A 72,089-nucleotide genomic window follows, 5' to 3' on the forward strand; every position below is an offset into this window, starting at 1 on the left:
GAGATTCTCTTAGTTGTATCATTATTAGCAAGTTACAGTGAAAATATTGTCACTGCTTGTTCAATGTCTTAATGCCCTCTAATTACGACAAATAGATAGTTTTTTCTTTTTTTTTTTTTGAACGGCATACAAATAGATAGTATAGTAACATAATTGCAGCTTAGAAATTTAGAAGGAAAAAGAATGCAACTTCATAAGGCATCCCAAAAAGGAATCTGTTGCAATTTCCATGAGATGTAAAAAATATTTAAAAATCAACAGGACAACCTAGAGAAAGACGAACAAGCCATGAGGAGAATATAATCATTGTAAACTAATCATGCAAATTGCAATAATTTAGTTATGTTGACAAAACTTCATTTTAATCATATCTAAGAGCCATTCAACTCGAATTCTATACCAAAACACACAGATCTAGTTTAGCACATGTTCATATGCAAACAATAAAAGAACACATTCTACACCGCATGTTTGTCTGACAAGACTTTAAGAAAACAAACTGCATTTTAATTAGCTAAGTTAACCATCTTTTACTAAAATCCTTCAGATTTCAGATCCATTAATATACAAGAATGGTGCAAAAGGTTTTATGCTCTCAAGAATGTCAAAATAAGAAAAATTTATTACTTGTAATAAGATGAAGAAAAACAAACCATATTTAAAACTAATAATGCAAGATATAAGTGATTATTGTTCGTTACCTTTTCGTTTTGTTCGTCCACCAGATTGATTAGCTACAAGAAGGCCATCATCAGTTGTACAACCTGGAAACTCCTTGAGCAAAGGATTTTGGTTCCCCATACATTGCAGACTTTCAAACTCACAGCCATTGATAACCGGATCATGTATCGACGCATTTTCTACATTCTTCCCATCTACCTCGGGATGAAGGCAATAAACTTGATCCCCACACTGCATATTACACGGATTCATCACATACCCACCTGTCAAATTACCGTTACCTATGTTTTGATTAGCTGGATGCGGCTTCTGGTAAGGGAAATTACCAATTTCTCCTTCAATTCTCCCTCTAATATCCACAAGCAAACACTTCAATCTCGCCACCTCAGCTTCCAACCCAGCCTGACTTTGAATCCTCTTCATTAACTGCTGATTCAACGCTCTCAATCTAACAACTTCGTCCTCTAACGAAGCCGCACGCGCTTTCTTTTTCTCACGATACTTTCTAACTGCTTCACGGTTACCTAACGGGCGTTTCTTCCCTTTTTTATCCGCCGACTCAGCCGTATCATCCGTCGGCGTCTTGTCATCATCGCCGCTCATGGCGGGCACGATCTTCGTGTGCACGTGGTAACACGTGTGAGTGTGTGACGAATCAGGGCCCGGTGGGTTACAAGTATGCGTATGGGTGCACGCGTGCGAGTCTTTGAAAATATCATCAAAGAAGCTATCGAGTGAATCATTGCTCGGGATATCACCCATATTTGGATCCGTAAACATCTCGGTGTTTGAGAAATCAAGTTCTCCGTCCTCCATGACCACCAACTCAACCTACAGTAGCCCGCTCTGGTACTATATTCGATTATTTCGGGTTTAAATCTGATAAATGTATTAACTTCAGTTCTTCCTGTACCAGAAATAATAACACTCTTATAAAATTAAGTTTTAAACAACTAGCATATTATCAAGCAATCACCACAAAACGAATCAGACAGTAATCAATTAAAGATTTAAAGAATATATTCCTCGTATTCGAAACCCTAAATTCACAGTGAATTTATCAACAAAGCTGCAAAACTTATAACCAAATGGATCTCAAATCACACAATTGTTATGGTTTTTCAACAAATCAGGCTTTAATCGATCAAAAACTAACGAACCCTAAAATCTTGAATTCTATAAGTTCACAGGCAATTTTGGTCAACGAATTGAAAGTAATAATTTATGCGATTTTAATGAATGCAATTGCAATAAATTGAAAGTTGGAAAAATACCTTTGAGAAACCCTAGAAATGGTGGAGTGAAGTGTAGGAGTTGAAATTGGGGATGGAAAGAAACCCTAGAAAGGGAGTGAAAAATGAAATGAAAATGAAATTGATTGAAGTTGAAGGAGGACCATTCGTTTTAAGGAATCTCTAGTACAGCAGAGACTTTGTTATGGTCGTACGATTGCTTGAGGGAGAAACTCAAATCAATTATAAACTCTAGGTGTATGTATTTATACTCTCTTCAAAAGTATAAAATTACATGGCGTAATGATCGCGTTTTTGTTTTTGTTTTTTTTTTCTTTTCTAAGACGTTACAAAGCAGAACTTCCCAAGAGCAAAAACACTAGCAAACCATTTCAAACACTCGACCGTCTTTAAATTGCGTGCACCTTCCAAGTACTCGAACATGAAATAAGGATAACCGTATATACCGTCTTATGTATGACTTTAGAGATAAGAAGATGATAGTGCAACTCTAGCAGGTCTAGAATGCTCAAAGCATATATGTGTGGGATTTTATCTTTTTACAATCATGGCTAATGTGTTGCCATACTACATTTGCAAAACTACACTATAGAATCGATCCAAATAAAATTATAATTGTTGTCATGCGGTGTTGGTGTTATGTTGTCTTCAGCCTACTTAAGGCTAATTCCAAATAAAACTACGTAAATCTCTTGTATTGCTTTCATCATTGTTTTTTGTGTGACTAATTCCTAACAACTAGTATTAGAGCTCAAGTTCTTGATTAGAATACACACACCCTAGCCGACACCTTCTTCCAGCCATCACCCACCATCCGCCGCCACCTAGTTCCACCGTAACACCCACCACCTAGCCGCCACTCAACACCGTCGCTGCCACCCTAGCCGCCGCTAGGCTTTCTGTCGACAAACCCAAACTGTCATCGCCGATACAACTATATTACTGTTTTTGGTTGATCTGAACAGAACTTATACTGTTTTGGAACTGCATACCAAGACCCGCAAAACCGAGAAAAGATATACAATTTTAGAACTGCAAGGAGTTTGAGCAGTTTAGAAGTCAGTATACCGGGTTATACTAGAGGAACTGCAAGGAGTTTGAACAGTTTTGTAGAGGGCAATGGAAAGTTGTTAAGGGCAGCATGGAAATTCCTAGAGGAAAGAAGAGAGGTACACTATACATAGTTGAGGTACCAACTGACGGGGCTAATGCAGTGTTTGGTGAGCCAAGTCTATCAAAGTTATTGCATCAAGGACTCGGCCACATGAGTGAAAAAAAGGATGAAAATGTACAAAGGGAAAGCTTCTAGAATTGAAACAGATCGAGTCTGAGTTTTTTTGAATCGTGCATCGTAGTTAAGAAAAAGAAAGTGACTTTTGTGAAGACATGGAGAGCACCGAAAGCTCAATAACTGGAGCTTATCCACTCAGGTGTGTACGGGCCGAGATAAGTTGCTTCGCTTGGAGGTTCTTGCTATTATGTTACCTTCATCGACGATTCAACACGCAAGGTGAAATCCTTCAAGTCTGACAACGGTGGTGAATACATCAACAAAGAATTTACATATTGTGGTGCTAAATGAGGGATCAAGATGATAAAAAGAGTTCCATGAACCCCACAATAGAATGGGGTTGCAAAGAGGATGAACAAAACCTTATGTGTGAGAGCGAAAAGTATAAGACTAAATGCAGGGCTCCAAGAAAAGTTCTGGGCTAATGCAATTAACACTATAGTCTATCTTATCAATCGCCGACCCTCAGTATCATTGGGATTCAAGATTCCCCACGAAGAATGAAAGGGAAAAATAGTTGAGAATGATCACCTGATAATATTCGTGTGTAGTGCTTACGATATCAATCCTGGGGGTGATAAGTTAGATGCTAAAGCGAAGAAATACACTGTTACACCCTAACACGCTTTAACTGAAAAGACGCAGCGGAAAATACGTACCATAAAATTTCTTTCATTATGAACGTCTTAACTTACTTGAAGTTCATTTTTAAGGTGACATGTCACACCCCAACCGATGGCGGAAACATCGGGATGAGACGAAGTGTGTATAGATTGCTAGAGACTTCATAACACTATGTGACAATATTTAATTAAATTCAAATTTCATTGCAATACTAAATTGTCATACAAGATTCAAATAGAAATAACAACATTGTTTCAAATTGTAACATAACAATAAAAGATAGATTAATCTAGGTGTGTATCTAGTCCACCCTAAACTTGTTTCATGAATCATCCATACTTCAATAATCAACCTGCAACATGTATTAAAATAGAGTTTCAATGCAAAAGCAAAGAGCGAGTATACAAGTTTGAGTTTACATAGCATAATAGAATAAAAACTCATATCCAACATGAACATAACAAAATAGTTTCAACGTGCTAGTTTACGTAGTCCAAGTGATAGCCCAAGTTTCCCAATGCGTTTAAAGTACCTAACCCAAAGTTTAACGGGAGGTTGATATGTCTCCTCCTAACAATACCCCAAAGACTAACGGGGAGGTGCATTACTCCTATAGCGCTACTATTGTTAAGGCGGAACTACACACAAGAATTAAACGTTCACATAGCACAAAATAGTCTCAAGATTCACAAGTTTCGTGTTTCATGTTTAAATGGATAGAGTAAGTTTCAAATAAGTTTCAAGTGTCACGTGCGTTTAATATAGAATACATGTTGCACCCAAAGTGTTAAAAGTAAAAATGGGTTCGAGTATACTCACGGTTTACAAGTGGTGACTTGAAGTTCCGAGAGCAAGTTTGTAGATGAGTTAGTTTGGAGCACCTTGTCCTTCTAGACAAGGAAACGTAGGTGTGTGAGTTTGGCGTATACGGAAGATTATAGATTCGGAGTTTTTAAAATATAAAGAAAGTAACATAGGTGAAAATAATCATCTTGCACACATAACTCTTGTTCTTGACACTATTGAAACTCAAAGGAGTTGGTATGATTTCATGGATTCTAAGATCCATTAGAGTCGTAACAAGGGCATGGTCATAGATGATGTAACGTCCACTTAACAAATAACTATTAAGTCATCATCAAGTCTTAGTTACTTAGATGTATACGTATAGAATAACTTAGATATTATATAGTTTTACAAGTCTTAAGATTCAAGCATGAGGTAGGAGATTAATGTCTCCATTTAGGTACCTCTTTGTGTCATAGAATACATACATGAAGTAGGAAGAACAAGCTTCCATTTAGGCACCTCTATTGTTCACCACTACACTTGTTGTTATAAACAACAAGGAGGGTCATGAACATACAAGTATCAAGGTATTAACAACAACTAATCTATAGTAAAACATCAAGTAATGAGTGGATTCTTATGAAGGATAGCCCAAGCTAATCCAACCATCACACATTCAACAAGTTTCACACTTGAACATTACTTGTGGGTAAAACCCTAATTAAAACAGAAGGTTTATGAGGTTTTAACCTCTGATTTAGATGTCTCAACCATGTTTTTAAGCTTAACCAACCATAAGAGGGGTTGTAAGCATTAGGACATTGGTTTGAGATGTGTTAGACACAAGTTGGATAAGAAATAACATGTCATTTGAATAATATAAAACAAACAGAAAGTTTTAGTCCATTTTAGGGCAAATCCAAGCATGATTCTTCCAAAGAAAAACCAAGGATTCGAACCCAAGGACATAACAAAGCATTAGGAAGAAGAACCAAGTGATTTGGTTGAGAAATGACCAAGTTACACTCACTTTAGTAAAGCTTCACGAATCTGTCCAAAACTCAGATTCTCAGCTGATTAGAGAGCAATTTAGTGAAGATTTAGGAGTTGTGAAAGTGTAAAAAGGGTTGGAGAAAGTGGGTATTTATAATGGAAGAGTTATAAGGTGATTGGAGGTGATTAGAGGTGGATTAAAGGTGATTGGGTGAGGTTGGTTAATGGGATTTCGTGCATAATCAGCTCAAGAAACACAATCTGCCGAAAACAGGGGCTCGCGTAGCGCGAGCATCAAGCCCCATACCTGTCGCGCTACGCGACGGGGTCCAATCTTCTGGATTAAGTTTGAAAAATGACAATTTGGCCCCTGTAGTTCATAGTTTAGGGTTTTTAAGAGTTTTAGGGGATGTTCTTGTCATATAAGCATTGTTTAAGGGCAAGACAAGTATGATTATCATAAACCAAGTATAATTGAGTGCATGAATGTCGAAATTAAGTATCGTTCTCGTTCAAAACACGTTCAATGCATAAGTTTAGTTTAATTACAAGTTTCGCACATAGTTTCCAAGAATCACGATTAAACATAGACTGATTCACCAAATCGACCATACGAGTATACATAGAATGCGTTTAACATAGATGTAACAAAATATAAGCTTCATTAATGATCCAAGTCTCGATTTGATAAAGATTACAAGGAAAGAAACGATTACAAGAATACAAAGTTTCCAAAAATAGAATTACGAATCAAACTTTCTATAAATGGAAAGTACAAAATAGCCGGGCGTTACAGTCTCCCCTCCTTTAGGAAATTTCGTCCCGAAATTTAGGAAGACGTAAGGAAAAGATGAGGATACTTTGACTTCATATCCTTTTTGAGTTCCCATGTAAATTCAGCGCCACGTTTTCCTTCCCATCTAACTTTGACGATAGGAATCTTGCTGCGCCTTAATAGCTTGACTTCTTGCTCAACGATTTCCACTGGTTTTTCCACAAAATGCATAGTATCGTTGATTTGAAGATCTTCGAGAGGAACTTGAAGTCCTTCATCAGCGAGACATTTCTTTAGGTTCGAGACGTGGAACGTTGGATGAACGTTGCTGAGCTCTTGGGGTAAGTCGAGTCGATAAGCCACCTTACCAATCCTTTCGAGTATCTTGAAAGGACCGACATAACGAGGGGCAAGTTTTCCCTTTTTACCAAAACGAACCACTCCTTTCCAAGGAGATACTTTGAGTAGGACATGGTCCCCAACGTTGAACTCCATTGGTTTTCGTCCCTTGTCAGCATAGCTCTTTTGACGATTTCGAGCCTTGAGTAGATTGTCACGGATTTGGAGAATCTTATCCGTTGCCTCTTGTATGATCTCAGGGCCAGAAAAATGCTTATCACCAATCTCGTGCCAGCTTAAAGGAGATCGGCATTTGCGACCATACAATGCCTCGAAAGGAGCCATTTGAATACTAGAGTGGTAGCTATTGTTGTACGAGAACTCGATCAAAGGTAAATGCACATCCCAACTACCACCAAAGTCGATGACACAAGAACGGAGCATGTCCTCTAGGGTTTGGATAGTACGTTCAGTCTGTCCATCCGTTTGAGGATGAAAGGCCGTACTGAGATTTAAATGAGTACCCATAGCGGACTGAAAAGTTTGCCAGAGACGCGAAGTGAATCGACCATCACGATCAGAAATGATGTCGAGGGGAACCCCATGATGGCGTATGACCTCATTGGTATAGATACGAGCAAGTCGTTCAACCTTGAAATCCTCACGAATGGGAATGAATTGTGCGGACTTGGTCAAACGATCAATGACCACCCAAATACTATCGTAACCAGCAGGTGTACGAGGAAGTTTAGTTATGAAGTCCATCGCAATGCTATCCCATTTCCAAACAGGGATTTCAGGTTGTTCGAGTAGACCAGAAGGTCGTTGATGCTCGGCTTTGACTTTCGAACAGGTAAGACACTTGGAAACGTACACAGCAATGTCTCTCTTCATACCAGGCCACCAATAGGATGTACGTAGATTATGGTACATCTTGTCGGCGCCAGGATGAATTGAGTACCTAGATTTGTGTGCTTCGTTCATGATAAGGTCACGAAGATTGTCGCGATCTGGGATCCAGACGCGATCACAACAATAGAGAAGACCATCAGGTTTTGAAACGAGTTGACTTTCAGATGCTCCACGTATTTCTACCGACATGGAACCTTCATTGATAGACGAGTATTGCGCTTCACGAATACGATTGTGAAGATCGCTCGAGACATGAAAACAACGTATGACATCTACATGAGCCTTACGACTAAGTGCATCGGCCACGACATTCGCCTTACCAGGGTGGTAGCGGATCTCGCAATCGTAGTCGTTAAGTAATTCCACCCAACGTCGCTGTCGCATATTGAGTTCTTTTTGGTCAAAGATGTGTTGCAGGCTCTTATGGTCAGTGAAAACCACACACTTAGTACCATATAGGTAGTGTCGCCAAATCTTTAACGCAAAAACAACTGCGCCAAGTTCGAGGTCGTGGGTAGTATAATTTTTCTCATGTATTTTGAGTTGACGAGAGGCGTAGGCGATGACCTTGTCTCGTTGCATGAGGACGCAACCAAGACCGCGATTCGAGGCATCACAATACACCACGAAATCATCATTCCCATCAGGGAGAGCGAGAATAGGAGCGTTGCAAAGCAACTCCTTGAGAGTTTGAAAAGATTCCTCTTGTTCAGGACCCCAAACAAAAGGTTTCTCTTTTTGAGTCAACGAGGTGAGAGGAACGGCGATCTTTGAAAAGTTCGAGATGAATCGACGGTAGTAACCCGCCGATCCTAAGAAAGAACGGATTTCAGAAGGAGATTTAGGCGCGGTCCAATTCTTCACAGCTTCGATTTTTGCAGGGTCGACATGGATTCCTTTTTCACTAACAACGTGTCCAAGGAATTGAACTTTTTTGATCCAAAACTCGCATTTAGAAAACTTAGCGTATAAACGTTCACCACGCAAAAGTTCGAGTATAAGACGAAGATGACGCTCATGATCGGCTTGAGATTTAGAATAAATGAGGATATCGTCAATAAAGACGATCACGAAGCGATCCAAGTAAGGTTTACAAACACGATTCATGAGGTCCATGAACACAGCGGGTGCGTTGGTTAAGCCAAAAGGCATAACCACGAACTCGTAATGTCCATAGCGAGTACGAAAAGCGGTTTTGGGAACGTCCTCTTCGAGGACTCGAAGTTGGTGATAACCAGAACGAAGATCGATTTTGGAGAAACAGGTAGCGCCTTGGAGTTGATCAAAGAGATCGTCGATACGCGGAAGAGGGTAGCGATTCTTGACGGTGAGTTTGTTGAGCTCACGATAATCGATACACATGCGAAAGGAACCATCTTTCTTTTTAACGAAGAGCACGGGAGCACCCCAAGGAGAGGTACTTGGACGAATGAAACCCTTCTCGAGGAGTTCTTGGAGTTGCGAGGATAATTCTTGCATCTCAGAAGGTGCAAGACGATAAGGAGCCTTAGCAACAGGAGTTGCACCAGGTACGAGATCAATACGAAAATCAACGGATCGAGGAGGAGGAGGACCGGGCAAATCTTCAGGGAAGACGTCAGGGAAATCGCGCACCACTGAAACATCACTTAGGCTTTTTCCCTTGCCTTTTTCTTCCACAACGTGGGCTAAAAAGGCAAAGTACTGTTTGCGTAAGTACTTGTTTGCTTGTGTGCAGGACATCAACTTCAGTCCCCTTGAAGGTCGGTCTCCATAAACGTGTAAAACATCACCAGAGGGAAGAGGTAAGCGAACGAATTTCTCGTGACAAGCGATTTCAGCATGATTCTTTTGTAACCAATCCATGCCTATGATGACGTCGAAACTACCCAGTTGCATGGGTATGAGATCGATAGAGAAAACGTGCTCGTTAAGAATAAGACGACAATCGAGGAGAATGGAATCGACTAGGATAGATTTGCCATTGGCGACTTCAACGGAAAACGACTTAGGTAGCTTAGAGCGTGCACATTTTAACAATGATTCGAATTCTAAGGACACAAAGCTTTTGTCCGCACCAGTATCAAATAGTATCGAAGCATAAAGATGGTTAACAAGAAACGTACCGTTAACGACATCATTGTCGTTGCGTGCTTGATTTGCGTTTAGGTTGAAGACGCGTCCACGAGGAGGCTGCTGCTGCTCTTGGATCCATTGAGGGCATTGGGGACGAAGATGATTAACATCCCCACATTTGAAACACGCCCTAGCGGGTCTTGCGTTTTGAGGAGCAGGTTGGGCTGGCTGAGCTTGCTGAGCTTGTTGAGCTTGCTGAACTTGTTGAGCTGGCTGCCCTTGGCGACAATAGTTGATGGTATGACCATAACGGTTGCAATTTTCACAACGACGACACCTAGCATTAGCGGGATGATGGAAGTTACAGGTGGTACACTTGGGGTGAATCCCAGTGTACGGCTTGGGGGCATCAACAGGAGCAACAGGATTTGGGTTAACAGGTGGCACAATCGCGTTGCAAACGGGGTTGGATTGCTTTCGCTTCTTTCCCCTATTGTTATTCGATTGTTGGGTAATTTGATGGGCTGGCTTAGAAGAAACGGGGTTTGCGGCTTGCTTATCGCGAACGCGATTGTTGTTCAAAGACGCGGACAAACGGTAAATGTCTTCGATGCTATCGAGTTTGGCTGCCTCGATTGTGTCACGCATACTAGGGGGTAAACCATTGATATACTTGCTTTTCTTGCGATCAGGGGTTGAAACAAGGTGAGGGACAATGAAACTAAGTTGCTTGAAACGGGTGGTGTAAGCTAGGTTGTCATCACCAATCTGTTTTAATACCCAGAATTCTTCTTCCAACTTTCTTTGCTCATGCGGAGGACAAAACTCATCCATCATTAGGGCCTTAGTCTCCTCCCAGGTTAACGCATAAGCCAACTCGTTCGAACGTATGTTTCTTTCATTTGACCACCACTCAAGAGCGCGGGCTTGGAATACCCCGGTTGCGCTACGTGTCTTGAGTTCGTCAGGGCAATCGCTATTGATGAATGTGACCTCTATGCTGTCAAACCACTCAAGCATAGCGGTCACCCCATCATTGCCAGTAAATGGCTTGGGATTGCACGAAGAAAAGTGCTTAAAGTTGAACGAGGCGGGTTTGCGTATCTCGACCTTAGAGTCGACGGAAGAGTGAGGAGTTTCAGAGGCACGAATCTCGGAAATGACCTTTGGAACGACACGCGCAAATTGATCGGCCATGAAAGCCATCATCTTCTTGGTGGAGCGAGACTTTGACTTCTTAGACGCGTTGGAGAGACGAGAAGACATCTAAGATTTAAAGAACGAAATGAGTGAGACTTGGTCATAATGTTTGTTTATGAAAACGAAATTGATCACATAGCATAAAGAGTCACATAGCATAAAGGTTCAAGTTGATTTTCATAGCATAAAAGTTTAAACGTTCATATAGCATAGTCATGAATTCCACATAGCATAACATGAATAAACGAAAGCATTGTAAATTTAGTTTGTTCACGAGGGATTATTATTGTTTGTGATTGCGATAACGTGCGAAATGTTTAAAACGACATTTTGAAATGAACGAACGTTCAAGTATAAAAATCATATATAAATTGAGATACATAAAAGAGAGGCTCAATAAAACATTGGAGTGTTTCGGGTAGAGAAACGTCGACTATTCCAAAGTGGGTCGAAAGTTCTTTCGAATTAGAGATATTGTGCTTTGGCCTATAAGTAAGATACTCTCATCGAGAAGCGATTAACGGTATCTTACCCTTCCGGTTACTACACATCTCTAAATGATTGAAACATTCGGGACTTTGGCGAGAATAAAAATCAAGGAATGGGACTTAATCGACAAGATGCGGGTTTCACCCCTAACTTGACGATTTCGTACCCTAAATGTGGTTGGTACTTGTCGGCCAAAATAAATTTTGACACTTTGACGAGGGTCCACTAGAGTTGAAATGGAAATTACCATTAAGTTGTGGATGTCACCCCTAGCTTAATGGTGAAATTTCGTGCAAAAAAATAGATTAAAGGTAGAATGAGAGTCGTTTACCAAATTGTGGGTTTCACGCCTATTTTGGTAAATTCTTCTCGTTGGTGTTACAAGAGTATAAAAATAGCATAAGTGTATTCGTGTTAGCCTTAGGAAAGGCACATAAATTTAATCAAAAGTATAGCTAGGAAGCATGCATGGTAGAGTGCAAAAGTTTTAAACAACACATAAGAGGCAAAATTCTTAGAACTATAGATTAGGGCAAAAGCATGGCAATTTTCCTAATTCCCTATAGTTATGGCTCTGATACCAATCTGTCACACCCCAACCGATGGCGGAAACATCGGGATGAGACGAAGTGTGTATAGATTGCTAGAGACTTCATAACATTATGTGACAATATTTAATTAAATTCAAATTTCATTGCAATACTAAATTGTCATACAAGATTCAAATAGAAATAACAACATTGTTTCAAATTGTAACATAACAATAAAAGATAGATTAATCTAGGTGTGTATCTAGTCCACCCTAAACTTGTTTCATGAATCATCCATACTTCAATAATCAACCTGCAACATGTATTAAAATAGAGTTTCAATGCAAAAGCAAAGAGCGAGTATACAAGTTTGAGTTTACATAGCATAATAGAATAAAAACTCATATCCAACATGAACATAACAAAATAGTTTCAACGTGCTAGTTTACGTAGTCCAAGTGATAGCCCAAGTTTCCCGATGCGTTTAAAGTACCTAACCCAAAGTTTAACGGGAGGTTGATATGTCTCCTCCTAACAATACCCCAAAGACTAACGGGGAGGTGCATTACTCCTATAGCGCTACTATTGTTAAGGCGGAACTACACACAAGAATTAAACGTTCACATAGCATAAAATAGTCTCAAGATTCACAAGTTTCGTGTTTCATGTTTAAATGGATAGAGTAAGTTTCAAATAAGTTTCAAGTGTCACGTGCGTTTAATATAGAATACATGTTGCACCCAAAGTGTTAAAAGTAAAAATGGGTTCGAGTATACTCACGGTTTACAAGTGGTGACTTGAAGTTCCGAGAGCAAGTTTGTAGATGAGTTAGTTTGGAGCACCTTGTCCTTCTACACAAGGAAACGTAGGTGTGTGAGTTTGGCGTATACGGAAGATTATAGATTCGGAGTTTTTAAAATATAAAGAAAGTAACATAGGTGAAAATAATCATCTTGCACACATAACTCTTGTTCTTGACACTATTGAAACTCAAAGGAGTTGGTATGATTTCATGGATTCTAAGATCCATTAGAGTCGTAACAAGGGCATGGTCATAGATGATGTAACGTCCACTTAACAAATAACTATTAAGTCATCATCAAGTCTTAGTTACTTAGATGTATACGTATAGAATAACTTAGATATTATATAGTTTTACAAGTCTTAAGATTCAAGCATGAGGTAGGAGATTAATGTCTCCATTTAGGTACCTCTTTGTGTCATAGAATACATACATGAGGTAGGAAGAACAAGCTTCCATTTAGGCACCTCTATTGTTCACCACTACACTTGTTGTTATAAACAACAAGGAGGGTCATGAACATACAAGAATCAAGGTATTAACAACAACTAATCTATAGTAAAACATCAAGTAATGAGTGGATTCTTATGAAGGATAGCCCAAGCTAATCCAACCATCACACATTCAACAAGTTTCACACTTGAACATTACTTGTGGGTAAAACCCTAATTAAAACAGAAGGTTTATGAGGTTTTAACCTCTGATTTAGATGTCTCAACTATGTTTTTAAGCTTAACCAACCATAAGAGGGGTTGTAAGCATTAGGACATTGGTTTGAGATGTGTTAGACACAAGTTGGATAAGAAATAACATGTCATTTGAATAATATAAAACAAACAGAAAGTTTTAGTCCATTTTAGGGCAAATCCAAGCATGATTCTTCCAAAGAAAAACCAAGGATTCGAACCCAAGGACATAACAAAGCATTAGGAAGAAGAACCAAGTGATTTGGTTGAGAAATAACCAAGTTACACTCACTTTAGTAAAGCTTCACGAATCTGTCCAAAACTCAGATTCTCAGCTGATTAGAGAGCAATTTAGTGAAGATTTAGGAGTTGTGAAAGTGTAAAAAGGGTTGGAGAAAGTGGGTATTTATAATGGAAGAGTTATAAGGTGATTGGAGGTGATTAGAGGTGGATTAAAGGTGATTGGGTGAGGTTGGTTAATGGGATTTCGTGCATAATCAGCTCAAGAAACACAATCTGCCGAAAACAGGGGCTCGCGTAGCGCGAGCATCAAGCCCCATACCTGTCGCGCTGCGCGACGGGGTCCAATCTTCTGGATTAAGTTTGAAAAATGACAATTTGGCCCCTGTAGTTCATAGTTTAGGGTTTTTAAGAGTTTTAGGGGATGTTCTTGTCATATAAGCATTGTTTAAGGGCAAGACAAGTATGATTATCATAAACCAAGTATAATTGAGTGCATGAATGTCGAAATTAAGTATCGTTCTCGTTCAAAACACGTTCAATGCATAAGTTTAGTTTAATTACAAGTTTCGCACATAGTTTCCAAGAATCACGATTAAACATAGACTGATTCACCAAATCGACCATACGAGTATACATAGAATGCGTTTAACATAGATGTAACAAAATATAAGCTTCATTAATGATCCAAGTCTCGATTTGATAAAGATTACAAGGAAAGAAACGATTACAAGAATACAAAGTTTCCAAAAATAGAATTACGAATCAAACTTTCTATAAATGGAAAGTACAAAATAGCCGGGCGTTACCATCTAAGCTTAATGTACAACTAATTCATGCATATCCTTCTAACCTCATACATAATTCACCAAAATCCCTCCTTCTAATCATCATGAATCGTTTCTACATAATCATTAAACATACTAGTATCACATTTCTTTCAATTCCTCTCACAAGAATCTATCATGCATGCCAAAATACATCAATATTAAGCAAGAATTAGACATGGGTGATCATTCAAGTTGTCATCATCACCATAACCAAATGGGTTTCACATATAAACATCAAATTAACCCAAACCATGCATAATTCATGTTCCAAATGAGGGTTCTAACACATACTCATACTCAATTTCATACAATTTCGAAATTTACAACATAACCCACTTCGGGCATAATCATAAATCTAACATTTAAGACATACCTTGCGATCCCCTTGTGAAGGTGATCAATAATCCGTGCTCGGTTATGAGTTTAAGCTTCATTTAACCCTTCAATTTGATGATTTCTTGATTAGGGTTCTTGAGCTCTCATGGAGCTTCCTGGCTCCTTCCAGAACACACGTACGTGTGTGTGTTTGTGTGTATATTTCATATATAACCTCAACTTTCATTTTACCTCACTTTAGCCCCTCATGTTTGATAATTAAACATAATTGGCACCATTTTCATATTTCCTTAGCTTTTTACCTTTCCCTTAACTAGGTTAGTTAGCCTAGTTACTTATTTCATAATATATCCTAAAGGAACATACAACAATATAAACATTCGGGTTTTGGGGTGTTACAAGTCTACCCCCCTTAAATGAGGTTTCGTCCCCGAAACCTTTCTCATTTCCATCATACACTTATTATCCTTTCTCCCTGCATCATCAACACGACCACTAGCCCACCTCAGTGACAGTCTTCTATTTTTCAGAACTCGTCCCGGAGTTCTTATTAGTGTTGCTTTCACTAGTAGCGCTAGCTTCTAACGTACTTCTTAGTTACTGGTTTATTCATCATTCCAATACTCATATATCATGTTCATTATATATCTTTTTGTTCATCTCAACATTCTTATTATTTTCGTCAATTATACAACCTTATTTCGTAATTTATACACACATATATGTCTAACTTTGACTGGTACCTCATCATGATATGTAACTATCTATCCTTGATTCATTAATCATTCATATAACTGACTTATTCCTAATAAGCTCTTACTATCCATACCATACTTTCACATAACATTCTCATTTCCTTGACCCGTTTGCAACAGGTCAATATTCATATTTATTCGAACTTGTAATAACACTTACATTCATATGATCAGTTTATAACGGGTCTAATACCTTCATCTCATCTCTTAAAATTACATTCTATACATATACCATATAACATTTAGTTCTTGTATTATTATCGCAACAAAACTATTAATTCATAGTCACCTATACATGCTTTAACTACAAAATTAACACCATTCTATATTTCTATTGTTACTTGTATCATGCGTACCTTTACATTACCTTCAAATTATCCCATTCATCTTACGTTACAACTACTCTTAATTCTTGCATTACTTAATCTACTTAAGTAAACATGTCGTGCAAATTCATCATACGAAGGTGTGATAAATACTCAAAATTTCCCACTCAAACTTTTGAAATTTACTTTTTATTGACATACTTTCTTCTTATGTCAAGTGTTAAAAATTAAATTTTCCATACCATAACATACATACCCTATCAGTCATTTCGTAGGTCTTTCTCAACCTACCAATTCATACCTATCCAACCTGAATTACACCTTTTACTAACCTCGATTTCGTTGCATAATTCCATGGCCCGCAAACCAGATCTATCCGCTTCTTCACGAGTACTAGCCATACCAGGCCAGATTTCCTTCATCTGTGTAGTGTGCTTCCGCTCGTGCACATCCTTCCCCCAATTCAATGGGTTTCATCACCTTAGGAATTCTAACATCACCACCTACAAAATTGGCGGTTAGCATATCTCATTCAAATACTGAGTCTACTAGGTGATTAGTCACCTATAATTCTTTTACATATTTCCTGCGTACATGCTATAACATATCTTACATTCCATTTCTTACACGCAATTCTTTCTTTTTAGTTACTTATTTCGTCAACCTTTGCAATTTGACCTTTTAAGGTTAAACTGAATTTTCTTACTTATCATAGATGCATTGAGGTACACATTCGTGTTTCCTTCCATTCATGCTTACTTACAAAAACATTCATTTCATCATTTTGGTATTCTTAACAAACTTACCCTTCTTGTTCATACTTAAACCATTGTCTGGGTCATAGCCCGTCATTCATTCTGACTCCTAAGAGTCGATTTCTAACACATTTAACACATAACTTGTTCAAAACTTCCTTCTTTCGTTTTACAACTTAGGTCTGCATGCCCATTACAATCATTCTTTTGTTTATTTACTTTACATTTACCCATATAACTCATTTGACACAATCACGGTCAAACTATCGACACATTCTGATGTGGACTAATTCCATCATTTTTATATCTTAAATCTGTTTCGCGGATACAAACACATTATTCATACTTTGCGTACCCTCTACGTTTTGAATCCGTCTCGCGGATTCAAACATTGAATTCACATCTTTCATTCTTTGGATCCGTCTCACGGATCCAAACATTTCATTCAGCCTTTCATTCCTTGAATCCGTCTCGCGGATTCAAGCGTTGCATTCATACTTCATTACTTTCATGCTTCGAATCCGTCTCGCGGATTCTAACATATTATTCATGCTTTCAATTCTTTCATGTTTCGAATCCGTCTCGCGGATTCTAACATATCATTCGCACTTTCATTCCTGAAAGTCTTACATTTCTCTTCACCCTCACGTCCACCTACTACCTAATTCTAACGGACATACCGGTAGCAATTATCACGGGCTCACGAACATCATACGGTTCTTGTGTACTGGTCAGGTACACAATCCACGTACTCGTTTCGTGTCTTCGTGTAATCGCCACCTTATGTCCAAAGAATTAAGTTTCGGCATGTGTAACATTTCCAAAACTTCATTACCATTCTTATTATTCTATTTCATTTAAAATTTCCTTTTACTTGATAGGTTTTACCATTTCATGCACCCATATGTTAAATCTACGTACCTCGGTCAATATATCATACTACATACCTTGGTGCTGGCGCTAGACCGCATTCACAGATCATCCTTTCCAAGCAATCATGCTTACCTTACACATAACATACTGTTAGTTATCTTCAAATACATACTTAAGCACATACTTACCTTGGCATCTACCCTTAGATCTTGATCGAGTCTTGGATTGTACGGGTCCTAGTCATAAGAGCACACAGGTTTGAGTTCAAGCATTTACCTCCTCATACTTAATTTCTCTCAAACCAGGGCTCTGATACCAACTTGTTACACCCTAACACGCTTTAACTGAAAAGACGCAGTGGAAAATACGTACCATAAAATTTCATTCATTATGAACGTCTTAACTTACTTGAAGTTCATTTTTAAGGTGACACATTTACAATGAATACATCAATCGAACTCACTTACGAAATAGAAACATAAACTATGTTTGCTAAATTAGTTATTCAAACATTCCCGTACAATCTAACTTGTGACTCGGTCTTCGATCTCCACTCCTCAGTGATCCTCCGTGACTCGTACAACCTACATTTACCATACAAATTCAAACGTTAGTACACATCATGAACGTAACAAGATTCATACACTTTTACTTTCTATTCCGTTATTCCTTTGCACTTAGGCATTTCCGTCTGAGTATCCACTCCCCGGTGAGACTTCAACATTGTACCTGCATTATTCTTCATTCTCAAGGTACACTGTTATTAGCATCAATACTCAATCGTATTGAAAACATATGAGCATACGTACTTACCTACTGGCATACGGTTATACATGCATACTGGCATCCACATATATACGTTCACACCTACACGCGTATGCACCTTCACACTTAAATACATAATACTTACGCCCATGCATATTTACTTGCATACGCACCTACACCGTTACCTACATATATACCTACCTACATACATATCTACATACATACATACATACATACATACATACATACATACATACATACATACATACATACATACATACATACATACATACATACATACATACATACATACATACATACATACATACATACATACATACATACATACATACATACATACATACATACATACATACATACATACATACATACATACATACATACATACATACATACATACATACATACATACATACATACATACATACATACATACATACATACATACATACATACATACATACATACATACATACATACATACATACATACATACATACATACATACATACATACATACATACATACATACATACATACATACATACATACATACATACATACATACATACATACATACATACATACATACCCACGTACTTAATTCATTACCCCGCATATCGCTTCCATACCCCGTTCTTATTCGCACATCTTAAACGCTTTCAAAATATCTATCGGGTATGTTTCGGATCTTAAATAAATGAGTTTCATACTCTTCCGTAACTTACCAAGCCATTTGGTAGGGTTAAGGAACATTATAAAAACTTAACGAGGCTTGGAATGCATTCACGGGGTCCAAATTCGAAGAAAAACGAAGAAATTACATAAACAATACTTTTGCACCTGACCTCCACCGTAAGCTACGGTGGCTACCGTAGCTTACGGTGGCCCCAAAGCTTACGGTAGAAATAAACTGCCTTACGGCAGAATTAAATGCCCAGCACCCACCGTAGCTTACAGTGGGCACCGTAAGCTACGGTGATGCCCAGTTCAGCCTTCGTTTTTAATACTAAAACTCGCATAACTTACTCGTTTTTGATCCGTTTTACCCGATTCTTTTTCCTACGCGACCGTAATTTAATTCTCCATCACATGGAGTGAAAATCCAATATTTGGACTACCTAACTTTATGACTCTTATGCCTTCAGCTTATTTCCCTTTTACCAAATTTTGACCCGTTCATGTATATCTCAACATAACTTGTTTCTAATTGTCCGTAAAACCTTTCCTTGCATTTTAGACTAAGAATCCTTGCCCCGGGTCCGTAATCTTTACGAATTTCATTACCGCTACCTTACTTATACATAATTATTCGACCCGTTTAAACCCATCAAATTACCTTAATGCTTTCATCATTACATAACCTTACATAATTTCCCCACAATCATGAACATGAAAATTCTATATACATACTAAGAAGTGAGTCGGAAGTCACTTACCTTGAGCGTCCAAGTTCAAGCATAGTTTCCATGCTTTCTTTTGCCTCGTTAGCCTCCGTACTTGAGCCCGTAGACATGCTATCTATCCTTACATGACCATACATTAATACCCTTGTTAGTAAACAAGGCCACACATAGCATCAATCACGATAAATCTATGCTCAACAATTGACTATCATTAGTGGATTTCTTGCAACTCATAGCATAGATTAACAATTAGATCCTTTTTACTCGCATAATATAAACACGCCATTACATATCTCGCTATGAATATACCGTGCATCACTTTGACCTCCTAAATCGTACATTTATGATAAGAGATCCACCTTACAACATTCCTACAATTGTTGACTTTCCATAAAGTCAACCATCAAGCGTTTCAATTTCCAACTTAGACACCCATTCATTCACAAATTAACATGTTAGAACATAGTCATTATGCCATCTATGCTTCATACTCATTTTGTAGGACGTATTTGGTCGCATAATCAAATAGTTAAATATACACATATACATACCATTCCATTCATAACAACATCTTCATAGTTAACGCCAATATCATTTAAGTTTACTCTTTTCTAGGATTCTCATTCGTTCCATAACTATTCTTAAGTCGAAACTAATACGATCAAACAATCCATATATATTCATCACATCATTCAATCTTATGGTACGGATTTCACATACTATTGTCGTTTAGGCATTTCATCAAACACCTTGTGTGCGTACTACCATCTAAGCTTAATGTATAACTAATTCATGCATATCCTTCTAACCTCATACATAATTCAGCAAAATCCCTCCTTCTAATCATCATGAATCATTTCTACATAATCATTAAACATACTAGTATCTCATTTCTTTCAATTCCTCTCACAAGAATCTATCATGCATGCCAAAATACATCAATATTAAGCAAGAATTAGACATGGGTGATCATTCAAGTTGTCATCATCACCATAACCAAATGGGTTTCACATATTGTCAGACCCCCAAAATCCACCCGCGGAGTACCACCGCTTGGAGGCGTGACATGACAGGATCAAGCCATCAATCATATCAAACATAGCGTTTAATAATAATAAAAGTAGTTAAGGTAGTTCATCATGACATGATTGATGTTTCAAAACCAAACATTGTTTAAGTAGCGGAAGCATAGTAATGTAACTCAAAATAGTCATAAGTTCAAATATCGTTCACGATCCATATCCCACAACGACCTGCTCCTCCCTGTGCAAGCTCCATAATGTACCTAAGGTCCTGCAAGGCATGCAGCAAATAGTCAACAACTAGTTGAGCGAGTTCACAGAAAGTAAGTTCGTAATAATCATGCGTAAGTTCATCTAATAAGGCTTCCCAAGCAAGAATATTCTATTGGTGAGGGATTCTCACGTTTATCCTTTATAACGGGGTTTCCCATTATGGTACTTACTAGACTATTTCCAACCATGTGTTCTTCTTAAACCGAGAACAGGAATACGTACAGGGTCACGCAGGATTTACGTGACGTGCCCTTCCCCGAGGACAGTGGTACGTGTGGGGGCTGCGCAGGATTTACACAGCGTGTCCTTCCGACCCGGAAGACAGTAGAAGGTATTGGGTTACGCAGGATTTACGTAACGTGTCCTCCCGACCCGGGAGACAATTGGCAATTACTGGGTTACGCAGGATTTACGTAACGTGTCCTGACTATCCTGAGGACGATGGTCTATAGTCTAGTGATTGCGTAAGTACGAGTAATCATTCCATATCAAATCATTCTAACCCAATTCCCACCCGGGAATCCCATGCCTTGGCTGTGTGAACTCACCTTGGATTGCTCGGCAGATACACAAAGGGTACAGGTAAGCTAGTAAATGGTCAACCACGTCCTATCATGGTCATTATACAAGTCAGGTTTTGACTAAGGTAATACACGTATGCATCACATAAATTAACGCATTATCATCACGTATAAATCATGGCAACGTTTGACAGTTAAGCAATACCAGTAACGATCACAACACATTTACTTGTACGATTTGAATAAGCCCAATAATACTCGGCCCAAATAACAAAATAGGATTTATTTGTGCGGCCCGGTAACCTTGTGCGACTGAACTGGATTGTGCGATCAAGTCCAGCCCAATAACTATCCGGCCTAATTAGTAACACATAGCAGTCCAATAACATAACAGTCAACTACATAAGTCCAAATTGTTTGGCCCAATTGATTGGGCTCGTGACAGTGCATGGTCCGATCAGCGTGCATGCATCACTGGTCTCGAGTCGCAACCAGTGATTTCGAGTCGCAACAGTGATCTCGAGTCGCAACAGGAGGTGTCGCAACGCTGTGGTTTCGGCTTGTCATGGTCCGGTTACGAGTCGCAACAGGACTCGCAACCTCGGTTGCGACTTGTGCTGCTTGTGCTAGTGTTGTGGTTTCGAGTCGCAACTGGAGGTATCGACTCGCAACCGTGTTGGTCTATCAATTGTAACCATTTTCCTGATTTCATGCAGATCGGTTACAAGCATTTATGCAAATCAATTAACATATTCGGTTTCCATGATTATCAAATCAATTAACAGTTTCCACAAATTAGTTAACCAAAATATCGGTCAACAGGCAGTAACAACATGAATCGTATGAACCCTAATCTAATTAAAAATCAACAAGAATAACATATAACATTCAATCGGATCAACCTTATCATCTAATAGCAAATCGTACCAACCGATCAATTAAATTCAAACATCATCATCACGCATGCAAGGCATCACACATCAATTCGGTTTAGATCAATATCACATCTCATCCGATTTCAACAACCCGAATACCCATTCATACGTCAATCAACAGCCGATTTACAAACATTCAATAACTCATAATCAAAGCATCGTTTAGCAAGCACTTAACATCAAACACTAACCGGATTAGCCCTAGTTTATCATCATGCAATTCTAAAACATGTGAAACCACATAACATCAACCAATTAAATAACCAAACACTAACCGAAAGGTGGAGGATGCAAGAACAATTCCAAACTCGTGAGCCTTTGGGTGCCGTCGGCTTCAAGAGGGAAAGGAACGAGAGAGGGAGCTTGTGTTCTTGTGTGTGTTTGTGTTTTGTAACAACAATGAGAATCAAACCCCTACCAAATGGTTTTGTGTTTGCGAGTGGGGAGTGGGCCGAGCCCAACTCGGCTGCCAAATGGTATCCGGTTTCAAGGAGTGGCCCGAACGGGCTTGTGCGACCGGTTGAGCCTTGTGCGATCGGTTACGGTGTGCGGTTTGGGCTCGCGTCACATTCACATAACATACATACACACATAATGCACATAGTAATATAACGTTCATTTAAATCAAAGCTCGTATAATCATAACACGTTCACATACGTTACACAACGATAGGTCTAAAGTTCGAGTTGTCACATTATCCCCAACTAATTGGAAATTTCGTCCCGAAATTTGGTATGCACTCACTGAGGAAGCTAGGTAAACTGTATTGTTCACTGATTTTCTTGGGGTGTCACATCCTCCCCCTGTTGATCTGGAATTTCGTCCCGAAATTCCGAAGTAGTAGCTTCATCCTCAGCAGTGGTTGCATTGGTTTCGAATAACTGGGGGTACTTTTCTGTCATCCTGTCTTCGCGTTCCCAGGTGTACTCTGGGCCACGTTTGGAGTTCCAACGTACTCGAACAAGAGGGATTCTCTTGTGTTTGAGGACCTTCACATCCCGGTCCGTGATTTCTACTGGCTCCTCGACGAACTGCAACCGCTCGTCGATAGTGAGTTCTTTGAAGGGAATGATGAGGTTTTCATCTGATAGGCACTTCTTTAGGTTCGACACATGAAAAACATTGTGAACTGCCCCGAGTTCAGCTGGTAGGTTTAGCTTGTATGCTACTTTGCCAATCTTTTCTATGATTTCGAATGGTCCGACGTATCGCGGATTTAGTTTGCCCCGTTTGCCAAAACGTACCACACCCTTCCAGGGTGAGACTTTCAATAAAACCCGGTCCCCGATCTGAAATTCCAAAGGTTTTCTACGCTTGTCCGCGTAGGCTTTCTGACGGTCGCGTGCTGCCGCCATGCGTTGTCGTATCTGTGCAATCTTTCCTGTGGCGTCCACTACTATCTCTGGACCCGTGATCTGACTATCCCCCACCTCTGCCCAACAGAGAGGTGACCGGCATTTACGCCCGTACAATGCCTCGAATGGAGCGGCTTGGATGCTGGTGTGATAACTGTTATTGTAAGAAAACTCCACCAAAGGGAGATGCTTTTCCCAGCCGTTGCCGAAATCGATAACGCACGCCCGAAGCATGTCTTCAAGAGTTTGGATCGTTCGCTCAGACTGCCCATCCGTCTGAGGGTGATAAGTTGTGCTCATGTCTAACCTTGAGCCGAATGATTTGTGCATCGCTTGCCATAGTTCTGACGTGAATCGTGCATCGCGATCCGAAATGATGGATGTGGGCACCCCGTGCCTCGAAACAACTTCTTTAAGATAGATGTCTGCGAGGGTGGAGAACTTATCCGTTTCCTTTATAGGTAGGAAGTGTGCAGACTTGGTGAGTCGATCCACGATCACCCATATGGTATCATTCCCACGCTGGGATCTAGGTAGGCCTGTAACGAAATCCATGGAAATTTCTTCCCATTTCCATTGAGGTATCTTAGGCTGCTGAAGTAGACCCGCTGGTTTCTGGTATTCAACATTGACTCTCGCATAGGTCAAGCATTTTCCAACGTACGTAGCGATGTGGGCCTTCATGCTAGGCCACCAATAAGTAGTTCTGATGTCGTGGTACATTTTGTCCGACCCTGGATGTACCAAGTAGCGAGACTTGTGTGCTTCGTCCATCACAAGTTCGCGTAGACCACCATAAAGTGGGACCCAAATACGCCCCATTACATAGTAGGCGCCGTCTTCCTTTAGTTCCATTCGTTGTCGTGAGCCGCGTAAGGCTTCACCCTTGACGTTTTCGGGCTTCAGTGCTTCTATCTGAGCAGCTCGTATCTGAGCAGGAAGACTAGACTGAATCGTAAGCTGGAGCGCTCGCACGCGCTTCGGTAGAGTGTCCTTTCGACTAAGGGCGTCGGCCACAACATTGGCTTTGCCCGGATGGTACTTGATAGCGCATTCGTAATCGTTCAGTAACTCGACCCATCGTCGTTGACGCATATTCAAATCCTTCTGCTTAAGAATATGCCCGAGACTCCTGTGATCGGTATAAATCGTGCACCTGGTACCGTACAGGTAGTGTCGCCATATCTTAAGCGCGAAAACAACAGCTCCCAGCTCTAAATCGTGTGTCGTGTAGTTCCGTTCATGAATCTTAAGTTGGCGTGAAGCGTAAGCAATAACCTTGTCGCGCTGCATTAACACACATCCAAGTCCCCGAATGGATGCATCACAATAAACCACGAAGTCATCTGTGCCCTCTGGCAAAGAGAGGATAGGTGCGCTGCAAAGTCTATCCTTTAAGTGCTGAAAAGCAGTCTCCTGGGGCTCTCCCCAGCGTTAGGTAACACCCTTCTGTGTCAGTAACGTAAGCGGCTGCGCAATCTTCGAAAAATCCTTGATAAACCGTCTGTAGTAACCCGCCAAGCCCAAGAATTGGCGTATTTCCGTTGGCGTTCGTGGTGCAGGCCAGTTCCTGATCGAATCTACCTTGGATGGATCGACATGGATCCCATCCTTGTTTACTACGTGGCCTAAGAAATGGACTTCACGAAGCCAGAAGTCGCATTTCGAAAACTTAGCGTATAGCTGTTCCTTCCGAAGGAGTTCCAAAATGAGGCGTAGATGCTGCTCGTGTTCCTCCTGACTCTTGGAGTAGATCAGGATGTCGTCGATGAATACTATGACGAACTTGTCAAGATAGGGTTTGCACACCCTGTTCATAAGGTCCATGAACACAGCAGGCGCGTTCGTTAACCCAAATGGCATGACGAGAAACTCGTAGTGACCGTAACGAGTTCTGAACGCTGTCTTGGAGACGTCCTCATCCCGGACTCTCAGCTGATGATACCCTGACCTCAAATATATCTTGGAATAGTAACTCGACCCTTGCAACTAGTCGAATAAGTCGTCGATGCGCGGTAGAGGATAACGGTTCTTCACCGTCACCTTGTTGAGTTCACGGTAGTCGATGCACATTCTTCACCGTCTTTCTTTCTCACGACAAGTACTGGAGCTCCCCAAGGCGAAGAGCTTGGACGTATGAAACCCTTTTCCAAGAGCTCTTGCAGCTGTTTTGACAGTTCTTCCAATTCTGATGGAGCTAAACGATATGGTGCGCGAGCTATGGTTGCTGTCCAGAACTATAGGAATGAGGTCGGTAGGAAACGTCTGACCAGCGAGGATAAGATTACAACCCGGAATTAAGTATAGCTTCTAGACCTTACCATTAACTAATACTACGACACATTGGGTGTTCAAGGGAGTTGGTGTATGTTTTATCATTCGGCTAACTTCAAGGACAAATAATTGGTATTCACACCCGAATCAAACAATATAGTAACATAAGAGTCGACAAGAAGTAACTTACCCATTATTACGTTAAGATCGTCCCTTGCATCACCCTGACCCATCCCAGACACACGGTCGTGGACGTCATTGTGTCCATTGTTTCCCCCGTTGCTAACCCCATTGCCGTTCCTGCTTCCATGGTCGTGGTTCTGGTTCTGGTTCCAGTTCAATCGTGGATAGTGTCTCTCATAGTGATCCTTTGTACTATACTGAAAACATTCTCTGAAACTTTGCTGCTGCCACTGAGCCTGTGGGGCTTGAGGCTGTTGTTCCTGACCTACAGGACGTGAGTTTCGACAATCCTTAGCTTCATGACCAATCTTAAGACATCTCTGACATCGTTCCTTGCGACACCGTCCACTGTGGTGTCTGTTACAATGGTTGCACCATGGGTGAATTCCTCGATATCTTTTCTGCCCATGATTACTAGTAAACTGCTGTCCGGGCCAATGGTAGTCATCTGTCTCTTGCTTCTGCGTCAGAGGCTGGACCAAAATCAATCCCGTGCTCAGGTTTTCATCCCACTTGCGTTTGTTATCTCTAGAAGCACATGCAGTATCAGTCTTAGCACGCTTCGGTAGTTTGTTCTGTTCTACAGCCTGGTCTGTGAGACGATGAGCCAGTCGAGTGACTTGCTGGATAGTGCCAAGGTTAGCTGTGGTCATAAGACTCTGAATTTCGGGCACTAGACCCTTGAGATACAGTTCGATGCGCTTGGTGGGAGAGTCTACCATAGTAGGACAAAATGTGGCTAACTCGTTTGATCTCCTCGTATAAACTTCAATTTCAGACCCCACCATCTGTAGGTTGAGGAACTCTTCCTCTAGTTTGTGGGTGTCTTCTCGACTACAAAACTCTTCCTTAATTAAATCCTTAAACTCGTTCCAGGGAGTGGCGTTAGCAGCTGCCAGCCCTAACATCTGAACCTGTGCTTCCCACCAGGTTAATGCAGCACCTTCGAGTGTCCTAGTAGCAAACTTTACTCTACGAGACTCAGGGCAATCATGCACCTCGAAGTCAGTTTCGAGCCTTACGAACCAATGGAGGAGTCCAACCGCTCCCTCCGTGCCGCTGAAAGTACCTGGACGACAGTCCATAAAATTCTTGAAAGTGCAGACTGGTTGCTGTGTTGGTTGACCTCCTGCTTGTGCGGCTGCAAGTGCCGCAGCAACTTGAGCTTGAACGAGAGCCTCTAGCTGGGCTTGAGTCATGCTAATTTGTCCAGACATGATCTTCATAGTAAAAGTAACGTAAGTGAAAGTGGTTCGCGAGTAGGGCGATGACAGAAAAGAGTAAGCACGTAGGGATTCTCATGCTATAGTATCATGTGTATCTAAACGTAATGCGAGCAAAGTTCTAAGCAGTTCTAGCAAACAGGCAATAAACATAAACCTTATTACCTAGGATGTCGAGTCTTGCACGTGGAGCGAAGCGTCGTTGTGGATCGTTGAGAGCACTGTTCTGGTTATAGTCTGGTTTTAATAAAAACGTTTTCCCATATTAAAACCAAGTTCTCTATAACCAATGGCTCTGATACCAATCTGTCAGACCCTCAAAATCCACCCGCGGAGTACCACCGCTTGGAGGCGTGACATGACCAGGATCAAGCCATCAATCATATCAAACATAGCGTTTAATAATAATAAAAGTAGTTAAGGTAGTTCATCATGACATGATTGATGTTTCAAAACCAAACATTGTTTAAGTAGCGGAAGCATAGTAATGTAACTCAAAATAGTCATAAGTTCAAATATCGTTCACGATCCATATCCCACAACGACCTGCTCCTCCCTGTGCAAGCTCCATAATGTACCTAAGGTCCTGCAAGGCATGCAGCAAATAGTCAACAACTAGTTGAGCGAGTTCACAGAAAGTAAGTTCGTAATAATCATGCGTAAGTTCATCTAATAAGGCTTCCCAAGCAAGAATATTCTATTGGTGAGGGATTCTCACGTTTATCCTTTATAACGGGGTTTCCCATTATGGTACTTACTAGACTATTTCCAACCATGTGTTCTTCTTAAACCGAGAACAGGAATACGTACAGGGTCACGCAGGATTTACGTGACGTGCCCTTCCCCGAGGACAGTGGTACGTGTGGGGGCTGCGCAGGATTTACACAGCGTGTCCTTCCGACCCGGAAGACAGTAGAAGGTATTGGGTTACGCAGGATTTACGTAACGTGTCCTCCCGACCCGGGAGACAATTGGCAATTACTGGGTTACGCAGGATTTACGTAACGTGTCCTGACTATCCTGAGGACGATGGTCTATAGTCTAGTGATTGCGTAAGTACGAGTAATCATTCCATATCAAATCATTCCAACCCAATTCCCACCCGGGAATCCCATGCCTTGGCTGTGTGAACTCACCTTGGATTGCTCGGCAGATACACAAAGGGTACAGGTAAGCTAGTAAATGGTCAACCACGTCCTATCATGGTCATTATACAAGTCAGGTTTTGACTAAGGTAATACACGTATGCATCACATAAATTAACGCATTATCATCACGTATAAATCATGGCAACGTTTGATAGTTAAGCAATACGAGTAACGATCACAACACATTTACTTGTACGATTTGAATAAGCCCAATAATACTCGGCCCAAATAACAAAATAGGATTTATTTGTGCGGCCCGGTAACCTTGTGCGACTGAACTGGATTGTGCGATCAAGTCCAGCCCAATAACTATCCGGCCCAATTAGTAACACATAGCAGTCCAATAACATAACAGTCAACTACATAAGTCCAAATTGTTTGGCCCAATTGATTGGGCTCGTGACAGTGCATGGTCCGATCAGCGTGCATGCATCACTGGTCTCGAGTCGCAACCAGTGATTTCGAGTCGCAACAGTGATCTCGAGTCGCAACAGGAGGTGTCGCAACGCTGTGGTTTCGGCTTGTCATGGTCCGGTTACGAGTCGCAACAGGACTCGCAACCTCGGTTGCGACTTGTGCTGCTTGTGCCAGTGTTGTGGTTTCGAGTCGCAACTGGAGGTATCGACTCGCAACCGTGTTGGTCTATCAATTGTAACCATTTTCCTGATTTCATGCAGATCGGTTACAAGCATTTATGCAAATCAATTAACATATTCGGTTTCCATGATTATCAAATCAATTAACAGTTTCCACAAATTAGTTAACCAAAATATCGGTCAACAGGCAGTAACAACATGAATCGTATGAACCCTAATCTAATTAAAAATCAACAAGAATAACATATAACATTCAATCGGATCAACCTTATCATCTAATAGCAAATCGTACCAACCGATCAATTAAATTCAAACATCATCATCACGCATGCAAGGCATCACACATCAATTCGGTTTAGATCAATATCACATCTCATCCGATTTCAACAACCCGAATACCCATTCATACGTCAATCAACAGCCGATTTACAAACATTCAATAACTCATAATCAAAGCATCGTTTAGCAAGCACTTAACATCAAACACTAACCGGATTAGCCCTAGTTTATCATCATGCAATTCTAAAACATGTGAAACCACATAACATCAACCAATTAAATAACCAAACACTAACCGAAAGGTGGAGGATGCAAGAACAATTCCAAACTCGTGAGCCTTTGGGTGCCGTCGGCTTCAAGAGGGAAAGGAACGAGAGAGGGAGCTTGTGTTCTTGTGTGTGTTTGTGTTTTGTAACAACAATGAGAATCAAACCCCTACCAAATGGTTTTGTGTTTGCGAGTGGGGAGTGGGCCGAGCCCAACTCGGCTGCCAAATGGTATCCGGTTTCAAGGAGTGGCCCGAACGGGCTTGTGCGACCGGTTGAGCCTTGTGCGATCGGTTACGGTGTGCGGTTTGGGCTCGCGTCACATTCACATAACATACATACACACATAATGCACATAGTAATATAACGTTCATTTAAATCAAAGCTCGTATAATCATAACACGTTCACATACGTTACACAACGATAGGTCTAAAGTTCGAGTTGTCACACATATAAACATCAAATTAACCCAAACCATGCATAATTCATGTTCCAAATGAGGATTCTAACACATACTCATACTCAATTTCATACAATTTCGAAATTTACAACATAACCCACTTCGGGCATAATCATAAATCTAACATTTAAGACATACCTTGCGATCCCCTTGTGAAGGTGATCAATAATCCGTGCTCGGTTATGAGTTTAAGCTTCATTTAACCCTTCAATTTGATGATTTCTTGATTAGGGTTCTTGAACTCTCATGGAGCTTCCTGGCTCCTTCCAGAACACACGTACGTGTGTGTGTTTGTGTGTATATTTCATATATAACCTCAACTTTCATTTTACCTCACTTTAGCCCCTCATGTTTGATAATTAAACATAATTGGCACCATTTTCATATTTCCTTAGCTTTTTACCTTTCCCTTAACTAGGTTAGTTAGCCTAGTTACTTATTTCATAATATATCCTAATGGAACATACAACAATATAAACATTCGGGTTTTGGGGTGTTACAAGTCTACCCCCCTTAAATGAGGTTTCGTCCCCGAAACCTTTCTCATTTCCATCATACACTTATTATCCTTTCTCCCTGCATCATCAACATGACCACTAGCCCACCTCAGTGACAGTCTTCTATTTTTCAGAACTCGTCCCGGAGTTCTTATTAGTGTTGCTTTCACTAGTAGCGCTAGCTTCTAACGTACTTCTTAGTTAGTGGTTTATTCATCATTCCAATACTCATATATCATGTGCATTATATATCTTTTTGTTCATATCAACAAACCGAATTCCATGAAGCAGAACTGTAAAAAGACATGCATTTTGAAAAGTCAAAGGTTCAGAATGAAATGGTTGAGTTTGATTCCGATAGTCAAAAGGATGAACCAATTATAGAACCTACAACCGATTTTGAAGATGACACGGGACTAGAGTGTGAACACGGTGGAAATAATGAGACAGAAGAGGCTTCTCACAATGGGAGTTTAGAACCTGAAGATGAACAGTCTCCACAATAGCTTGACCAGTCACAGAATTGGGTTAGAAGATCCATCGGAGTCACTAAACAGTTGGACATGTACAATTCTGGACGTCATGTTTCTTTAGTTAGTTATATTCCCGTAAGAGAAAATAGTGAATGAGAAACCTACTCTGAGGCAGTTAGCATGCTATGAAGGATGAAATAATCTCTTTAGATAAAAACAAAACATGGTTTTTAGTCAAGATTCCGCCAAATAAAAGAGCTTTATAGAATAAATGGGTCTTCAGGGTCAAGAAAGAACACGATGGGTCTAAACAGTACAAAGCCCAATTACTAGTGTAACATCTCAAAAACAATTTTGGTAATTAAACCAAACTAGAAATATTACCCGCCGCAATGCGGCGGGTGGCAGTTTATATATATTATACATTGCCGAAGACATATTGTTTTTTTTTTCTACCATCCACATCATGCAACCTACCTAGCTACGTTATACAAAAGTTTCTCCGGTGGGTATGTTGCATAGCTTCTCCCCGTCGAACCGCGACGGTCGCCGCTGCGGAAAACCATCTTCACCGCTCCCTTTGCTTTGTCCCACCGTTGACAAAGTCAAACCTCAAAAACTCTCTCTGCCTGACCGCCACCGAACATAACAAAAGTGCAAGAGAGTGGGAGGAGATGTGGTGCAGAAATAAAGCTTATGCTTTTTGTTTTGAAGAAATAGAAAAGAACATGAGGGTTGAGTATCTTAAATTATTTATTATTTGACTAAGTATATATTTTGACTGTAATTATTGTGGTCTAGAGGTATCCAACAACAAATTAAAACTCTATATACGTAACCACATGATAGATTCAATCGATATACAATTGTTGCTATATAGCTGAAAAAGATCAGGACATATACATCTAAAGGAATACACACATGTATCACCAAACTATAGTACAAAAAATGACTAATAAATTATACGCAAAACATATGAGCTACCACAGATAACGTTAGATATCCCACAGTTAACAATCTTACAATTTGCCAAAAAATGAAAATAACAGAGTTTACTGGTGAAACCAAGCCCTATGTTGAAACAACATTCCAACGTTGCTTCTTTTGTTTTGAACCCAATTGTCCTAGCCCATGTAAATACTGACCAGACCAGACCCGACCCCAAAGTCATAAACAAAACAAAATCAAGCGTAAAAACTCTACAACTCTCGTGTCTCTCTCCCTCAAAACCTTCGCACCGCCTCTTAAAGTCTATGTTATCTCGGCATCACTGCCAGTGACCTTGCCACCACACCCATAACCAACGTTCTGACATTCAGTAGACCGTCTTCTCCGTCGGAGGATATGGAGGTGTTATACCGCCATCACCTGATCTCAACAAATCGTCTTCACGGCAGACGTGCTCGAATCGTCTTTCGTCGCACCAAACCATCACCACAAAACCATCATCACCTTCAATCACAACCTGTCTGAACCAAGTCGCCCCCTTTTCTGAATAAAAAAACGAGTTTTGTCTAATCTATAGTCAGCCACCACTGAGAATTCTCTGGACAGAATTATCTCTCTAAAATACAAGTGTATCGAAGCTTTATGGACCTTTTCTCTGGACACAATTATCTCTCTAAAATACAGGGGGAAGATGAAGAGAATGCTCAGAGAGAGACAGGGGAAATTTTTTGATGAAAGAATGGTTGTATGGTGGGGAAGAAAATTGTAGATGTGTAACACATGTATGAAGGAGAACCATATAGTTCTTTTTTTTGGAAAACACCCAAAGCTAAGGGTACAAGCATCCCAAGCTGAAAGTTGTTGCTAATTTATAGTGTGTAATAACTAGGGATGAGCAGGTTAAAACACAATTTAGTAGTAAAGATCAACCCGATAAGCGTTAGGTTTTAAATAAATAAATCTAATGCTAATTAAGGTAAATAAATGCTTTATAGAAGATAAAGTTATAAAAGGTTTGGGCTATCGGGACTTAAATTAAATCGGGTTGTAACACCCCCCCCCTCAAAAAAAATATTGAATGTCGATTATGACGATATTATGATGTTTATAATAAAGCCTTATAACTAGGGATATTTAATTCAACTAATATAATAGAGATTTACCTCTAAAAATGTGGTTAAGTAAGTTTAAAGCATTTAAAAGTGCATAACAAAAACTAAAGGGGCTGAAACTAAAAACTTTAGAAAGTGTGGTGGATAAAACATAGCACAAATAGAAAACCCATATGTTTGGGTTGAGTGTGTCGATACACACAGGAGATAACGGGGGAAACCTCAACTCATCCAATTTGTCAGAAATTAAAGAAAGATTCAGCCTTAAATTGATGCATGATCTCAAATTTGTGATCATCTAAGCCTACAAATCATAAGGTATGTTATGAAATTTGGTTAAGTGATTTTCTTATGAAGAGGAACTTGAATGTGGTAATCTTGATTTGGATATTGTTGACAGTATGATGAAACTGATGATGTATTTATGTTTATGCTCATCATATTTGCTAGTATAGGTAAAATATTTGAACAATTTAGAGATTTAAGTAAGTGTTCATACATGCTATGAAGTGGGTTTTAACCTAGGTATGAAACCTAAACTCTTGTATAATTTAAAGAGTAAAATGCACGGATAGTCCCTGTGGTTTGGTGAAATTTCACCTTTAGTCCCCAACTTTTCAAAATTACACTCTTAGTCCCTGTGGTTTGACAAGTTGTTACTCGTATAGTCCCTAAAGCGGATGGAGGTTAGTTTTTCTGGTTAAGTGGGTGTGAAATGACAAGGACTATCCGAGTAACAACTTGTCAAACCACAGGGACTATCCGAGTAATAACATGTCAAACCACAGGGACTATCCGAGTAACCTTCATCCGCTTTGGGGACTATCCGAGTAACAACTTGTCAAACCACAGGGACTAAGAGTGTAATTTTGAAAAGTTGGGGACTAAAGGTGAAATTTTACCAAACCACAGGGACTATCCGTGTATTTTACTCTAATTTAAATTGATAAATTGCCTTGATAAATGAAGGATTTAGGTTAGCTAGATGTTGAGAAATGTATGAACTTGTTGAGTTGAAAGATACATGGTGATTTTGGTTGAGAAATTTAGTTAATATGATGGCCTAAACATGATGCCCACTAAGTGTTCAATAAAATGACTAAGTGAGTTTTATCAAATTGTTAATGTATCTATGTATGTCCATAGGCTGTTTGACTTTTAAAATTCAAATTAACCTAAATAAAATGGAAAGATAAATGAGTTATAAAATCCCATAAGTGTGATGGTGATGATATTGGATGACTAATCTAATCATCTTGTGGATATTATGTGATAGTTTGACAATTGACAAGTTAGGTGGGAGCTTGGAAAGGAATGGGTCAAACGGGTTAAAGGCGCGAAGAAGCTTGAACGGACACAAGGTAAGTAAAACTTACACCTCCTAGAACAGAACCACTACTTATGTAATGGGAAGTATTTGGTTAATAACAAGGTTAACAAAGAACCAGATGCGACTAGACAGATGAATTTCTTAAGAGGAGACCCCATGGTGTAAACTATGAAAGGCTCAAAATGGATAAAGTTATGACAAACTACATTTTGGTAATAAACGATAACTCGATAAGATGAGACCCTATGGTATAACCATAACGGGTCAAATGGCCAATAATGGTATTGAATCGCCTTTGTTGGAAACAATAACTTGTTAAAGACAAAATCCCGTGGTGCAAGCCATGAAACGGGTCAAAATGGGTAAAACTATGTTAAATCACATTTTGGTGTAAACCATGACGAGTTAAATGGGTAAAAATTATGTTGAATCACATTTTAGTGATAAACGATAAATGGTTAGTGTCACAACCCCTGACCCTACCCTGGCCGGGAGCCGGAACAGCACAAGTGATACCGGTGTTTATTAAAATTGTCGCAACGGAAGTTTCATCAGGACCGATGTCAGGAAAAATATCAGAGTTTTCGAACATCGTAGTTTTCATTTCAAAAACTATGGGATAAAACTCATATTTACATAAAGGATTTTCACGGGGATAAACCCTTAACTACAAAACACGTTTTATTCAGGTTACATAGCCACTTATTTAACCTTTAGTGCCTCATATCACTTTTTCCTTCTCTTCACAATAAATCACCTGAAACGCGTTTTAAAAACATTTGATCAACAGAAAATACTGGTGAGTTCATTCAATTGTATAAAAAGACACTTTCTTATAATTACAATATTTAGAGTTTTATATTTGTTCATTCAAATGTATTTGCCACTCGGTAGTTCCTGTGACTGTCGTCATATCACTAATGATCATTCTCTCAACTAGTGAAGCTTATCAAGTAGTGTATACAAAACCCCATATACTGACAATAGTTTTCCAATAAGAATACAAAGACTAAATCACTGTAATATAAGTAACAATTCGAAAACATTTAGGGTTTTGGAAGCATTTGTTAAAAGTGAATGACTCACATTGCAGAATTTAGGGTTTTCAAGCCTCCTCGGTTTAAGTCCTGGTTCCTAGATATACACACCATGTAACATGTGTTAGTGTAAGAAACCAAATTAAAGTTCAACGATAATCACGAGACCAAAACCGCAACGTATAAAGTCTCATTTTATTCAGGCAGAACTTCAGCTTTTCGTTGCTAGGGTTTCAGATCAATAAGACAGGGTATCATTTCAGCGATTAGGGTTCCGTACACAGGAATTGAGAATGAGGTTCAGGAACAGAGATTCAAAGGTCAGAGAGATCGATTTTTGACGTCTGTCGAGCGTGGTATAATTTTTAGTATTTTGTAGCACTTTTTACTCGTTTATCAAGCTTTAAATTTATAGAAAACGATACAATACAATCCCTCTCTACAACACGTTAAGGCAAACGCACCCATCGTTGGCGTAGTATAGTGATGGTAAGATACTGAGATCGTACAAGAAAACAAAAGCTTTTAACACCGGAATGTCGTCAACGTCTAATCTAAAAAAGTATAGAAGCCATTTGTGTAATTATCATAAAAAAGTATCGCCTGCTTAAGTTTTACATATCCTTCCAGTTCTTTCTTGAACGACAAGACCTTCATTACTAAAACAAACCACTTGGACCATCATATCTTTATTCATTAATATCTCTTTTTAGAACTTCAATGTCAAAAAGTTATTATATGTCATGTGATTATTAAACTCAACTAGTTTTTAATTTGTTCAATTTGTTTAATAAGCATTTTGATTTGAATAATCATAAACTGGAACACTAGAAGCTCCTTCTCACGTACATGATATATCAACCGCTTCATCGTTTAGGTATATCCTTGAAAGATTCTTTACTTTCATAAAAATTAATTCTTATTTTAATAGAATACTGTAGTAAGAGAATAGATGACGATGTCATCCAGATCTAATTTATTTAATTGTAATGAATTATAAACACTTAAAAGATTTTGCTTAATGGGTTCTAAAATAAACACTAGTATATTTATGAATTAAGTGAACAAATTCTGGTAATTGATTACATTATCAAATCGTAAAATACACTCGTCATCAAATCCTAACTATTGATATACACTTGGGTACTGATTATTAAAAAAGCTAGGATTAGTTCACTAGTCACAAGTAAAGGGGTTCTTCACTAATGAACCTAACCCTTTGCTTAATTAATTGTAAAGCTTAAATTGATTATATAACCATTTATCATGAGCCAAGTGTATTACGCCAGAGAGTGTTCAACTTTTGTGGTAGCCCAATGACCGTCAAGTGGCAGTTAGCGATATGATTTTCCGGGGAACGCTCAAATCAAACTCTGAAGCCAACGTGAGCTCGATTAAGACTACATAATCTGGATAAAGTGGAATAACGGAGATCTCCAATTTAAAGAGTACGATGACCTATCACAAGAAAGTCACCGTTCAAAAAAAAAAAAAATTCAAATTTAATTTAATTTTAAGTAAAGAATCCTAAACATCCATGTTTTACTTGCTTTAACCGTAAATTGTAAAATAAAACTGTAATTTAATTTGCCACGCTCATGGTGATTCCCTCTATATATGCCAATATTATTTAGAAATGACATACGCGATTTTTGAGGTTCTCTAATAAAAAATAATATATCTTCAAGTAATGTTTTAATTTCTTTTCCAAAAGATTTCCTGTCGAGAATTCCAAAAATATTCGAGTCCGAAACATATATTCAATCCAAACCATATTTTCATTCTATTTTTTTTTAAAACAAATATTAAATTTCATTCTAATTAAACAATCATCATCGTGAATCTCATCAATAAAAAAACTAAGGTAGGGTCGGCTTCCCATGAAATGCTTACTTCACAATAATTTTGCATCAATCAACCCTTGAACATAAGACATATAAGTCTGGACAAAAAACCGATTAGTGCATGTACCTTTTTAGATGATAGAAATACATGAAAGTTAACGTTAAGCAGATACTAACATAATATATATACGGATATGGGCAGATCACACTACCCGGTCCATATGTGAATTATGACTGAACATATATATGAAAAAAAACATGTAAAAATTAGTTACCTCACGAATAGCATCTTACGAGATAAGAGGTAATGTATGTACTCATCTCACCCAGTGGAATATAATACGTTCTGTTTAGATGTATCATTCTATAATTAATACTTGAATTCTTCTCAAATAACTTTTGTTAATTAATACATGTACATAATGTTACTAACCCTTCTCAAATAACTTTTGTTAATATATGTACATAATGTTAGTATATATTTACATAATATAAAGTTTATACAACTTTTCAAGAGACGTTCCTAATCTTTAACAGGTGCGAGATGGAAGCACGGCTCATAACCGGCCACCATTGTCAACGAAAAAGAAGACGACGACTTAGGTAAGAGTGTTGTACCTTTAGACGCACACAGCGTGGCACCATAACCATGATCGCAACCATGGTTTGCATGGTTCCACGCTTGTGTCCGCCTAAAAACCATCCTCTTATATAGTCGGTCTATATTTTCATGATGAGTTGAGTGGATGTTTTTCATTTTCAAGCTATGGGAACACTGCATGGATATGTATGTGTATATATACACACATATTCATATATATTGAAAAGTTAATGTTTAAGGGAGTGGAAATGTGAGATATATCATCAAAGGTGGTGTACGTTCTTCAGGATGAAGCTCCTATTGTGTGCATGTGACACAAGGCTATGTATTTGTAATACACGTGTTGCTACGTGACATAAATATGAACACCAACAAATGGAATTTACTAGATTAAACTTTACCCATGTATTTGTAATACACGTGTTGCTACGTGACATACATATATAATATGAAAAACCAAACTTAAAGCAAACAAATGGAAGTTTTACATATTTTCTTTTCTTAAGTTGGCTTATTACATATTTTCTCACAAAAAAAAAAAAATAATTACATATTTCTCCTTCCTAACTCATATATATTACAGTTTTTCATTTTCATAAAAATTATTCTTAAAATAACTATTTTACCCTTAATGAACTATAAATGGATATTTACATATTTTCCTTTCTAATATCATTAATTAATTAAATATTTTCCCAAATCATGTAGTCTCTCTAAAGACCGTGAATATAGGTTTAGCAGTAAAATGCTACTTATACGAGTTTTTATGGGTGTTTCTATGAAAAAACTTGAAGATGCATTGTCATATGTTTTGGCATTGGACTAAAATGTGTTGGTGCATACGTCTGTCGACTTCGTCTTATATTGTTCAGGGCACGGAGTTCAAGAAATCAAGACATGAAGCTAATTCTGCATGAAGCTTCTAATTCCGCTTGAAGATGATCGAGTAATTCCGCACGGAATTAGGTTGTAATTCCGCTTGAGTTTTAATTCCGCATGAACTGTAATATCGTGTGAGTGTGTTTCGTACGGAATTAGTGTGCCTATATATAGATGTAATACCGTGTCAGTTGGTACGAAATTAGCTTGGTGTTTTCCGACGGCGAAGCTCTGTCGAAGTGTCGTCTTGCTGTAAAATTGTTCCAGATCAATATAAACGATAATTAAAGTGAATATCTTGCTGAATTCAACTCATTATGTCTCTGATCGACTCATCTCGGGTCCGACAACGATCCTACATGTGGTATCAGAGCTCAGGAGGAGGAGTTCTGCAGATTTCAGCTTGATTTCATCTCTTTTTCTTACTTCTACACCTTCTTTTATCAATTGAACAAGTTCTAACGGTTAAAATGATCTGAAGTTCACATATCATAATCAAAACAGTGTTTTAACAAAGCCTAGAGAGAATTGAACCTTAATTCAATCTAAATCGGATAAACTTTCTAATTTCGCATGAAAATTTGTTCGAAATGATGACATCAGCATACTAATTCCGCACGAAATTACAGTTCTTGGATTAATTTCGTTTGAAATTGCATTTAATTCCGCACGAGATTCTAATTACGTTTGAGTAATTTCGTGTCAAACCTAATTTCGTGTGAAATTGAGTAATTCCGCACGGAATTACCTGATTTCGTTTGAAGTGTATCTGGTGCAGTTTAATTTCGTTTGAAAGTGTTGATTTTGGAAAAAGTGTTACCGAATCATGGAAGAAGAGTTCTATAACGCGTTTGCTTCATCACCGACTACTCGTCTGCCATTGCTCAAAGCATGAACATGGAAAACGAAACTGGAACTTTGCAAAAGCCCCCGAAGCTTATCGGAATCGAGGAGTATTATGGATGGAAAGATCGATTTGAAAACTAGGTGCAAGCCAATCATTTGAGATCTTGGGAATGTATTGAGAAGAAGTATGTTAGACCACGTACTGAGTTGGGAGTCACAAAAGCAATCTCTGAACTAAATGACAAAGAGAGAGAAATGTATAAAGCAGAAAAGATGATGATCAGTCTGCTACCAACAAGCAATTAAAGAAGACATCTTCATATTGCTTCAACATGACAATACTTCACGATCGATCTGGGATGCGTTGAAGGTTAAATTTGAAGGTAGTGAGAAAATGATTAGAAGCAAGAAAGCATTGCTAAAGAAAGAATTTGATTTGTTTTCAAGCTTGTCAGGAGAATCGTCAAAGAAATTGATTGAAAGATACTGCCACTTAGTTCGATCTATGTCTTTGTTGGGAATAGAGAAAAGTCAAGATGAGTGGGTCGATAAGTTAGCTGATGCATTACCTCAGAAAGAATGGGGTACATTTTTTTATGATTCTAAAGAACACTGGGGAATATGATGGATTGACTATTTCACAGTTCATTGAAAAGATTGAAAGTCAAGATCTTGAACAGCAAAAGATTGCGAGGATGAATAACCCGAGTAATCAACAAGATGTGAAAATGTATTACAAAGGTAGTGTTCAAGAGGTTGAAATGAGTCCAAAAATTCAAACTGCTTTTAATGATGGTAACTCATCTGGAACTGTTGATCAAAGTTCAAACAGTAGCAGTGGAATCTCTTCATATCCAAGTGTGAATCCAAAGAGTTCAACTACAAGTTTTCAGCATCAAAGTTCAAAAACTGGAAATGGTTGTGTGATACAGTGCAACATTGCATTGAATCTCCCGAATGGTCAGAGTATTTCTAAAGAAGTTGCAAAAGATCACATGACATTACTTGCTACAGTTTTGGAGACCTATGAGGGATTGGTCGCTGGAAGGATCGGAAATCCTATGTTGACAAAAGAGGATTACGATCAGATAGATGCAGAAGAAATGGAACTAATGGACATCAAATGGTGCTTGGCTAGTGTCTTGAGGAGAGCAGAAAAGTTTAAAATGATTACAGGAAGAAATGATTTCTTAGATGCACATGTTTCTACTTTGGGTTTTGATAAATCTAAAGTTACGTGTTTTCGTTGCAGGGAGAAAGGTCATTTCAAAAGAGAATGCAAAAATCAAGAAGCTAGTGGAGCAAAGAATCCATTTGGAAAGGATGATTACTATCGGAAAGTCATATATCAACAAGTTGCTCATCAACCACAACAACAACAACAAAAAGAGCCACAAACTGCACATGCTAGAATGATCGAAGATGCAAATAAGAAAGCTTATTATGGTATCATTGATCAAGATGATGAAAAAGTGGCAGAAGGTTTTAGCTGGGACAAATATATTCCACCTGATTTAAAAGTTGTTGCTCTCATTGCATAAGTCATTTAAGAACCTGATTTATTTACAGAATGGATGAAAGTGTTTGCTAGTGATGATAAAAGTCAAGAAGGAGAGTCTGTGTCACACCCCTAATTTCCACGTGTCACCGGTGGGCCCGGTGGGGGTTCCGTGACGTAGTTGATATCGTCATAGTCAAACATACAATAATATAAATGCACAGCGGAAGCAAAGAAAGATTTATTTCAACTTTAATTATTGTAATATTCAAGTATCACAAAATGTCGAAATAGATCCACAGGCAGATTCAAACAAAAAGGAAACTTTATTTCAACAGACTTCATGCATCCTAAGCTTGCGAGACTTCTATGGATGCTTAAGGAGTGACCAGCCTATTATGCGTAGTACCTGCACTTAGCCCTTTTGGAAAATACGTCCGTTTACACTGGTAAATACAATTTAACTGACTCATTTTGAAAATGTTTAAAAATTGATTTAAATGCCCGTGGCATAAAACTTTTTATAACTTGGGATAATTATTTTGCTTAATAATCTTGTAAAAGAATTACATGTTCGTTATGCGTTCAGTGGCCCGGGTCGTGCCGGGTTAAAGTTCAATAGACACACCACTTAATATAATTCCGTCGCAAGACTTCTCTCGGCCGACGTTATACAATAATGAATGCACAACGGGTGTACGCCTACACCCGTGTACTAAGGTCGTGGCCATTCTTTGAATGATGCCAAGGATATCCGGGACATGGTCATTAAACCCCCAAAGGCGTTAAATAAACAAAACAACATTTTTAAACGAGTTAATTTGACAACACTTAGCCATCAACTGGTTAAGGTCAATTCCCCGACCAAGTGGTATTTTATATACCGTACCCCAAGCCCGTATAGGGAAAATAAGTTAAACGTATTTACCTGAGCAAAGTATAAATCAAAAACAGCGAGTGCACGTAGCTTTTACTGGGCTCCTAGATCTGGAAATTAAGGTTTTAATAACCTATTAGAATCCTAACGGGTCTTAAGCTTAGACCGGTTAGTTAAAAAGGAAGATTACGGTTTTAAACGCACCATAAGCCGAAGACCGTTCTAGAATGTGGTTTTGACCCAACAAGCTTGCAGACTTGTTTAATATGGGTAATATAATCACATTCTGGATTTTGAGACCGAAAAGATATGGTTTGACCCGTTTCGGCTAAAATGGCCAAACTAGTCACATAAGCCGATCCGAACGCGTATAATGCGTAACGAGTAACCATAAGAGTCAAATACAAGTTTCTGAAGTCAATATGCTCAAAATATGTTGTGATATCAGAATGATACCTTTCATTATGCCGCAAATGATTTTAAACCAAAACTATGCCTCATAAGGGCGTTTTGGTCATTTTATAAGGTGTAAAAGGGTTAAAATAATAACCTAAGTTACAGGTCTGAATAAATTAGTAAATATACTTAATTTACTAAGTTATAACAGTAGGGTATCAAATTTATGTGAAATTTATTATCTTTAACCTTACTATGCACCGTAGGGGCATTTTGGTAATTTCACATGTGCCTAAAGGTCAATTCTGGAATTCTGAGTTCAAAACATTTGCCTACTGTTTAAAATATAAAGAATTCACTGATTACATCAGTAGGTTCAATCCTTTAAGCTTAATAAGGTTCTAGAGCACACTTATGCGTTAAAAATGCCTAAAAAGGCGATTTGGAGCCATTTCCGGTTTTCTGTAAAAATCTAATATTTTTAATATTCCAAAAGGCTCAAAATAGTTTATTTATCATAACAAATCAGTATAAATTGGTTTGGGGTCAAAAGGATTTGTAAAACTCATTTTATGGCTAAAAAGGGCAAAACCGGCATAAACCGAATTAATCTTAGAACACTAAGTTATGCTCAGCCCTAAAATAAATAAAAATCACCAAAAATCCCAAAATATTATTTTATAACAGTAGGTAAAAAGTTTGGTATAAAAATTTGGGTTTTGATAGGCTATACGTAATTTACGCCATTTAACTAGTAAAGAAGCTCTTAATTACGCTATTGAGCATAACTCTTAATCTAGACCTCAAACTGACTTCAAATTTTGGGTGCAAGTTTATAAATCAGTAGCTAAGGTGCCTACCCTTTTACATTTTCAAAAATCACGTTTTAAGGTCAAATGGGCATAATGGTCAACATATAAGCGATTAACGGAAACATGCATGTGAATAGGATATCTAATGAACCAAGTTGTATAATCTCAGAGAGTTATACTAACATGTAAATAGGTTCAAAAGAAGCTCTAAGGCAATCCTAATCTTGGCTTAAACGGGTCAGAACTGATAGTCAAAGCAATAGTCAAACTTTGCGACTTTCGGTTCCAAACCGAGCCTAAACTGAAAATTGTCGAGTTGAACATGTTGGAACATGTTATTATATTGATTACCAAGTTATTTTAATGATTAAACAGGTTGCATGTATCCTACATTGCTAATTATGTATTAATTCGCAAATAACCTTTCTGTTGACTTTTTATAACAAGCTTTGACTCGACAATTAACATAGTTAGAGTGGGAATCTGGAAATACTCTTTTAAGGGTTTGTTACCCACATAATTACCTACTTAAAGGTACTTTTAATTCGTGATTTGACAGAGCACATTTTAATTAATCACGAAGTCAAACCTTAATTACGACGGTTTGACTTTTAGCTAATTAACTAAGCTAGAACGAATTTGGAAGGGTTAAGGACACTTACAGGAGTCCTAATTAGGATTAGGGATGCTAAGGATGAGTGCTTGCTGTCCAGAGAGCTCCAGGAGTTGAGTTGTGAACACTTTGCAAATGAATGCACAAATGGTTACAACATTAGGCTCCTTATATAACAATTTTGATCTCATAGGATGGTGCCAAACAAGTCTACACATGATACAAGATCATTACAGGTGCCCCCTATGCATGAAATACCATTGGGGCAGCCCCTGGTATGCAAAACAAGCTTTTAAAGTCGGTTAACAGACCTGAAACGGCAGCTGTCCACGAATTCTGATGCTGGCAGTCTGATGCGGCCCGCCTGAGGTTATAGTGGGTTCTAATGCGGGCCGCCTGACCTGCATAACCTGCCAAACAAGTTTCATCTTTTGCACTTTTGGTCCCTGGTCCTTTGTAACGTGGTTTTAAGCTTTGTTTTTGCACTTTTGACCTCTTAACCTTATTTTTAAGGGCCTTGGGACTTTTACTAACTTGGTTAAGTCCTTGACCAACCTTGTAACCACTCATAAGGCCATAGAATTCAATGTTGACGCTTTTAACCCCTCGAACACGAATTTGATCATAACTTTCTCATACGATAACGAAACTTTGTGAAATTTTAACCACATATTCTAGTGAGTATATTTTATCATTACAAAGCTTCGAGTCTGCCAAAAGGTCACTCAGAGGTATACTTTGCACATGTTGACACTTTTAGCCCCTGTAGTTTGTAATTCCTCACTTTCTTTCATGTTTAGCTTCGTATGACCCATGATTCATTTGTTGGGAGGTATAAACATTATGTAGGGCTATTTTAGAATATATTTATCCATTGTTGACACTTTGGACCCTTATATTCCCATAGTTTCCTCGTTTGTCAACTTTATTCCCTCCAAAGTATTCTTTCTCACGTTCAGAGCTTATGACACGTGTTTATACATTATTGGACACAAATTTTCAAGGTGTTACATCCTCACCCCCTTAGAAGAAATATCGTCCACGAGATTTAAGGAAATAGATGAGGGTATTTCTCTTTCATTGTGGATTCTAGCTCCCACGTGTATTCAGGACCTCTGCAGGCATCCCACTTCACCTTGACAATAGGCACAAGCTTTCTTCGAAGCTTCTTTACCTGTCGATCCTCAATCGACAAAGGTTTTTCCACAAATTTTAAGCTCTCGTCTATATGCACATCTGTGTGTGGTATGACTAGTGATTCATCAGCTAGACATTTCTTCAGATTGCAGACATGAAATACATTATGAATACCATCGAGCTCTTCAGGTAAGTTTAACTTGTAAGCCTCTGATCCTACACATTCGATGATCTCGAATGGTCCTATATACCTTGGGCTTAACTTACCTTTCTTACCAAATCGCATCACCCTTTTCCAAGGTGATACTTTGAGCAAAACTTTATCGCCAACCTCAAACTTGAGAGGTTTTCGCCTTTCATCTGCATAGCTCTTCTGCCTGTCTCGAGCAGCTTTCAGGCGGTCGCGAATTTGGACAATCTTGTCCGTTGTCTCGAAGACTAAGTCAGGACCTGATAATTGGGTATCCCCTACTTCTGCCCAGCAGATGGGCGTTCTGCACTTTCTACCATATAGTGCCTCAAAAGGCGCAGCCTTAATGCTAGTATGGTAGCTATTATTGTAGGAGAACTCGACCAACGGTAAATGCCTGTCCCAACTACCTCCTAGATCAATTACACATGCACGCAGCATGTCTTCCAATGTTTGGATAATACGCTCACTCTGCCCATCCGTCTAAGGATGGTAAGCCGTACTGAAATTCAATTGAGTGCCCAGAGACTGTTGGAAACTCTTCCAGAAATGAGATGTGTATCTAGTATCCCGATCTGAGATAATAGATACTGGTACGCCATGCAAGGACACAATCTTATCCACGTACAGTTGGGCTAACATGTCAGAGCTGAAGGTCTCTTTAATGGGTAGGAAATGTGCTGACTTAGTCAGTCTATCAACTATGACCCATATAGTATCATTTCCCTTCGGCGTCTTAGACAATTTGGTGATGAAGTCCATTGTTACCATTTCCCATTTCCAAGTGGGAATTTCAGGTTGTTGCAGCAAACCTGACGGCTTCTGATGTTCAGCTTTGACTTTAGCACACGTCAAGCATTTAGCTACATAAGCAGCTATAGACTTTTTCAAGCCTATCCACCAATAATTTGCCTTTAAATCATGGTACATCTTATCAGCTCCTGGATGGACGGAATACTTGGAACTGTGGGCTTCCTTGAGGATAACATCCCGAAGTCCTCCATATACAGGAACCCATATTCGTCCATTTAACCTCAACATTCCGTCTTTGTCGTAGGACAACCGTTCTTCAGTTACTCCTAATTTCTCCTCAGGATAGTTAGCTTCTAACACAGCTTCCTTTTGTGCAGCTAACAACCTTTCATTCAAACTATTTTTAATTTCAATGCTCTTGGCATTGATCCTTATCGGCTTCACTCTTTCCTTCCTCCTCAAGGCATCTGCGACTACATTGGCCTTGCCTGGATGGTATCTTATTTCACAATCATAATCGTTCAAGGTTTCCATCCATCGTCGCTGCCTCATGTTCAAATCCTTCTGATTGAACATGTGTTGAAGGCTCTTGTGATCAGAGTAGATTACACATTTAGTCCCATATAGGTAATGCCTCCAAAGCTTAAGTGCAAATACAACGACACCCAATTCCAAGTCATGGGTGGTGTAATTCTTCTCGTGCACCTTTAGTTGACGCGAAGCGTAGGCAATGACCTTGCCCTTTTGCATTAACACACAACCCATTCCGGTGTGTGATGCATCACAATACACCACAAATTCTTCAATGCCTTCAGGCAGAGTCAGCACTGGAGCGTTACTCAACTTCTGCTTCAAGATATCAAAAGATTCTTGCTGCTTAGGCCCCCAATTAAACTTAATATTCTTACGGGTTAACGAAGTTAAGGGTGCAGCAATCCTTGAGAAGTTTTCAATAAAACGCCTATAGTATCCAGCCAAACCTAGGAAGCTACGAATCTCTGAAGGTGTCTTTGGCTCTTGCCAGTTCATAATAGCTTCTATCTTTGCGGGATCCACTTGAATTCCACGTTTGCTCACAACATGTCCAAGGAACTGGACTTCGCGAAGCCAAAATTCACACTTTGAAAACTTGGCATAGAGCTTCTCTTGATGGAGCAGTTTAAGAATGCACCGAAGATGCCTCTCATGGTCAACTTGGTTCTTCGAGTAGATGAGGATGTCATCGATAAAGATGATGCGGCAGGTGCGTTAGTGAGCCCAAAAGGCATCACTAGGAACTCGTAATGGCCATAACGAGTCCTAAACGCGGTCTTATGTACATCCCCCTCCTTGACCTTCAGTTGATGATAGCCTGACCTGAGATCTATCTTGGAAAAGTAACTCGCTCCCTGTAGCTGGTCGAATAGATCATCGATTCTAGGCAAAGGATATCTGTTCTTGATAGTAACCTTGTTTAGCTCACGGTAATCGATGCATAGACGCATTGATCCATCCTTCTTTTTAATGAACAGAATTGGTGCTCCCCATGGAGACGAACTTGGTCTAATAAAACCTTTAGCTAGTAAATCATCTAGCTGTGTCCTTAATTCCTTCATCTCCGTTGGTGCTAATCTATATGGTGCTCTGGCCACTGGTGCAGCTCCGGGGATGATGTCAATCCTAAATTCCACCTGCCTATCTGGTGGCAAACCAGGTAGTTCTTCCGGAAAAACCTCGGGATAATCAGAAATGACTGGTATGTCTTTGATCCTGGGCTTCTTTTCATCAATGGTTACTTGTGCCATATAAATGACACAAACCTTACTCATGCATCTGGATGCCTTAAGTATGGCCACTTGTTCTGGTAATCCATGTTGAGTATCTCCCTGAATAGTGAGTGGCTCACCAGATGGGGTCTTGATTAATATCTGCTTCTTGTTGCACATTATCTGGGCTTGGTTATGCGATAACCAATCCATTCCTATTACTATATCAAAGCCCGCTAGCTTAAAGGGTAACAAGGACAAAGGAAAAGAGTGGTTCTTAATGGATAGGACACATCCGTCTAATACAGTCGAAACTGTTTCTATTGATCCATCAGCTAATTCCACTTCATATTTCATACTTAGGGTTTTAACAGGTAATTTCAATAATTCACAGAACTTATTATCTACAAAGGATCTATCTGCCCCAGAGTCAAACAATATCCTTGCATAGACATCATTAATGAGAAAAGTACCTGTTATGACATTATCATCCTGGATAGCTTCCTTTGCATCCATGCGGAAGACCCTTGCATTAGTTTTCTTTCCTTCCTCTGCTTTCTTTGCAAGCTTCGGGCAGTTGGGTCTAATATGCCCCTTCTCATTACAATGGAAGCATGTGGCATCCTTGAGTTTCTTACAGTCTATTGCCTTGTGATCCGGGGACTTACAGATTCCACATGCTTTTGGTTGGGACTGCGATCTTGACTCTTGTCTGCACTTCCCAAAGTGGTGCTTCTTACAAACCTTGCACCGGGGTTTATCACTTGACTGATGATCACCCTTTTTAGATTCCGACCCTTTCTTCTGGTCGTTGTTTCCCTTACGCTTCTTATCTGAGCGTCGCGAACCATCATCTTCGCGTTTTCGTTTCTCGGCATCTGCAGCTCTCAGGGATCTCTGTCTAACTGCGTCTAGTGTAAGGGACAGAGAAATGTCAGCCACTGATCGAAATGTAGTGGGCCGAGAGGCCTTGACGCTTGCTTTAATTTCTGGGGCCAGACCCCCAATGAAACAGGCTATCCTCTTTGCTTCAGGTGTTACAAGATAGGGAACTAGCCTTGACAAGGTATTGAAGGTTGTGAGGTAAGCCTGGCAGTCCGGTTCTTCATCACCAGAGACAGGAAATCGGACTCTATTCTTTCGACCTCATGCTGAGGGCAGTAATTCTCCTTGATCAGGGCAACAAATTGTTCCCAAGACATGTTGTATAGAGGTACCTTTCCGGTGGCTTGGATCAACGACTTCCACCATGATAGGGCGTCACCCTTGAAAGATTGTGACACAAACTTCACAATATCTTTTTCAGCACAGCCACTTATATCTACCACTGTTTCCATTTCATCAAGCCAAGTCATACAGTCCACTGCCCCCTTCTCCCCAGTAAAATCTCGGGGTTTACAAGACACGAAGTATTTATACGTGCAACCCTTGGCACGTGGGGTATCATCAAACATGATCTTCTTGGAATGATCACCATTCTCATTTGAAGAATGTCTATCATCATCCTTCTTAGTTTCTTCCTTTTTAGACTTGGGTTGGACAGAAGGTGGCTTGCTGTGAGACTCTGAATGAGTCTTGGATCTGTTATGCAGTGTAGACAAGGTCCTACTATGGGTCCTACTGTACTCACTGTACTGTCTTTCTAAAGCCTTAGTAACCGCATCATCCACAAGCGCTTTCAGCTCTGCGCCAGTTAACTGTATTTTTGCATTATCGTGATTCTCTACCGGACGACTGTTCACTTCGTCCGACCCCGCCATGTAGCTTCAATTGCTACATATAGACAATAATAGGCAAGGTTTTATTTAGAAGCTAATACAATATTTTATATTTTTATTAACCATGGTTTTAAATAGCCATTGCTGGTTAATTTATTAATCAAATATTTATTCAGGATCTTTATTAAAATCCTATTATTATATTTAACAATTAACATATAACTTAGTCACGAAGACAGTGTTAATCTCTAACCCGGATTCTTACAGAATTAAGGTATTAGGGTTTGAATCACAGTTCATTACCCTATTCTAGACAGTGAGTTGCAGACTCCAACTGTCTCTTAGTCCCTAGGACATTTATATATATATACATGTTACCCATAGGCACTTCATCCCCAAGGGATGGTTATTTAAATACAGGGAATTTTAAATTAACCCAATTTAAAGATGGCCTATGTGATTTATATTGCATCACAATTTGCCCAGCATGTCAACATACTTACAGATGTCAACAGAATTTGGAATCTTTTAGACAGGTTCTACCATTTTGGCCATGTCTGCGACGACACGTGGCTAGGTTTTACCCCTAAGATTCTCTTTATAACGCAGATCAATCCTAAGTTGAAACGTTAATTATGGACCTGAATCTAATTATGGAGATACCATCTTGGCCTTGTCCTATAATGACATGTGGCTAGGTCTTGTCCCTTTTTAGATTTTGCCATTCTATATTAATGGTAGGTCTACTTTATTTTAGGAAATGTCATTTTCATTTTACTTTTTATTCTAAGTTTATTCATATACTTATTTATAATAACAATCATGAAAATTTAAATACAACATTTCACTAATAAAGATTTAACAGTACAATACTTGCCCTAAACGGGACTTCTACAAATAACATGCCCACACAGGGGCGAAATACAACAAACAAGAAACAAACAAACCCACGCAGGGGTCAACTGAAAGACATGCCCACGCAGGGGCAGAATACTAAAAGACAAGCTCGCGTAGGAGCTGAATACTGAAACAACAAGTCCACGCAGGGACTGATTACAACTAAGCAAATAAACAACAAGGTCTTCAGTGACCCCTCCTCTTGGACTTCCCCTTTAGCAAGTCTGACAGACCCTTGAAGAAGCCTTGCCGCTCCCTGCGGTCTTCTCGAACTTCTTGTTCGACCTGGTTCAACCTATCAAGAACCTCCTGCTGACGCTCCGGCGGAATAAGCTGTGGCTGCGGTGGTTGGTACAACGGCTGAGGAGGTGGTGGCTGCTGGTACACATATGGAGGGTACCCGGTAGTCCAAGGACCACCATAGGGCCCTTCAGGGTGTCGAGCGTTGTAATCCCACGCCTCCTGATATGGGTCCACGTTAGCATAGTTAAAGCTGTTGTGGCCCGGCATTTCAAACGGGTTGTATGCCGCAGAACCGGCATAAGCAAGAATTGGGTTGTCAAAACCCGACGGAGGTGCCACAGGCACTGAGTTGACCTCTGGAATGGGGTTTGATGGACCCCCCATTTGTGGTTCTTCCTCTTCCTCCTGGAGTGGCGGATAATGACTACCACTCGATGGTTGGGGAGTGCTGATGCGGACTCCCCCTCGCACGGACATCCGTGCGTTTGACCTCCTCCGCCTCGGTGGCTCTGGAGGCGGTTGTTGCTCCACTGGTGGTGGTGGTGGCGGAGTGACTGCCACAAATCGTTGATCCTCAGAAGGATCCTGCTACTGCTGTTGCTGCTGTTGCTGATATGGGGACGAGTGTTCAGAGGGCGTGAAGTACCAGTCCCACTGCTTGAACCTCTCTCCTGGTAACTGTCCGGACCGCGGTACGACGATCCGTGGAATGATGACCCATCTGAGATCTCGATGGGGTGGTTCGGCGTCCTTGTAGCAAGCTCCATGGGGTCAGTATCTTCGTCCATGTCGTTTTCCCCAGAAAAGTGGTCTTCTGGTCCGAGTGGGTTAAAACCCACGGGTTTTGGAAAAATGTTGGCTGGGTTGAACCGGCTTTGGAAGACTGGGGTCGGGTCACCAAAGAAGTGGTGAGAGTTGGATCTCTGCAAGGGTATGAAAGAGGGTGGTTGCTCGTTGGGCTCATTTTCCGATTGGGGCCCAAAGGAATGCTGGTAAGAAGGTGAAGAGCTGAGGGAGACTGACCGCCTCCCGGGTTCAACATAGAGCCTCCACGGCTCTTGTGGACTAGTGCTCATGGTAATGGATGGGGTACGCCGGTGCGAAGGTCCGGCTTCGTGATCGTGACCCGTGAGTGGGCCCTTGCCTCGTCCGCGAAGAAATCTTGGTGGCATTTTGACCTGCATACATGTTTTAGATAACAAATATATAATAATAATAAGACCCAAAAATAAAACAAAACAGAGTTTGTCCTATGTTCTTTGTCTAGACTCGGAACTCGAGGAATGTGCATTTATTTAACTGAGATTAAACACAGAAGGCTAGTGTTTAATTCACTCAGCGTTGGCTCTGATACCAACCTGTCATACCCCTAATTTCCACGTGTCACCGGTGGGCCCGGTGGGGGTTCCGTGACGTAGTTGATATCGTCATAGTCAAACATACAATAATATAAATGCACAGCGGAAGCAAAGAAAGATTTATTTCAACTTTAATTATTGTAATATTCAAGTATCACAAAATGTCGAAATAGATCCACAGGCAGATTCAAACAAAAAGGAAACTTTATTTCAACAGACTTCATGCATCCTAAGCTTGCGAGACTTCTATGGATGCTTAAGGAGTGACCAGCCTATTACGTGTAGTACCTGCACTTAGCCTTTTTGGAAAATACGTCAGTTTACACTGGTAAATACAATTTAACTGACTCATTTTGAAAATGTTTAAAAATTGATTTAAATGCCCGTGGCATAAAACTTTTTATAACTTGGGATAATTATTTTGCTTAATAATCTTGTAAAAGAATTACATGTTCGTTATGCGTTCAGTGGCCCGGGTCGTGCCAGGTTAAAGTTCAATAGACACACCACTTAATATAATTCCGTCGCAAGACTTCTCTCGGCCGACGATTATACAATAATGAATGCACAACGGGTGTGCGCCTACACCCGTGTACTAAGGTCGTGGCCATTCTTTGAATGATGCCAAGGATATCCGGGACATGGTCATTAAACCCCCAAAGGCGTTAAACAAACAAAACAACATTTTTAAACGGGTTAATTTGACAACACTTAGCCATCAACTGGTTAAGGTCAATTCCCCGACCAAGCGGTATTTTATATACCGTACCCCAAGCCCATATAGGGAAAATAAGTTAAACGTATTTACCTGAGCAAAGTATAAATCAAAAATAGCGAGTGCACGTAGCTTTTACTGGGCTCCTAGATCTGGAAATTAAGGTTTTAATAACCTATTAGAATCCTAACGGGTCTTAAGCTTAGACCAGTTAGTTAAAAAGGAAGATTACAGTTTTAAACGCACAATAAGGCGAAGACCGTTCTAGAATGTGGTTTTGACCCAACAAGCTTGCATACTTGTTTAATATGGGTAATATAATCACATTCTGGATTTTGAGACCGAAAAGATATTGTTTGACCCGTTTCAGCTAAAATGGCCAAACTAGTCACATAAGCCGATCCGAACGCGTATAATGCGTAACGAGTAACCATAAGAGTCAAATACAAGTTTCTGAAGTCAATATGCTCAAAATCGTAGTGATATCAGAATGATACCTTCCATTATGCCCCAAATGATTTTAAACCAAAACTATGCCTCATAAGGGCGTTTTGGTCATTTTATAAGGTGTAAAAGGGTTAAAATAATAACCTGAGTTACAGGTCTGAATAAATTAGTAAATATACTCAATTTACTAAGTTATAACAGTAGGGTATCAAATTTATGTGAAATTTATTATCTTTAACCTTACTATGCACCGTAGGGGCATTTTGGTAATTTCACATGTGCCTAAAAGGTCAATTCTGGAATTCTGAGTTCAAAACATTTGCCTACTGTTTAAAATATAAAAATTCACTGATTACATCAGTAGGTTCAATCTTTTAAGCTTAATAAGGTTCTAGAGCACACTTATGCGTTAAAAATGCCTAAAAAGGCGATTTGGAGCCATTTCCGGTTTTCTGTAAAAAGCTGATATTTTTAATATTCCAGAAGGCTCAATATAATTTATTTATCATTACAAATCAGTAGAAATTGGTTTGGGGTCAAAACGATTTGTAAAACTCATTTTATGGCTAAAAAGGGCAAAACCGGCATAAACCGAATAAATCTTAGAACACTAAGTTATGCTCAGCCCTAAAATAAATAAAAATCACCAAAAATCCCAAAATATTATTTTATAACAGTGGGTAAAAAGTTTGGTATAAAAATTTGGGTTTTGATAGGCTATACGTAATTTACGCCATTTAACTAGTAAAGAAGCTCTTAATTACGCTATTGAGCATAACTCTTAATCTAGACCTCAAACTGACTTCAAATTTTGGGTGCAAGTTTATAAATCAGTAGCTAAGGTGCCTACCCTTTTACATTTTCAAAAATCACGTTTTAAGGTCAAATGGGCATAATGGTCAACATATAAGCGATTAACGGAAACATGCATGTGAATAGGATATCTAATGAACCAAGTTGTATAATCTCAGAGAGTTATAGTAACATGTAAATAGGTTCAAAAGAAGCTCTAAGGCAATCCTAATCTTGGCTTAAACGGGTCAGGAGTCCTAATTAGGATTAGGGATGCTAAGGATTTGACTTTTAGCTAATTAACTAAGCTAGAACGAATTTGGAAGGGTTAAGGACACTTACAGGAGTCCTAATTAGGATTAGGGATGCTAAGGATGAGTGCTTGCTGTCCAGAGAGCTCCAGGAGTTGAGTTGTGAACACTTTGCAAATGAATGCACAAATTGTTACAACATTAGGCTCCTTATATAACAATTTTGATCTCATAGGATGGTGCCAAACAAGTCTACACATGATACAAGATCATTACAGGTGCCCCCTATGCATGAAATACCATTGGGGCAGCCCCTGGTATGCAAAACAAGCTTTTAAAGTCGGTTAACAGACCTGAAATGGCAGCTGTCCACGAATTCTGATGCTGGCAGTCTGACGCGGCCCGCCTGAGGTTATAGGGGGTTCTAATGCGGGCCGCCTGACCTGCATAACCTGCCAAACAAGTTTCATCTTTTGCACTTTTGGTCCCTGGTCCTTTGTAACGTGGTTTTAAGCTTTGTTTTTGCACTTTTGACCTCTTAACCTTATTTTTAAGGGCCTTGGGACTTTTACTAACTTGGTTAAGTCCTTGACCAACCTTGTAACCACTCATAAGGCCATAGAATTCAATGTTGACGCTTTTAACCCCTCGAACACGAATTTGATCATAACTTTCTCATACGATAACAAAACTTTATGAAATTTTAACCACATATTCTAGTGAGTATATTTTATCATTACAAAGCTTTGGGTCTGCCAAAAGGTCACTCAGAGGTATACTTTGCATATGTTGACACTTTTAGCCCCTGTAGTTTGTAATTCCTCACTTTCTTTCATGTTTAGCTTCGTATGACGCATGATTCATTTGTTGGGAGGTATAAACATTATGTAGGGCTATTTTAGAATATATTTATCCATTGTTGACACTTTGGACCCTTATATTCCCATAGTTTCCCCGTTTGTCAACTTTAGTCCCTCCAAAGTATTCTTTCTCACGTTCAGAGCTTATGACACGTGTTTATACATTATTGGACACAAATTTTCAAGGTGTTACAGTCTGTTTCATCAGATGAAAGTCCAGAAAGAACAACAGTTTTTGATCAAACACCATCTGATTCTGGTTCTTCAGATGATAGTACAGAAAAGACAATAGAATTTGATCATTCACCAATAGAAACTGATGATTTCAGTGATTATGAGGAAGAAATGCATATTGATGTTGCAAAAACTCATTTATCTCCTGAAAGTTTTCAATTTTATTTTGCAGATCGTGTGGAGAAGTTGAAGGAGAGATGAGCAGCAAAAGAATGAAAGAAGAAGAAATGTGAGAGTGTTGCTCAAAAGGAAGAGACTGTTCAAAAGGATGAAGTTAAAATTGTCGAGAAGAATGATGAAGCTGAGAAGGTGATTGAGGTTGAGAAAGTTGTTGAAGTCGAAAAAATAGTCGAAAAGATTGTTGAGATTATCAAGCCGTGTGAAAAATACTTGGAATCTTGCAAGATATGTGAAGAAAAAGATGAAAAGTTGAGTGAGCAAGAAAAGATGAAAGAACAATTATTGTTCAATCTCAACTATGTGAAAGAATCATATGATGTGCTAAACAAGACAGTGACTGGTCTATAGAAGACAAATTCTGAAAGAGAAGATGCTTTGACAATGATGAATGCATTGATGATGTCAAAGCAAAAAAGCTATCAATTACTACATTGAGGAATGTGCAAAACTAAAGCAAGAGTTGGAGACTGAAAGGGTTGAAAATGAAAGAATTAGAAGACTGTTGCAAAGTTATTCTAGTTCTGATTATATAATTGACCGAATTTATCCGACTGTTGCAGGTTTGGAAGCATTTCAAGATGATAAAAAGCAGAAGAAGAAGGATACTGGTAAGAAATAGAGTGTTAGTTATAACAAGTGTCCGCCTCCGATCTGGGAAGGTTATTCTCCCAGAAAACCAAATGAGGAGCAAGTCAAAAAAGCAGTCAATATAAGACTGAAGTCCGATATAACCGATGATTTACCAGAAAATATTGACGTTACTTTTACATCGTCTGACAGTGATCATGAGTCCGAGTTAATAAAAAAAGGTGGTCGATCAGGTGTTGGATAAAGATGAGGAGTCTGAGTCACATTCCGAGTCTGGAAGTTCGAGTTCATCAGTCAACAGTCCAAAGACGTTGGTTAAACGGGTTTACAGTAAAGAATTTTTGTTATCAAAATCAAATTTGAATGACGAAGCATTCGAAGTTGCATATAATTTGAATGATTCTGACAAATTATATTGTGATAAAGAGTTTCCAATAAGAAAATGTTCAAATTGAAAAGATCAAAAAGATATTTTTGAAATAAAAGATTTAAATCTTAAAGCAAAACCTAAAAAGTACACTTCAAGAGTACAACAACAGTTAAACAAGAAAAAAGGTTACAATTCTGGTTCTGGTTTTCAAAAGAAAACAAACCATAATGGTAATTTCAAAAAGAAAGGTTTAGGTTTCGTTCCACTTGAAAATCATAAAAATGAGAAAATTTCTAAAACAAATACAAAATTTGTTTCCGGGACAAGCTGTGAAGAGGAATCAAAAAGCTCATTCTGGAGACAATCAAACAGAGAATTCATTTTCCAAAAGCAAGAGACAATAGGGACTGGAGTTTTTCATTGAAAGGAGACAAGAACCTGTTACAAATGCAATAAAGTTGGTCACATTTCTTGGAACTGCTCTCAAGCTACAAAGACAAAACAAGAAGTCTCTAAAAAGCTCAAAGAAAAAGTTGTTGAGAAAAATGAACCACCAACTGAGTGGAGCAGGAATCGGCATCTTTATTAAAATGGTTTTAAAGTGGTTAAGTGTGACTTGCCGGAGTTCCCAGGTTGGTAAGAGTGGAGCAGGAATTGGCATCATTATTTGTATCAGGTTTGATTGTGAATACCTACATGTGGTATTTGGCTTGTTTTACAAGTGGTAAATCAGGGACATTAAGTTGTACTTGATTTTCTACAAATGGTTCATTGGTTTGTGAGTTAACAAGTGGTTGAAAACAAAGTGATGAAATTATCCCCGTTTCCTACAAGTGGTAAAATCAACAAAACTTATTTTCCGGAAAAATCATTTTGATTAAAACAAACTTAAGTGTTTTGAAATCATAATAAGAAAATAGTTTGTTGTAAGGGGGAGTTCTGATTGTTTATGCCAAGTGGATGGCGAATTGAAGCAATTCACACCATGTTGTCATTTTACTTGTACAGTTTATTTTCAAATTTTCTTTAAATATGTTTGCATTTTAGGGGGAGTAAAAAATTTCAGAAAATCCAAAAACATTAGAAAATTTGAAAAAGCCAAAAACATGATAAAATTCAAAAATGAGATTTGTTGTGAAAAGAGGAAATGATAGTACATCAGTGGACTATCACAACACGCTAAAGAATTGGAAAGTCAAAAATGTGATAAACAATCTCACTGTGGATGTGCTAGTAGATTTTTGCACATTCAGTAAATTGCTTTCGAGATATAAACCTAAATTTCAAACTTGCTTATCTCGTGGGGAACATTTCTTGGATATATGGGTAACCCCCGAAATCTTGTCTGAAAGGTCACTTTTTCTGACATACTAGGTCTTTGTGTGTGGTGATATCTGGGGTATTATACCAGGACTTCTGATTTTGCAGAAGCAATAGCCTAGTCCTCGTATAATACTTTGCAAAAGCTTTAATCTTAAAGCCAGCCCTCTGCTAAAAGATTGAGAAATATCGAAAGATATGTTTCAATGGCAGTTGAAGAAAAGATCCCCAAACGGGACACACCGAAAGTCGAACCGTCATCTCTCTGCGGAACGGAAGTTCTGACCTGAGCTCTCACGGTTTCGCATTTAACCCTTTTACAGATATCATCTAGTTATACACACCTGTAAGACTGAATATTGGGATCTGGATACGGGAGTATATTCAAGTGGTGGGACACGCGTATAAGTTTAAGTTCTTAAAACATTAATCTCGTATCTCGAAACAATTGAACTTTGTGTGAAAATTTAAGTGGATCAATATACTGACAATCTAGGTGAATTGTTTAGAACTTAAAATGAAATGAAGCTTAACGGTGTTGGTGATTTGTGTCATAAACTGATATGATCCTCTCACACAAACTCACAAAAATAGTGTCTGTAAATATTTCTTTACTGTTTTCTTTAAAATCAAAAATTCCAAAACGATTTTGAGTGTGTTTTAGCATAAACTTTTAAAAAATCCAAAAATTTTTCCTTGATTTTCAAAATTCCAAGTGCTGAACATGATGACCAATTTGAGTGGGAGTTTGCAGAATCTAAAAATGTTTAAATTCTTTCCTACATGTGGTCATCAGAAGATTCAAAATGTTTCTACCTCACAATTAAGATAATGATTGTTGGTAGAGATTTGCAAATGGTGTCTGAGATTATTAAATCTTTATATGATAAAACTTATGTTTTTGGTAGAGAATGTGCAGGTATAAGATTTGAGAAAAGCCAGGTTCTGATACTTGAGGTTTCTGTTTAGAGAGAGCCAGGTTACGATCTTGAAGCTGAGGATGCTGATGAATTTAAGGAATCAAAAGATCTAATCAAGAGAATTAGAAAGTTGAGAGCCAGATCACGATTCTGATTCTGTGAAAATAATATTGTGTTCAAGCATGTTGAGAGGGGGAGTCTGTTGATGCTAAAGAGGAATGGTAAAGAAAAAATAGCAAAAGCTTTACAGTGTTAAATATTTCAAAGAGTTCGAGAGGACTGATAAAGACTGAAGAATGCGAAGACTCGACACAGTAGACTCGTCAACATCTGAGGGGGAGTCTGTTGGTGCATACGTATGTCGACTTCGTCTTGTATCGAGTCTTGCATTGTTCAGGGCACAGAGTTCAAGAAATCAAGACATGAAGCTAATTCCGCATGAAGCTTCTAATTCCGCTTGAAGATGATCGAGTAATTCCGCACCGAATTAGGTTGTAATTTCGCTTGAGTCTTAATTCCGCATGAACTGTAATATCGTGTGAGTGTGTTTCGTATGGAATTAATGTGCCTATATATAGATGTAATACCGTGTCAATTGGTACGAAATTAGCTTGGTGTTTTCCGACAGCGAAGCTCTGTCGAAGTGTCGTCTTGCTGTAAAACTGTTTCAGATCAATATAAACGACAATTAAAGTGAATATCTTGCTGAATTCAACTCATTATGTCTGTTTCCGCCTTTCATTCTGAGTAGAACGCCTCTGATCGACTCATCTCGGGTCCGACAATGATCCTACAAAATGAAATTCGTAAAGGTCTCAAATTTTTAGTTTGCTTTAGGCTTTTGAAAAGGTTGAGACGGCTCCAATCTCGAATGTGAAACAAAAATTAAAGATGATATAGGAAAAGAAAGAATAAAATTTTTTAAGCACAACAATGTAGAGGAGAAGGGTATGAATGAATATTGTGAACGTTGAGTGATTCTCTTCCCATCTATGTTATGAACACATTTGGCCCAACCCAAATAGATCCAACTATGCAGCCCAGTTCAGTGTTAGTAAAAGGCTCACATGTTTAGGAACAACCGGCGTAGTTTATAAGCACAACGAGAGTAGAGAATAAGGGTAGGAATGAATATTGTGAATGTTGTTTAGCTTCTTCTTCCCATCCCCAAATCTGTTATCTGTTTGTAAATGCACTATGGGTGATAAGTGCAGGCTCTCAAATCTTCAAGGTTCTTTTATGCTAATTGTTATAACTTTATGTTATGGTTCGAATTTATGTTGATGTTAATGGTCAGGACTTTGTCCGTCTTCTATAGTCCAAATTTAGGCATTTGTTAGTCAGGGTTTGTCATTGTATTGGGCTTTGGGCCTTTCTATGTCTGACTTTATTAGTCAAGACTTCCCATTGTATATAAACTCTTAGTGATATGTTATACATGGCGATTTCTTTTGTGGAAAGTTTGTTCTTCAAGAAACCCTAATCATTGTCACTATGTGTGAATTGACGGCTACTGTGTGTGACGTCATTCATCATTCTCATCATTCTTGTTCCACACTTTCTTGATCCAATACCATACAGTAGTGATTGCTAGGTGGATTCCGCACACCTGGTGATTGTTGTCTTAGTGAGATCCTTGGATAGGAGACCTTACAAGTGGTATCAGAGAAGTGTGCTCATACTTATTGTAGGTTTGGGTTTAGAGGTTTAGTTGAGAAAGATCACATATTGATTGGGTGTTTGGTGTTTTTTGCTGGGTCTTAACTGTTTTTCATTAATCATTCATGTGTTCACTCATTCTGGATGATGGATTGTGATTAGAAAAGAGCATTTTTGGATAAACATTCATCTGGGTTTTTACAGAGCTTGAAGATCTTCATCAGGGGTTTATGAAGGATTTTTGAAGGTTAGTAAAGATTCTGTGTTTGATCCATTTTAATTTTCAGAGTTTTCCTTTAGTGTTTTCCGTTCAGAGTTTCCCTTCAGAGTTTCCATTCAGTGTTTGTGTTCCAGGATTATTGATGAACTAGTGTGAAGTCACACTTGTGAGATATCCTGAAGCAATTTCCTCTTGTCTGGACTAAGAAGTCAGGGTTTACTTCTTTGAGAGGTCAGGACTTTGTGCTCAGGATTTGGAGGTTAGGGTTTTTCCTTTTAAGAGGTCAGAGTTTACATTTAGGGTTTATTTTTCAAAGGTCAGGCTTTACTTTGAAAAATCAAGACTTACTAGTATTCAGAGCTTCTACTTCAGGGTTTTTCACTTCATAATAGAGTTGGTTATTTATTTTTAGTTAGATCCGAGTATAAGAGGTTATAAGTGAGTTCGAGTTTAGATATTAGAGTTTTTAGAATTCATTCAAAGTTATTCTTTTAGGTCTGAGTTTATCTTGTTTCGTTTTAGAGTCCGAGTTTTCTTGTTCACTAAACTTCAGAGTTATTAATAGGTCCGAGTATAAAAAAATGGGGGTTTCAGAGTTTAATTCAAAAGCTTCAGAGTTTCTTTTTTTTTTTTAAAAAAAAAACTTTAAAAGGTCCGAGTTTCTTTAAAATTTGTGATTAGGTTCCGAGTTTGAGTTATCCAAAAATTTATCAGAGTTTATTTTTAAAGTCCATTCAGAGTTTAGTGTTTTAAAGGTTTTCAGAGTTTAAATTCAGAGTTTAGAGTGTTGTCAGAGTTTGTTTTATATCAGGTTTGATCCGGGTTATATCACTCTGATTGTCTCCGAGTTTTCACTCAGTATTTCCAAGTTTCACTTGTGTCTCCGGTCTTTGTGAACTTAGAAACTTTTTCTAAGCAAACTTTGTGTTTTATCTCACTGTTTCTTTCACAAACACTCTCTGATTCTTTCACAATTCATTCGAAATGGCAAACAACAATCTGACTGCAATGGTGCAAAACCTCAAACACAATGCTGAGGTAGGGAGTAACGACAAACCTCCATTGTTGATAAACGAGCTTGATTTTCCTGAGTGGAAGGTGCGTTTTGAAAGGTATGTAAGAGCAAAAGACATCAAGATCTGGTTGTGTATCGTTAAAGGATGTGGAGCCACACCAGTAAGAACGTTAACGATTGATACTTATTTGGTACTCACCGACGACCAAAGAAAATTCTATGACTGTGAAGAAAAAGCAATGTCGATGATTACAATGGCTACGACACAATCTATACTTCATACTTTCCATAAGAGAAGTAATTCAAAGGAACTGTGGGATAGCATGATTGAACGGTACGTGGGAAATGCAATGTACAAGAAACGACGTCTTGAACGATTGAAGACTCGATTTGTTGTGTTTAAAGATTTAAAGAATGAGTCATTTGATGATACAGTGAATCGATTTTATCATCTGTTGAGCGAACTTGATCGGAGTCAAGAAGGCATCTACACTGAATTTGAGAAAGTTGCGAAGTTTCTGAATTGCCTTCCCAGAGAATGGAATATGTACACCGCATTGATTAGAGAAGGTGTTCTCTATGAGGAGCTCTCATTGGAAGAAGCTGTACAATAACTGAAGGGTTATGCTTGGAATATGGAAGACCAAGCATCTGATTTCGAGAAGATCCAAGATCCTCAGTTATATAAAGCTTCAAAACTGACGGATAAGGGTAGTAATGGAGGAGCCGGTGTTGCCCTATATTCAGAGAATGAAGTTCCTGAAAGTGAATACGTCTTTATAAGCAACAATGTCGGTTCAAGTGGAACAACAAATTCCAATCAAGGAATGTACTCTTCTAGTGGAGCTCAGAAATATCAAGCGACAAACTTGAACATTCCAAAGTTAGATGCAAGCTGCTTAAAGTTGATAGAAGAAAACATGAGCCTTTTGGCGTCTTTCATGACTGCCTACGAGAACTTCTGTCTTGGAAAGCTCGTTGAACCGTCAAGTCTCGAGGACTTTGACCAGATAGACCAAGATGAAATGGAAGAACTTGATCTACAACTCAATATGGCACTCCTAGTCCGTAGAGCGAAGAAATTTCTGTTGAGAACGGGTAGGAAGTTCATAGGAGGTCAGGCGAAGACTCGAATGGGAGTCGACATGTCAAAGGTGAAATGTTACAACTGCGGCATCTACGGGCATTTTGCACGTGATTGTCGGAAGCCAAAGATAGAAAGATCTAACAGAGAAAGCAACTCTTAAGGAAACAACTCAAGACCTCACAACAATGCATCAACTACTTCAAACTCAAGTGCTCGTCCAAGTGGTTCTGAAAATCTTACACCTTTGACAAACAATGCTATGGTGGCTTAACCTCTACAAAATGTGACTGTGGCTTACGAATGGGGTTGTGCATTGGAAGACATTTCAGGAGCTATTGTGTCACAAGCCTTTATGTCTGAAATTGTCGACGAAGAAGCGTGTGAAGAGGTTATCGAAGAGGCTAGCATTGAGGAACTTGCAGTTGTAGTCGAGGTTTTTGGGGAAGAGTTGGATTCGGGTAATGTTGCTGAGAATGAAGATAACTTGAATGAAAAGTCTGTTGAAAAGTCTAACAAAACAGAAGATGGAGAAAAAGGAGAATGCTTTGAGTTTAAGATCTCCATAGCCGAAATGCAGCAATTTGCAGATGCAAAAGCCAAAAGGTTGGAAGAAGACTCTGCAAGAAATGAAGCATGTGCATTCATGGCTGGCATTGAGGTAAAATCAACTTCTGTAGATAAGCGATGTGCAAGATGTGTAGAGTTTCTCACCAAGATTGACAGATATGCACTTCACAACAAAAATCTGATTGGAGATTTAGAAAAATCCAGTGAACTCATTGCTGTTTTGTCTAATTCGGATAAAGAACACCGAATTAAGATAAAAGCGCTGAAAAATGATATCTCTGAATTTGAGAGACTTGTGGCACATGGAACTCTGAAAAATTAGGAATTAAGATCTGAACTTGAAATGAACCAAAATTGTGTTTTGGAAAAGAAAAAAAATCATTTTGGAAAAAGATAATCTGATTTTAGGTTTGCAACGAAAAATTGAAAAGTTCGGGGATTCATCTTAAGTGATGAATTTCTGTATTAACAGCCAACGTCTCAAAGATTCCGAGGAAGAAATGTTCGGCATCGGTTATAAGAAAGTACCTCCACCGGTAAACCATAATTATACATCGATGCCAAGCATTGATCCTGAATTGGTAAATTTTGTGCCGAAGACCCCTCTGACGGTTGAACCGCAAAGTGAGTCAGAATCTGAGCCTGATGAGGCTTCTGACTCAGAACAGTCGAAGGTGAGTGAAGTCACCAAGAAAAATGAGCTAAATTTTGATAACATTGAGAATTTGAAAACAATAAAATCTTGGAAATTTTCAATCAAGTTCAAAATGCGAAGTCAAAACCAAAGTCACGTGGGAAACCTAAAACGAATTTGAAAAATATCCCTAAAACTGAGTTTATTAAAGGGGAAGATTTTATCAAAGAGGAAGAGAAAATCGAAACAGGTTCAAACTCTCAGTTTGCCAATCAAATTTTGAAAAATCCCACTAATGCCTCATCATCTTTGACCAGTCATAAGAAACGTCCAAAGAATGCTGCGAAAGTTCACAAATGTTATAAGTGTCGTGGGAAAGGACACTTTGCAGCAGATGGTCCAAATGACAAGGGTAAATCCCATGTTGATCCTGATCAAAAGAAACCTTTTGTTGAAAAACCGCAAAATGAAACAATTAATGTTGAAAAGAAAAACGGTAAAAATCAGAAGGTTGAGAAAAACAAAGTGATTAAATAAGAAGTAAAACCGGTTGTCAAAAAAAATGTTAAATCATAACAAAATCAGGATCATGGGGAGAAACCAGTAGTTATTAATCATGGTGAAGGATTGGAAAGTTCATCTCAAAGACATGATACTCGTGAGAAAACCCCTCACAGACGACAAAATCATGTTACTTTCCAAACACATGAGAATGACCAACGTTCTGGAGGTTCGAACAACAACTATGTTAGACCTCATGCACAGAACAGATTCGTGAATGACCTAAATGCGTCACCCCCCCCCCCCCCGATTTTCAAATCAATGACAGCATTCGGATAATCAACCACGATCATTCTCAAGACACGATGATGTTCCTAGATTTGGTAGGAATTTTGAGCCACCTAGAAATCAAAATTACGGTTACCAAAAGTATGGAAGCCGAGGTTATGGAAACTCTGGTTATACCAGGAGATCGTCAACTCCGTATAATCCAAGATTTGCGGGGAGCCATTCCAACATTTTCCGAAATGGAAATGGAGGACACAGAGGCGATGATGGTTATTTCAAAGAGTTTTCTTATGTTGACGAATCGGGACGACCCAAGACCATTATGGCTTGGGTTCCACACTCTAACTAAATCTTCTTGTTGGGGAGTGTAGGAGCAGCTGAAGAGGGCTATCTATATTTGGTATATCGATAGTGGCTGTTCCAGACACATGACAAGCAATAAAGAGTTATTGAGTAATTTCAAACAAATTCGAGGTGGTTATGTTAACTTTGCTGGTGAGAAGGGTGGATACATCATTGGTGAAGGTTTGGTGTCAAATGGAAAAATTATGCTGCATAAAGTGAACTACATTGAAGAACTGAAGCATAACTTGATGTCGGTTTCTCAAATCTGTGATAACAAGTACACGATGTTGTTCACTGATAAATCTTGCTTCGTTTTGCGTCCAGGATTTGTTGTTACTGAAGATTGGATCGTAATGAGGGCTCCAAGGGTGAATAACACATATGTCATGGACATGCGCCCGTTGGTTAACTCGTCTACTCCAGTGACATGTTTACTTTCGAAGGCGACTGAAGGTCAATCGTATCTCTGGCATAGGAGAATGGGCCACGTGCATCTGCGAAAAATGAACCATTTAGTGAAAAACAACTTAGTGTTGGGGGTTCCTTTAAGTAGTTTCAATATGCACAAAAAATGTGAATCATGTGAAAAAGGAAAAATCAAATGAAAGCTTCACAAACCAAAAACTACTAACTCAATCCAAAAACCACTTTAATTGCTTCACATGGATCTTTTCGGCCCAATCCATGTTGCGAGCATTGGTGGGATGTCCTATTGCCTAGTTGTCACTGACGATTTCTCACGATACTCATGGGTATTTTTTCTTAAAAACAAAGGACCAAACTGCTGGTATTTTAAGAGACTTGTTCAAACAACTTGAGAAAAATTATTCTCTTCCTGTTAAGAAAATCCGAAGTGACAACGACACTGAGTTTAAAAATCATTATATGGATGAGTTATGTCGGGAAATGGGAATAGTTCATCAGTTCAGCGCTCCATATGTTCCTCAACCGAACAGAGTTGCAGAACAGAAGAATCGTACCCTAATTGAGGCAGGCGGAACTATGCTTTCTGAATCAAAATTGCCAATTTTCTTCTGGGCCGAGGCGGTAAACACTGCATGTTATGTGTTAAATCATTTGCTTACAGTCAAAAGAGAAGATAAAACATGTTATGAATTGCTTGAAAACAAGAAACCGAACTTATCTGGTTTTCAACCTTTTGGGATCAAGTGTGTTATCAAACGCACCAAAGATACTCCTAAAATGGGGGAAGTTGGAGAAGTTGGGTTCTTTTTGGGTTATGCCAATGGAACTCCAAACAAACGTGTTTATAATGTTAAGAAGCGTACAGTGGAGATCGTGTTTGATATAACTCCTTTGAGTTACGATCCTCAACCGTCCGAATTCGGTCCTAAAATCGGTTACGATTATGATAAATTATTTGATTCATTTGATCTTCCTGATGTTTCAGAAGAAGATTGGAAGGTTGTCTACTAATGTGCGTTAGGTGTGATATAATTTTTATGTATATTTTTAGCCCTTTTTAACACTTTAGTCAAGTTTTAAATTTATAAAACACGATATTCTACTAACACTAAACACACATATGGGTAAGTGCACCCTTCGTGAGCGTAGTATAGTGTTGGTAAGATACCGAGGTCGTCCAAGGATACAAGACCTTTTAATACCGGTTTATCCTCAACGTCTAACCAAATCAAAAGTTTAGAAAAAGGTTTAAACACGAAAATAAAAACTAAAAATGCTGAAAATAAAAAATAAAAACAGATAGACAAGATGAATCACTTGGATTCGACTCGCCTTCAGTGTAACCTTTGATTATTTCCGCACTTTTGCACTTTTTAAGAGATTATCTTAGTTATAGTAGTAGGCCCCTCTTTTGAAGGTGATGTTACCCTTAACCCAGTAGTTTGAGTCAACAAGGATACAATCCTAAAGGGTTGGATTATTGAAAGATAATTAATTAAGTTATTAATGCGTAATGTGGTAGGCCCCTCTTTTGAAGGTGACATTACCCTCGGCTAAGTAGTTTGAGTCAGCAGGGATACAATCCTAAGTAGCCGGGTTAATGTATTAATAGTAGTTTACATATGAGGGGATCAAGAAATTCGAACCCCCGCCATCCAATACTAGTGGGTATTGAAGGAGGTCCTACTAAGCTTGACCCAGGTCCTTACAGGATCTATACACTGAACAACACCGAACCATTCCCTTAACCCCCCGTAGGTAGCCAACATATCTCTATATAGACCGTGGAGATATGAATGGTGAAAATCTTTTATTTTATATAGACAGTAAAATAACGCCAAGACACCACAGACAAATGATAAGGAAGTTTCACCTTCAACATAAGAAACTAGTTATTAAAGTCATTAATACATAACCAAATAAAAAGTGCGAAAAGATTAAAAATAAAAAGTATTACACTAAATGCTTGTCTTCACCAAGTGATGTAAGAGACTTAGGCAAACATGGCCTTTGATTGTCAAGAACTCTTACTATCAATCTTGGATCCCAACACTCTATGATGGATGATGGTGGTGGATGTGGGTTGTGATGGTGGTGGTGGGTGGGTGAAGTGTGAGAGAGGTGGTTTGCTAAGGGATGCCTTTGAAGTGAACCAAGCACCCCTATTTATAGCCTGCACAGAAGCCTGGACACGGCCCCGTGTCCACCCTTTTTCTCTTTCTTCATTAATTACAATTTATCTTTATTAGCTCCACATGCCCCCGTGTCCACTGGGCACGGCCCCGTGTGTAGAAGCGTATCTGTACTATTAGATTTGGCTAGATTCTGCGTATCTTTGTGTTGACCACACCCCGTGCTGAGCTGGGCACGGCCCCGTGTCAGGAATAAAAGCTTCTATAGCTTTATCTTTTCTGTAGAAGCCTGGACACGGCCCCGTGTCCGCTGGACACGGCAGCGTGGTGAGCTGAGCACAGCCCCATGCTCAGCTGGGCACAGCCCCATGCTTAGCTTTCTTCTTGTTTTTTTGCTTTGGGAGATGCTGTCGAGGGGTTGGGCATGCCACGTTTCTTCCTTTTCTTTGTATTTATGTTGGTTTTGGCTGTGTATTTGTTCCTTTAAGCTCATTTGATCCTGTAAATTCAAAAGGAAGACAAAAACACACTTTTTCCAACATTACTACTAAAAAGGGTTAGTTTTATGCCTTATTTGATGTAATTTATATGTTGCATTTTACACACATCAAATACCCCCACACTTGAATCTTTGGTTGTCCTCAAGCAAAACTCTTTATTATGTGGCTTACACACCCAAATGGAATTGGTAGAAGAGAAGTTTTGGGCTTGTAAGGAGTGTCGGGAATCCAAGATCTTTATTGGGTTTTATTTTTATATTATTTACAATCCTATTCGTTATGATTTATTTAGAACGTTTCATAAGAGAAATTACTTATTTAGGCATAACATGCCTTTTTAAAATTTCATTTATGTACAAGTTCACATATCTCACGGGAGATCACTCAACACTCGGCCGAAGATGTATTTTTGTGAAACACTCGAGACCGGCATGGAACTTCTACCATATGCTTGCCAAGCAATCAATCCTCCTCCTTTTTAACTATAAACCTTTGTAAATATCAAGAGGACTTGGGGAAGGGTTAGGCTTTGGTTAAAGGTAGGTGGTTTTGGGTTAGTGGTTAGTTAAATTGGCTAAAAGCGTAAAAAGCGTCGGTTGTCGTGAATCTTTTTTTTGACATTTATTCAAACTAAGCATATTCAAACAAGATTTTTGAGCAACTTGTTTGGTTATTTCAAAATTCTTCCTCTCTTTTTTTTTTTTGCACAAGATAACCAAGCTTTTTACTAAAACAAAATGGGTTTGAAAAGAAAAAGGTTTTGATGGGTAAAGGGTGTTTCTTTTGTGGGTTTTGAAATGAGAAGGTTTAGGCTCAAAGGGGTTAACTAGGGGGATTTTGGGTAGGTGGTTAAAAGAAAGAAAAATAATGGTGTTGAAAAGAAAAAAGGGTTAGTCCTAATGCCTCCATCATTTACTTACTTGGGTTTAAGTTGGTAAGGACCGGGAATGTATCGTCATGGCAAGTTCTAGAGTCGTAAGAAACCAAGCGGCTATTCACACAAGAAATGAAAGATGAGCATTTAGTTTAAAGATGTGTATTTATATGCTCAATAAAAGGCTCAAAACTCACTTTTTGTGGGAATGAGTTTTTTAATATGATTAAGTATATATAATCAAATTTTAATTAGATTTATCATGTCGTTTAATAATTTTCTTATGTTGGTTCCTTTTTATCATGACGCTATTGGTTGTAAATTTGTAAAAACATAACCTTTTTAGAACTTGTTATTCCCAATTTAAACCAAGACAAGTAAAAAAATGAATTTTTTTTGAAAATTTTTTGGGGTGATTAGCGGTTCCAATAGAGTTTTGTGTAAGGCTTGTTATTAGGACTTGCAAAATTCAAGGTTTTAGCATCCCCCCCACACTTAAATTACACATTGTCCTCAATGTGTCCCCAAAAATAAGTTTTTCGGTTGATTAAAATGTGTAAAAGTGGGTAAAAAACAAGATTTTATGTTACTGGGTAGCTGAACACGGGGTGTGTTGGGCTGAGCACGGCCCCGTGGTCAGACTGCCAGTACCAAATTTAAACAGAAGGATGGGCACGGGGGCGTGTTCAGTGAGCATGGCCCCGTGTCCAGTTACCTGAACTGGGTATTTTCTGCAGAACCTCAGGCACGGGGCGTGTTGGGGTGAGCACGGCCCCGTGCTGAACTTGCTGTAATGAAGAAAGATTGTCAGGAGGCTCTGTTTTTATGCATGGGGTGTGGGTTCAAGTTTCCCTTAGTAACCTCCACCATTTCGAGTGTGTTTTATTCCTGAAAAGTAAAACTAAACTAGAAAACATAAAAGTTAATCTAAACTAAAACTAAGGATAGTTCCGTGGAATGCCTCCATGGTGCGCCACGTTTATAAGGGTCGTTGGATAGACCCACCTTATCGAGTGGTTCAGGCTCATCTTCAATTAGGGGGTCGTCATTGCTGATTAGATATTTCATTGATCGCTCAAGATCGACACTTCTTTTGAATGCCCCTACTTGAATGGGTAGATTGTTATGCTTCCGATTCTTCAAAGCTTCGTGGGACTTTACAAAGGGTCGTCCCAACACTAGTGGAGCGTCATCAAGGATGACGATTTTGGTTGGGATTACCATTTGATTTGTTTGGACCAAGACATCCTCAACTACCCCTATTGATTTTATTATTTTCCGATTAAATAGAAAAATGGGTATTTGAAGTGGAGAAAAATCACCAATACTTAATTTTTCGAAAACGTAATTGGGTATTATATTAACACAAAGATCTTTATCGATTGTAATATTACTAATAAAGGAATTTTGAAAGAAACATGGAACCGGTGTAATGTTATTTTCAAATGGATCTTCTTTTATTAGCGTAGTTTGATCATTTGTTAACTTAATGCTTACCGTTTCGTCAATTTTAGTGTTAGTGTTTAACTTTTTTAAAAACTTTACATGAGTGGGTACTAAACAATGGTTTTCGAAGGAAGGTGACAAGAGATTAATTGCTTTAAAATTAGACTCTTCTTGAATTTCAACGCTGTCGGACTCACCTTTTTCGTTGTTTAACTCATGTGTCGGCTTTTCACTTATTTGTTCTTCCATTTTCACATTTTCAACTATCTCTTCTTTATTACAAGTTAATTCTTCCCTTGCGCGGGACTCCTCTTCCCTTGCGCGGGATTCTTTTATGCAACGTTCGATAGTTTTAATGTGTTCTATTATCTTATCGGCTATGTGGGTGATAGAATAAGGATCGGGATCCTCAAAGCTTGAATTCGGAAGTTCGATCCTTTGTTCCTCATAATACTCATAGGAAGTAGATGGTTTACACCATTGTCCTTCATTGTAAGTATATGATGGATAAGGGTCGTAATTTTGTTCTTCATAATACTCATATGAGGTGGGTTGTTCACGCCATGGTTCCTCATAATAAGCATATGAAGGTGGAGGCTCATATCTTGATTCCTCAAAGTACGAAGGTGAAGGTTCATACCTTAGTTCATCAAAATACGAGTATGAGGGAGGAGGTTCATACCTTTGGTCTTCATAGGGTGTATATGAAGTTGACGGCTCGTACCTGGGCTCCTCATAATAGGTGTATGGAGTGGATGGCTCGAAAAAGTCACAATATTGTACCGAATGAGGGTTACCACAAATGGTGCAATAGCCTTCCCTATAATCATCCTCATGATAGGTGTAGTTGTAATCTCCTGAGTATTGATCTATAAGAATCACTCAGCAGACTACAGCAGAGTCTTGGGACCAGAAAACAAAATTTAAACGGAAACAGAGGCTGGACATGGCCCCGTGTTCAGTGAGCATGGCCCGTGTTCAGATTCTGTATCTGGGCGTTTTAATAGAAGTTACTGGTTTTGTGCAGCACGGGGGCGTGTTCAGTGAGCACGACCCCGTGTTCAGACTCTGTATGTGGGAGTTTTAAAAAAATGTGCAGCACAGGCCCGTGTTTAGTGAGCACGGCCCGTGTTCAGCTTACTGTAAATGCAAAAATTAATCTAAAATGCAGAAAAATGTGCGCGCGTTTTAAAAAGGTTTTGAAAAATTGATTAGGCCGTCGATTTTAAGCTTCCTTAAAATCCTTGTGTCCCCGGCAACGACGCCAAAAACTTGATTTGTGTTAGGTGTGATATAATTTTTATGTATATTTTTAGCCCTTTTTAACACTTTAGTCAAGTTTTAAATTTATAAAACACGATATTCTACTAACACTAAACACACATATGGGTAAGTGCACCCATCGTGAGCGTAGTATAGTGTTGGTAAGATACCGAGGTCGTCCAAGGACACAAGAGCTTTTAATACCGGTTTATCCTCAACGTCTAACCAAATCAAAAGTTGAGAAAAAGGTTTAAACATGAAAATAAAAACTAAAAATGCTGAAATAAAAAATAAAAACAGATAGACAAGATGAATCACTTGGGTCCGACTCGCCTTTAGTGTAACCTTTGATTATTTCCGCACTTTTGCACTTTTTAAGAGATTATCT

The 72,089-nt window shown here is 38.9% G+C and overlaps 1 protein-coding gene and 1 long non-coding RNA gene across 3 annotated transcripts in view; one reads left to right on the top strand and one right to left on the bottom strand.

Annotated features, from left to right (window-relative positions):
* LOC110898088 (basic leucine zipper 23) overlaps positions 1-2,178 on the bottom strand; it is a 3,744-nt gene extending 1,566 nt beyond the window's left edge. The window contains exons 1-2 of one of the 2 annotated variants that reach the window (XM_022144820.2): positions 1,956-2,178; positions 702-1,560 (exon numbers count right to left, since the gene is read on the bottom strand). In XM_022144820.2, coding sequence (XP_022000512.1) covers positions 702-1,497 — 796 coding nt within the window. In that variant the 5' untranslated portion in view covers positions 1,498-1,560; positions 1,956-2,178. Of the gene's footprint in view, positions 1-701; positions 1,589-1,955 lie in introns of both variants that reach the window. The other variant, XM_022144819.2, reaches the window with a different exon arrangement.
* Positions 2,179-33,482: 31,304 nt separating this feature from the next.
* Positions 33,483-38,466, top strand: LOC118484738. The gene is made up of 3 exons (XR_004874280.1): positions 33,483-33,611; positions 34,570-34,654; positions 38,042-38,466. It is a non-coding gene; the product is annotated as an uncharacterized LOC118484738 (long non-coding RNA).
* The last annotated feature ends 33,623 nt before the right edge of the window (positions 38,467-72,089 follow it).

The sequence above is a fragment of the Helianthus annuus genome, chromosome 12, assembly GCF_002127325.2.
Source record: "Helianthus annuus cultivar XRQ/B chromosome 12, HanXRQr2.0-SUNRISE, whole genome shotgun sequence".
NCBI classification, from domain to species: Eukaryota; Viridiplantae; Streptophyta; class Magnoliopsida; order Asterales; family Asteraceae; genus Helianthus; species Helianthus annuus.